Source organism: Chiroxiphia lanceolata, chromosome 3, assembly GCF_009829145.1.
Source record: "Chiroxiphia lanceolata isolate bChiLan1 chromosome 3, bChiLan1.pri, whole genome shotgun sequence".
Lineage (NCBI taxonomy): Eukaryota > Metazoa > Chordata > Aves > Passeriformes > Pipridae > Chiroxiphia > Chiroxiphia lanceolata.
Window position 1 is genome coordinate 114,026,456 of NC_045639.1, and position 52,269 is coordinate 114,078,724.

At 46.7% G+C, this 52,269-nt stretch overlaps 1 protein-coding gene across 1 annotated transcript; it reads right to left on the reverse strand.

The window, feature by feature from the left end:
* Nucleotides 1-2,574: 2,574 nt before the first annotated feature.
* Nucleotides 2,575-30,659, reverse strand: BLK (BLK proto-oncogene, Src family tyrosine kinase). Its single transcript, XM_032682641.1, is given in 19 exon segments — nucleotides 2,575-3,133; nucleotides 3,136-3,162; nucleotides 4,004-4,105; nucleotides 4,108-4,134; nucleotides 5,950-6,100; nucleotides 9,787-9,863; nucleotides 10,391-10,432; nucleotides 10,435-10,545; nucleotides 10,548-10,568; nucleotides 11,446-11,598; nucleotides 12,242-12,292; nucleotides 12,295-12,392; nucleotides 15,983-15,989; nucleotides 18,638-18,741; nucleotides 19,897-19,995; nucleotides 20,946-20,975; nucleotides 20,977-21,037; nucleotides 28,105-28,153; nucleotides 30,558-30,659. Coding segments are annotated over 19 exon segments (1,491 nt in total). The 3' UTR covers nucleotides 2,575-2,954.
* Between the last annotated feature and the right edge of the window lie 21,610 nt (nucleotides 30,660-52,269).

Consider the following 52,269-nt stretch of genomic DNA (forward strand, 5'->3'; position numbering starts at 1 on the left):
GAAACCCATTTCCCAGTGGTTTTGGTGGATATTGTGTAAAACCATGGCTGCTTATGGATCTCACCTCTCCCTCCATTCCTTGGAGAGGCTCATCTTGGTGGCACAGCCCCAGCCCACTCCTCTAAGAAGAGGAAGAGTTTCCAGTGGCTTCTTCCAGGGCTTCATAGAGGAGACTGTGGAGCCGGGTGAGCGTCTGCCCCAGGGAACAAATTGAACACATGTTTGTGCAGCATGAACAAAAAAGGCTGGGGTGTCTGGTGTAGAGGAAGCAGAGCTTACAGTCTTTGTTATGTTCACCCTGGCTTGCTCACGTGCTGCCACTGGCCATAAAATATCCATTTCCTTTCTAATTGAGCTACAATACTTGACACTTTGGCCTTGGGTGATAATGCAATGTACAAGTGCTCAGCAGACACCCTGCAACTCTTCTTCCTGGTTTGTTCCAGCACAAATAGTCCACAGTTTTCACTTCCATAAAATATTAACAGCCAAGGAGTCAAATAACTTTCATCTGTATTTATTTTCTGCCTATCACCTCATTAACAGAAATCTGCTACTCCTGTACAGAGTTCCTGGTAGCTGGGAAAGACCAAGCTGGAGTTCAAGACTGTTCCTTCAGGTCCAGTGAAATTATTGAATAAATGGCTTTATTTTTGTGGTTTTAAATGGGTTTTGTATAATTATAGCACATGTAACTTGTCTCTTGGGCACTATGAAGGAACTGGACCAAGCCTGATTCATCTTGAATTAGTTCTAGGACTCACTAGCACTGTGTTCATGGGGTGCAGGTTGTGAAGATGGAGATCTTTTCCACAGCCCAGTGTTTCCCATCCAGCTCCAGTTCAGTCCTAGTGGGGTGCAGGTCTCCCATAGACCCCTAGGCACCAGTCCTATGGAAAAATCCTGGACACCTTAGGGTTTCTCCACTAGATCTAGGATTTCTGAGGCTGGATTACCTCACTCAGTTCCCTTTTTCTGAGTCTAGGGTCTTCTTTCTGTGGGTCTGCAAAGGGGGGAAATAAATAGCATTTAAAGCCAGGCAAAATGCTGTTCATGCCAACACAAGCACCTTATCCCATGGGAATACACTTGGGAAGTGATGTTGACATCAGGGAGAGGAATTTTGTCTCATTACAGGTGACAGATGAGGACATTCTGGTGCTGAAGATCAAGGCCTTGGACTGATATTTGCTGCCCAGTTCTCCTTACAATTTGTGGAGAATTTTCCTACTCCTTTTCTTCCCAGGTTCTTTTGGAGCAGTGGCATGAACAAGTGATTCTGTGTCCTGTGTTGGGGATGGTCTGGTATTTTGCTGGCAGATGGGTCATGGAATCATGGAATGGTTTGGTTTGGAGGGGACCTTAAAGATCATCCAGTTCCAACCCCCTGCCATGGGCAGGGACACCTTCCACTATCCCAGGTTGCTCCAAGCCCCGTCCAACCTGGCCTTGAACACCTTCAGGGATGGGGCAGCCCCAGCTTCTCTGGGCAACCTGTGCCAGTGTTTTACCAGACTCATTGTAAAAAATTTCATCCCTTTAACTGTCCTAAATCCACCCTCTTTTAGTTTAAACTATCCCACCTTGTCCTATTCCACAGGTCCTGCCAAAAAGTCCTGTCCCCATCTTTCTTATAAGTACCTTTTGATGTTTATAAGGTCTCCCTGGAGATTTCTCATTTCATCTCTGCTGTTTCTTTTTTGTTGCATCCCTGTTACACTGTGAAATGCATCCTCTGCAGCTGGACTCAAAATCTACTTGGTGGGGTAGAAAACAGCAGATGAAACAATCTGGGGAGATATTTCTCAACATTGTAACCTGAAGGAGAGTCCACCTGTGTCCCAACTTGGTGCTCACTCCTGTGGTCCTCACACCCCTTCCATGTGCTATCTGTGCCTTATTTCTTCGTTCTCCACTCTCTAGCCCGGTAAAACTCCTGATTGGAGACCACTCTGCAGCCTATTGTGGGAATTCCCCCTGGAGCTGCGGGTCTGAGATGCACCAGAAAGTAAGGAAGTGGCATTTGAACCCTCCTGGTGCTGGGTACAGAGAGGGACGGGGGGCTGACGTGATGCTGCACCAGGAGCTTGTGCAGTGAAGGCTCAGACAAGAAGGAGGGGGTTTATTTCTGAGGTTTTTTTTTATTATATATATTTTTGATTCCCAGGAGCTGCTCGGATTTGCTGGGAAGGAGGGACATCTCGTGGCCACACTACGAACGTCTCTCCTGCCTCCGGTGGGCTGCACCTCGGGAATCCCTCCCTTCCCACCCCGGCTACCAACCCAGCAACCACCCCGTGCTTCCCGGGAAGCCCCGCAGCCTCTCCCTTCTCCATGGGATGGAGGCGGGCACGGGAAGCACAGGTGCTCACTCTCACCTCGATGCCCGCATGAAGAAATGTGAAATGGTGGTATCCACGTTTTTATTAATGACTTGGGAAAGAGTGGGGGGCATCACCTGGAGAGATTTCTCCAGAGCTCGGAAGCCTGGTGTGTTCCAAGAAGGTGCAGACAGGACACGCTCCCACCCCTGCCCGTGGCACGGAGGGGGTTGTAGTATTGCCAGCAGTGGCATCAGAAATGGGGGGGAGATTCTGCATCCCCCACCACCACCCCCCACCCCGGCCATGGTCCCTTCTTCCCAGGGCTGCAGCTGCAGGGCTGAGGGGCTTTTCTGTATCCAAGTGGGCCACGAAGAAATTAGCTGTCCCTTCCTGGCAGAGGAGATGTCTGCAAGTGGGTACGGACCTCCAGGGGCGGATGAGGAAGGAGTTGTGACATCTCTCAGCCTCCTCTTTAGTCTCTGTGACAACCACAGAGCCCGGCAGCATTGTGTCCCTCCTCATTCCCTGTCTCCCAGCGCATCGTGGGCGGCACACGGGAGAAAAAGGAAAGTACCACAGGGTGGTGTCTTCCCCTCCAGCCCTGTGCCAGGTGCTGGTGGGGCGGTGGCTTCACTGCTGAGGCTCTGGCTCGTACTGCTTCTCCGTGGCCGTGTAGAAGTCCTCGAGCACCGACTGCAGGTACTCGAAGGTCGGGCGCTCCTCGGGTTTGCTGCGCCAGCACTTCAGGATGACGCTGTAGAGCTCCGCGGGGCACAGCTCCGGGCAGGGCATGCGGTAGCCACGCTCCAGTTGCGGATCACCTCGGGGTTGGTCATCCCTGGAGGGAAACACAGCCAGCAGGAGTTATTCAGAGTCCCTGGGGGTGAAGGTCGGTGCTCCCAGCAGCTCCCAGCCAGGCAGAGCTGGAGGGGCACAAGAGGCTGTAGAGCAATCCCTTCTTCAGGGCTGTGATCCTTCCTCCATCCCTCTGTCCCCTCCCTGACTCCCCTCTGTAAGTTTAGCTTAGCACAGGTATAACCGAGGCTTGTGGGGACCCTCAGAAAAGGAAAACTCAGCGTGAAGAGCTCCTCATCATAAAGGAAGACATTGAGGGGCTGGGAGCATGTCCAGAGAAGGGCAATATTGCTGGAGAAGGGGCTGGGAGCACCAGAAGTAACTGTGGAGCTGGGGGGGGTTCAGCTTGGAGAAAGGAGGCCTCAAGGGGGACCTTCTTGCTCTCTGCAACTCCCTGACAGGAAGGTGGAAGCAAGTGGAGTTTCGGTCTTTTCTCTCGTGTAATAAGCAACAGGACAAGATGAAAGAGCCTCAAGTTGCACTACCTGAGGTTTAAATTGGATATTAGGAAGAATTTCTTCCCTGAAAGGGTTGTCCAGCCCTGGTACAGGCTGCCCAGGGAGTGACTGAATCACCATCCCTGGAGGGATTTAAAAGATTGCGAGGATGTGGCATTTGGGGACATGGGTTAGTGCTGGGCTGGGTAGTGCTGGGTTAATGGTTGGGCTCAGTTTAGAGTTCTTTTCCAATTTAAATGATCCTATGATTCTAAGAGACACTTATGTGTGTCTGGGCACATTTCAATAAGCGCCTCCAAGCCTAAAGAAAGCATCACCAGATGCTTGGAAGTCCATGGACAATCCTGTATTCCCAGTGCACTGTACCTGGATAAGGGATCCTGCCATAGGTTATGATCTCTGTCAGGAGGATCCCAAAGGACCCACCGTCAGATTTGATGGTGAAAACTCCGTAGTTAATGGCCTCTGTGCCGTCCATTTGATCGGGAATTTCGCACCTGTCCGGAGGAAACAAAGGGAAATAGCCACCTGGAGTTTGAGCATCTCCCTCATGTGCCACAGGCACAGCAATCAGCTCCCCAAAACTGATCCCTGGTTTCTGTTGGTTATGATTCTGTGATTCTTCACAGGAGAGGGGCTTCCAGCCCTTGGATCATCAGCATGGCCTCCTCTGGACCTGCTCCAACACTCTATGTTCATCTAATGTTGGAGGTCCCACAGCTGGAGGGGTTACTCACAAACAATGTCTCTGTCCAGCTTTAGTAGAGGACAACTGTAGGATTTTATTCTGTACAGATTTTCTTTGGCTTACCAAGAAAGTTGGATCAGATGATCCGTGAGGTTCCTTTCCAACCTGGTATCCTACGATTTTATGGATCACTCGCTGCAAGGGAGCTGTTTTTATCAAAGTGCATAAATGACACAGTAATATAAAACTCTCCAGTTCTTAAAGCAGCATAGCCCACTGTGGACAGCAATGACCATAAGATTGCTGTTCCAGTTTAACTAAGACCAAAAAACCAAAAAAAACCCAGCTCAAACTGGCCTTGGTAAGTGGGAACTGATGTTGTTAGGCTGAAGAGGAAACCACATTTTATTTATATACATCCTTTCAGGACTGAAAATCCAACTGCAGGGTGTGAAAGAAGCGCCTTGGTTGTTGCACATCCACACTCTGACTGATTGAGGTTCAGAAATGCAATCTATGAAGTGAAAATTGCTCAAAAGCAGACAGAGGGGCAGCTGTTATTTCAGAGTAAAATTAGCTGGGAAAATGCTAGTAGAAGCTGTTTTCCACTGGAAAGTAGACTTCCTTTGGTTATTAACACAATTATACTGATTTCATCAAAGCTTCTCTAAAGGATAAAAACTGCCTTAAAAATTGCAGCAAAGTCACAGTTCCCTTTCATGATGTTTTGCAAATTATATTTGGGAGCTTTTACTACTTTGAAATAGTTTTTGCATGTTGAAATGGGCAAAATTGTTATCATTAAGTGTTTGGGACAGGAAATTGAAAGAAAAGTTTCCCATCTCACAAAAAAAAAAAAAAATCTATTCAATTTTCTTTCCCCAGAATACTTTTATGGGGAATTTTTACTTTATCCCAACTCTAGAGGAGGAATCTTCCAGCAAGTCCCACTTATGCCATACTTAATTGCTTTATTCAATCCCTTCTGCTTGTTTCCCTGATCTCTTTGCAATATGAATAATTTAATCTCATATCTGACCTCAGAGCTCATTGATCTTAGAGATCTTTTCCAACCTAACGATTCCATAATTCTGTCTTTCTAAGCTGTCCCTCTGTTATAGAAGGGATCTGATCTGGTCTGGGCTTGCTTTGCCTGGGACACCTGGAAACTGCTGCTGGTCAGTTCATGGCTCCAGCTCCCCTCTGCAGGGACAATGACAAAGTTCTCCTCCTATTTCCTTCCCTTTAGACTTGACTCCACCTGAGCATGTGGACACAGCTGATTTCATCAGCAGAGCTCAACGTTTCTCCAGCAAGCCAACCTGAGATTTCTGCAGGATTCCTTCCAAACGGTGCCAAAAGATTTCTTCTCCATTTCCCTCTGCAAGCCTCATTTGTTCTTTATTCTCCCCAAGTGCCACTGCCTTGCTGAGGAGCCAATTTTTGACTCTTTCTTTCTCTGTGCCCCGCCTGGGTGCTGACAGCAGCAGCAACGTGGGCTCAGGTCTCACACCATCAGTGCCCAGCGCCTGATCCCAGCCCAGGATCTTGGAATGTCTGCATGGCAAGGGGATGGGAGATAAGGGCAATGTGCTGGTGGGGCAATTCTGGGAACAACACCCACCTTCCTGTGCCAGGTATTCGTTCTCAATGATCCTGGCCAGCCCGAAATCAGCGATTTTGCAGCAGAGGGTCTCCGAGACGAGGATGTTGGCGGCTCTCAGGTCGCGGTGGATGAAGTTCATGCGCTCGATGTAGGCCATCCCCTCTGCCACCTGGAGAGGAGGAAGAGTCCATCTTCATCATCACCTCCCCATGAAAATCTTGGCTGCCTTTTACCCACCTTTACAAAGCACAGGGTTGCTCACGTGCTTCCACGTGCATGGATATGAATGAGTGCACCATGGATGGATGGACGGGCAGGTGGATCAACAGAAAGACAGATACATTAATAAATAGATATTTCCCATGTACGTGTGCTTTGTACATTCCAGCTGTACATTCCCACGTACATTCATCTTTGCCAGCACAGACAGGGCCTGAAAGCTTTGAGCAGACAAGTCAGCAGAAAAAAGCACTACTCTCTGTTTTGCTCCGAGTTACAGCCGTGAGCTGTGTCTTGTCTGCAACAAGAGGCAGAAAGCTGAAGTGAAGCTGAAACCACATCACTGGATTCCCAGTTTCTGCCACAAGTCTCTCCTCTCTGGTGGGGATTTTAGTCATAAACACTCCAGAATAAATATGTGAATTAAGAAAAGAAAAAGCTTAGTGATAGAATCAGAGATCAGTTTGGCTTGGAAGACTTTTAAAGATCATCTACTTACAAACCCCCACCATGGACAGGAATGCCTTCCACTATCCCACATTGCTCCAAGTGCCATTCAACCTGGCCTTGAACACTTCCAGGATGGGGCAGCCAGAACTTCTCTGGGCAACCTGTGCCAGGCCTCACCACCCTCACAGCCAACAATTCCTTCCCAATATCCCATCTAACCCTGCCCTCTGGCAGTGGGAAGCCTTTCCCCCTTGTCCTGTCTCTCCAGCCCCTTGTCCAAAGTCCCTCTCCAGCTCTCCTGGAGCCCCTTTAGGCACTGGAAGGGGCTCCAAGGTCTCCTTGGAGCCTTCTGCAGGTGAACGTCCCCAGCTCCCTACAGCACAGTTTTCCTCTCTGATACCAACAGGATGTGTAAGATCAGAAGACACAGATATCCATAGAAATAAGACCTAAATAGAGAGTGTATGTCCAGAAAAATCCTTTGCCCTGGGCATGTGCTACCCTCTTCAACCATCTCCAAATTATACTTTGGGAGGTTCTTGCTCCCAACCATCTTGCAATATTTATCCCCTTGTCGCAGGGAGGTCATCAAGGAATCATAGAATCACAAGGTGGTTTGGATTGGAAGGGACCTTAAAAGTCACCTAGTTCCAACCTCTCTGACACAGGCAGAGGGACACCTTCCACTATCCCAGGTTGCTCCAAGCCCTGTCCAACCTGGCCTTGGACACTTCCAGGGATGGGGCAGCCACAGCTTCTCTGTGCCAGGCCTCACCACCCTCACAGGGAAGAATTTCTTCCTAATATCCAATCAAGGTGCCTGATGTGTGATGAGCCTCTATAAATGACAGCAGCAATCTTTGATTGATGATGCTGTGAGCTTGAAAAGAGAGATTGATAAAAAAAGATTGCAAGTTTGAGTCTAAGTTTTGGGTTGGGCATTTATTGGGGAGTTGGATTCATGCAGTCCCTGCTAGCAATGGTTAGCATATATTAGAGCTTTGATGTGCCTGTGGGTGAGGGCAGAGCAATTTTCCACTCCATTCAGATTCACATCATCATCTCAGCTTACATGTGGTTTCAAACAGGATACTCACATGTACTTTCCAATGCTGCATTTCTAACCTGTGTCAACACCCTTCGAGTGTGAGTGCTGCTTGCTGCAGTGGAAAATGGAAGAATTGATGTAATTTCCTGTCCTGATGTTAATGAGATAGTACCTGGTGATGGACCTGCTCCAGCCCAGAGTGTTTTCAAGCTTTTAACCTCAAGACTGACCACAGGATCAAGAGCCTCAGCCCAAAGATTTCTAATTTTAGCTCTGACGGATGTCACTGGGTCAAATAGTGCGCCTGAGAGGGTTTGGTGCCTGTTGGGCTGTGATGCCAGTCCAGCACCACAGATAAACACATTGCACAATAGCTCAGAACACTGCCTTTTCCTCCTCCTCCTCCTGCAGATACCCTTGAATGTTTGAATCCATGCCCTGGGGAGTGGTGCTGGGTGGGAGGGGAAGGAGAAAGCTTGTCCTTCCAGTTGATGCCTTCCCTCGGAATGGGCAAAATCCTTTCTACCCCCATGCTGGGGTGACTTCTGTGGGTTATTACATCGTTGGGGTGGGGGGGTTTGATCTGTGTTCAATTCTCCTGGTCCTGGTGTGTGGTGCAGTTTGCCCAGAGAGACAGTGGATGTTCCATCCCTGGAAGTGTCCAAGAACAGGTTGGATGGGGCTTGGAGTAACCTGGGATAGTGGGAGGTCCCTGTCCATGGCAGGGGATTGGAATGAGATGAGCTTTCAACTCCCTTCCAACCCAAACCATTCTGTGATTCTACAACACTGCTCTGAGTTACTCCCGTGCAGACTGTTCTGGCCACTGCACTTTCTTCTGGCATAGAAAGCATCAAAACAATTTCTAGGGAATACTCCCCAATCCCAAGGGCTCTGTAATATGAATTTGGGTCATTTTCCTTATAATCAGGAACTTAAAACACACCTCAGGGTGCAACTTTCAGAGAGAGAGTAAAAGAATGAAAAAGGGAGGGAGGGAAGTAAGGAGGTAAAGAGAGAAGGAGGGCGGAATTTAAGAAATTAATTTCTTAATTAATTTAAGGGAGGGTGTAGCTGGCCCATAACCTCCCCCAATCAACAATGATAAAGCTGCAGATATGGAAGATTTATCAGTAGTGAAGAAGGAAGGAACAGAAACGTGTTCCTCTCCACCACTTTGAATGGTGCAAAGCAAAAATGATAGAAAGTGGCATTGCTTAATAGTATTTAAATTTTTGCTGTCATAAAACATTTGCTCAAATATTAAGATCCTCCAGTTTTTAATTAATTAAAAAAGTAACGGTATAATGGTTGGAACCAGCCAACCAGCCTTTACATATTGTTTCCTCAGGCTCACTCTAACCCACAGAGTTTCATGCTTTTATGGGTAAGTCCCTGTCCTTTATTCAGTTGTACTCACCCTGATGCTTCATGGTTTTTTTCCCTGATACTGCCTAATTAGCCTAACTTTGCTCTGGGTGAGCCAAACTCTGTCAGCTTCTGGCTAGGATCAAAGTGGAGTGATTTTACCATTCTCATTCTTCGTAGGGTTTCCCTAACTTTGACCTATTTGTGTTTAGAGTCACTTCTGGTATAAAATGTTACTGTGCAGCTGCAACTATTAAGATTTACAACCTGGGGATGCTTTACCCTACAAAGATAAAGGTTTGTTCTCATAAGGAACAATATTCCCAGATTTGAGGGTCAGAACATCCTTTATGATTCATCATCAGAAGGGAAAAATTGCTGAAAGCCAGTGTGTGTCTACATCAAAAATCTGTTCATTGTGCTTTTCCTCCTTTTTGTTAAAAGAAAAACAAACTTGTTCCCCGCTCAGCAAGCCAGGAAAGCAAAACAAATAAAAACGGACCAAAACAAACCCGATTCCCCTAAAATCCCCCAAACTCTAGATCTCTAGCACTGCACAAAGCCACCTGGGGCTGCCCTGAGGACAGTTGAGCTTTGCTGAGCTCACATGCACATCGATGCGAGAGGGCTGGAGAGAAATCCTAAGAGGACACACCAGGAGGAGCTGTTTTCCTCCATGAAATCCACACTCTGACAGACTTCAGACTTGGAAGAATTTCACTGAGGCCATAACAAACCTTGAGCCCGTTTCCCAGTGGCCACTCACTAACCTGAGCAGCTATGTCAATGAGCTTGGGGAGACTCAGCTGGCTTCCTTCTTCTGTTTTCAAGTAATCCAGCAAACACCCTGCAAAAGAGGAGACGCTGCTGAAACTCTTCTATAAATCTAATGAATCATGAATAATAAATCTAATTAATAAATCTATACATTTGTTTTCCCTGGTGCTTCTCAGAATATAGGCAACACATCTGCCTGCATCCTAGAGAAAGTCTGAGGAACCAGAATGGGTGCCTGCTGGAGCATCTGCCCATTAGAAAAGTCCCCAAACTCAGCTCCATTTCTCCTCTATTTTGCACAGACCTGTTGCAAACTGCTGGGCATTCATCACTCAAATCCTTATAGACAAGGGGGAAAAAGAAAAGACAATTTCACCATGAGGGGAGTAAAAATCTGACAAAAACTTGCAGTAGGAACAGTGGAGATGAGAACTTCAAATGCTTTTCAAATAGAGCATCACCATCACGTGAAGCAGCTTTTTTCATCACCCAAAAAGTCCTTTGTGTAGTAGAAAAACAAACTTTTGGGTTTCTTAGTCCTTCTGCTTACAGGTTTGGTACAAAACCCTACCTCCACAGACCTCATGAGGGTTTTACCATTGGCCATGTACTCTGTCACGATGTAGATGGGCTGCTTGTGACCACTGCATATAACCGGACCAGCTTGTTGTGCTGGAGCTTCTTCATCAAGTTTGCCTCTGCCAAGAAAGCATCAGGATCCATGCTGCCCTCCTTCATGGTCTTCACAGCCCCTTGATGTTGCTCTTGTAATAGCCTGCAGAAAGAGAATGATGCTTTGAGGAATTTTGGGTTCTCTGTGGGCTCTGTCAGGCTGGGCAATAAGGAGAAAAAGCTCATGGATGAAGGAGCAGAAAACCACAGCAACAGCTTGGATCTCTTATAAAGAAACACATGGTAAATCCCAGTGTCAGCAGCTGTGAGAGGAGAAGGGAGACACAACTCCCTTCAATCTATGCAGCTGCATCAGGGGTCGTCCCTGCCTATGGAATGAGCCCATCCTCCACACAGTCCTTCAGTCCTGCAAGACTCGTTCTGGGTGAAAACCCCTGGGGCCGTCCCACCAGCTGGGTTCTCAGATGATCCAAATGCCATGAAAAAAGCCAGGACTCTGCAGTCAGGACGTGAACTCAGCCTGGTCCTGTCCACAATCTCAATTGCCAAGGCACCCAGTAACCACAGAGAGGACAGCAAAGGAAGCTGAGCTCACTCCACTTCCTCTCCCGCTGATTAGCGGTGGGCAGGAAGGCAGCAGGGATTCAGATCTGTGTTAAAAAGTGGAACAGGGAAGCAGAAAAAGCGGGAAAATATCACCCAGCTACCCTGCGGTGTGTAACCTACAGCCATGCCAGGGTTCATAGGAAGAATAAGAGCATTTCTCAGGAGATGAGTATGTAGTTACTTCCACACCCATCACATGTCTCCAGCTTGTGAAATCCTTCCTTCAGCCACCGATCTGTGCAAACACAAGCTGTCCAGTCCTTCCCAGGAATATGGCATCTCCTACTGTGTGTCCTCATAAATAAGTGTCCATACTTAAGAATTCCCACTCCCAGAATAGCCTTAGGGAAAGAGGGCTTTCCATCTCCTCTCTTCATATATTTCTTCCCTGAAATCTGAGGAATTATACTCACCCATCCACACTTCCCCAAACTGCCCACTGCCGAGCTTCTTCACAAGCTTCAGAGACTCCCGTGGGATCTCCCACTCGTCCTGTACCCAGGGTCTCTGGGGAACCAGGGATATGCAGGGAGCTGTGAGGCGCTGGCACAGGCCATCCCCTCTCTCTGTGTGAGGATGAAGCACAGGACAGTTCAATGGGATGGCAGAGCTAAACTACTCCTCCTCCTCCTCTTCCATTTACACATGCCAGGAATAATCAGTCCACAGGAAAACCTCCACAGCCACACAGGGCAGTGCTGGAATCACTATTCTTGAGAGATTTAAAAGCTGTGTAGTTGTGGCACTTGGGGACATGGGTTAGACTAATGGTTGGACTTGATCTTAGAAGGTTTTTCCAACCTTAATAATTCGATGATTCCATGAAATGTTTCAGCCACAGGGATCAAGGCACCCAAAACGGATTCAATGAAAGGAAAAAGCTCAAAGGGAGACACAGAGGAGTAAATTATTCTGCCCAGTTAGGCCAAACCCTGCTTCCCAAGCATCTCTCCTGCATGTCTCACCAGCATTCATGTCTTTCCTTTCCTTATGGGAGACACTCCCTGATTTTAGGGCTGTGGGCAGAGCTCACCCTTGCAGTTTCTCAGAATGAAAACCAGGACATGGGTGTCCAAGCTCTGCTTGTAGGAGTGCACCTGGCCCATGACAGTGGGTGGAGCAGAAGTGATGTCTCACAAGCCTCTCCTCCTCCCTCTGTCCCCAGTTTCTTCTGGGACACAAATCCATCAGGGAAGGCAGACAACTTACGGCAGTAATGCTGGATGAGCTCTGGCAGGCTGGAGAACGTCATCCTGGGGAGATGTAATATCCCCCCCATCATCCAGAGGAGCGGATCCGGTAGTGTTTGATGATGTCCCCCTGGGCAGAGTTGCTGTCTCTCACAGACAGGGAATAGCACCTGGAGAATGAGCAGAAGGAATTGTGAGGACATCAGCACCTTTGTCAGGCACCAGCTCCCTCCTCTTTCCTCAGCTTCAGACACCTCTCCCAGCCCTTGCTGATGCCTTGTCAGGGCTGCAAAGACTTCCCTCTCTCCAAGGTAAGTGGAGAGGATAAAGGTTCATCAGAGCTTGTCTGGTTCTGTCAAGGCTTTGTTTAGTAAGACCTGCCTATGCCATGGCCAGCAATCCCACTGAAGCACTGTTGGAATCAATAACACATCTCCAGACAGGGCAATCAGATGCTCCCTAGCTCACGATGGTCTTTCCACAGTTCTGTATCTCCCATCTGAGCTCTGTCAACCCCAGCACCTCACAGAATCATGAAATCACACAATGGATTGGGTTGGAAGGGACCTTAAAGACCATCTCATTCCAACCCCCTGCCATGAGCAGGGACACCTTCCACTATCCCAGGTTGATCCAAGCCCCATCCAACCTGGCCTTGGACACTTCCAGGGATGGGGCAGCCACAGCTTCCTCTGGGCAACCTGTGGCCAGGGCCTCACCACCCTCACAGCCAAAAATTCTTTCCCAATATCCCATTTCACCTGTCCTCTGTCAGTTAAAAGCCATATAAAGCCATTTTCATTTGGATGAAACAGGTAACTGCAGTCTCACCGTCTGTAAAACACAGGACTGACAAGGGCTGAACCACCCCACCAGCACAACCAGAATTTTGGTGGGAGAAATAAGGCCAAGAAATATGTGTCCCTTCTCAGCCTTATCCAAGGTCCCTGTGTCCCTGTTATCCCTTATAAACTGTGTGCCAAGGTCAGCTGGGAGGTACAGAAAGGGGTTCAGGAGAATTTCTTGTTCAGCGAAGAACTTGTGACTGCAGTTAAACCACATCCAGAGACTCCATCTGGAATCATGTGCTTTTAAACCTCAAGGGAGCTGCTCAACAGTCCATTCCTCCAGCCCACTGTTCTCTAGCATGAGAATCTAAGCCATGTGGTTGGTTTTAGTGCACAAAAGCGTCACTAGATGTTGCTACTGAGCAGCACTTCCAGCCCGTGCCAGTGTGATTCGATGCAGCCTGAGCAGTGGGTTTTTCTCTTTGTCTGGATCAGATTTCCGGAATAAGTTGCTGCAAGTTGTGTACAAGTCTAATACGTCACCCTGGGTTGACAGACTGCCTTGTTACTGTCTGCAAAGGCAGGCTATATATATTTAAAAGTAAGGATCTGTCATGCAGGATCCTAAGCAGAAGCAGAGCTGTCCACAGTGACTCTGAACCCTAATCCTGCATGGGAGGGGAAAGTTTACTAACATAAAACCCTCACTGGCGCTGTTTCCCCCATCCCAGCACCAGCAGTTCCCTGCACTGCGCCTGGAAACCGTCTGCATTTATAAAAAGCAGCAAAAGAAAACCTCCTCTGTGGACATTTGCTCATGTTGCAGTGATTATAAAGGTTTACGAGCAGAGTTTGGGAGAGCCTAAAATTTTTGCAATTGGCCAGGAATCTTTTGAGGGGACTCCCTTCCTGCAGAGACCTGTCTAAAAGATCTGGTGACATAAAGCTCCAGGAAAAGCCTGCTGGTTTAAATGCAGAGCAAGAGAACACAAATTGGAAGGTAATTCTGAATATTATCTTCATCATGTGGAAAGATTCAGAAGAGCAGAAGATTCTTCTTCATCAGGCAGAAGACAGACTGAGAAGCCCTTTAGGTTCTATCAGTCCTGCAGCTGAACAACTGAGAAACAGCCCTGAAATGTCTTCAGTGGAGCAATAAAACCTCCAGGGAAGGGCAAAGGAATGGCTCATTTTTGCAGGACATGTCTTAGTCACCAAACTTCACTGCACAGCTGAGGATATTTTCCCAAGGAGTGATTTTTGGTCCCTGTGGGTGCAGGAGGTGTTGCTGGGAATTGTGTCTGCAGTGCAGAGCAGCACAAGTCCTGCTGGACTTTGAGAGCCCACATTCACATTCCTTAGTACTTGGGCCCAGATATCCTTTGACTTCTCTGTGGTATCCATGTGACCCTAAGTTTCAAAGTAATAAATAATAAACATAATAGACATAAACATTAAGGAACAAAGGTTGGAGTGTATAATTTTTGAGGTCCTTCCCACCTAAATGATTCTGTGATTCTATGAAGATACAACAATGACAACACCTATATATCATTACTACTACTACTACTACCACTATTATGATTATTATAATTATTGTTATTATTATTTCTACAACTATTATTACATTATTAAACTTTTATTTCTGCTGTTGAGGATGGTGATGTTGTTTAATTTCAAGACTTGGAGTACTGTGCAGGCCAGGCTGCAGCCCTTCAGAGCTGGGCTCATATGGCACAAGTCCAAGAAGGTGCTTTGCATGCCTGGGACATGCTTAGGGTTTATGTGGGATTTTTACAGCACAAGGACTGCTCAGGGAAGGAGCCAAACGTGGTGTGAGTGCAGCTGCACGTGAGGACAGACAATCCTGCAGAAGGAAGTCCAGGAATTAATGACTAACATATCTGCCAGTGGGTTGCCTGGGGGCCAGGAGTCAGCAGAGAAGAAAGAGACCTGAGCTTTTACTACTGTGCTTGCACCCAAAATACTTTCTGTTCTGCAGGACCTCCTTTCCAGACCTCAATCGACCCTTAAACTCTCCTGCATCTTTCAAACACTGACAGGGTCGATCTCTCAGCTTCCTGTTACCAGTGTTAAATCCTTACCCTGTCATTAGAGTCAATGCTGTATTTCACCCCAAGTCACAATTCAGTTTGCTGGAGCGAGTGTGGCAGAGCTTCCCTGTCACTCTCCATGACTGGTTACTGTTCCCTTGGGAGCTGCTGAGCAAAGAGAAGCACTAAGGCTGGAAGGATTTAATTTGCTCTTCCCAGAATCACGGAATGATTTGGGTTGGAAGGGACCTTAAAGCTCATCTCGTTCAAACCCCTACCATGGGCAGGGGCACCTTCCTCTAGACCAGGTTGCTCAGAGCCCCATGAGCACAACTGTACCTTGCCCTGGGAAGCTCTGGGTGCCAGACCCTCCTGTTCCAAGTCTGGGATCCCCAAACCATCCTGCAAGGGTGCTCAGGTCCTTTCTGTTCACAGCTTTGTATGGAAAGGAGCAGCAAAAAATGTAAAGGGTGAGTTTCAACTTCACATCACATGGGGCTGATTCAGTCACCCAAATATGGGTGTTTGGTACCACTTCAGATGCTCTGGTACACTGAGGTGGTGAGACCCTGGCACAACTTGCCCAGAGAAGCTGGCTGCCCCATCCCTGGAAGTGTTCCAGGCCACATTGGACAGGGCTTGGAGCAACCTGGAATAGTGGAAGATGACCCTCCTTGCTGCAGGAGGTTTGGACAAGATGACCTTTAAAGATCTCTTCCAACCCAACCCATTCCATGATTCTGTGATTCTGTGATCTGCACAGGTTTGGCAGACAAGGTACAAACCCCCACCTCCTTCTGGAGCACCTGGAGATGGCTCTAAGATGCTCAGGATTTGACAACCAAATCAAGGCTACAGTGGGAGCTCAGGCTGTTATATCTGCATTTTGATGCTACCTCAGACTGAGTCCCACAACACGTGGCATCTCCTCCTCCTATGGCTCTCATCAGCCTCTTAACTCCTTCGCCATGGGAATCCAGGAGCTCAGCTGGATGCAGTGGCTGAGCTCAGCGAGGTCCCTCCTGCCGGGAGCACAGACCCAACATTCCTGCTGGGAGCCAGGAGCTCGTGACTCATCACAGCTGTGGGAATGTGCTCCTGCAGGCTTTGGAATGGTTATCACTTCAGGGGGACATTGGTTTATTTGCAGCAGCTTCAGCAAGGCTGGTGCCCCACCAATGATTTCACAATTCCCACATTCTGGAAGTCACTTGGTCTGTTCAGCTGGAGGAGACTGAGGGGAGACCTCAATGCAGTTACAACTTCCTCAGGAGGGGAAGAGGAGAGGCAGACACTGATCTCTGGTCTGTGGGGACCGGCAACAGGACTCAGGGAATGGACTGGAGTTGGGTCAGGGCAGGTTTAGGTTGGATATGAGGAAAAGATTCTTCCCCCAGAGGGCAGTTGGGCACTGAACAGGCTCCCCAGGGCAGTGGTCACAGCACCAAGGCTGCCAGAGTCAAAGAAGTGTTTGGATGATACTCTCAGGCACAGGGTGTGACTCTTGGGGATGGTCCTGTGCAGGGCTAAAAGTTGGACTTGATTATCCTGGTGGATCCTTCCAACTCAGCATATTCTGTGATTCTGTGATGGGTGGTGTGCTTCCCACACTGTCTCTGTCTTCCTAGGATGCTGAATGTGCTTTTCAGGGACTCTGCAAAATGTTGACTGAAAGTGAAGCCCCCGGGTTTGCAGAGTTTCTGTGTCTGAAGCCATGAGCAAAATGAAACTCTGCTTAGGATGGGCTGGGAATAGGTTCTGATCCTAGGCAGGGTGCAAAATCCATCCCAGTGTGGCTGAGACAGCCCAGTATGAGACAATCACCTTCCAGTTTGAGCAGCTCAACCCAGTGCTTGGCGCTGAAGGTCAGATTTTGCTGGTGGTGTGAAAAATGGATGAAAATACAAGTCATGGGGAAGGAAAACAGAAGGAACCTGTGAGGCTCAAAGGGCAGAATTAATTCCATGGCATTGCTCTGGACATCTCTTGGTGGGTCACAAGATATTTTACATCAGGGAACTTGGCTTCATGGCACATTTGGAGATGCAGGGCTTTCTTTTTTCATTTCTCTTTAGAGAGGAGGAAGTTGTGGTTAAGAAGGATCAAGTGGTGTCATCGTGGCCATTCAGGCAGCCTAAAGCTCAGGGTGCTCAGATAGAAGCTGAGAGCACAGATATTCAGAGGATGAGGTGTTTGAAGGACTAACAGCATATTTAACTAAATGTCATAAAGGGCACAAGTGAGAGTCACATTTCAGGGCAGAAGCTGATCTCTGAGCATTTGGGACTAATATGGGGCTTCCATGGAGTGGAACCCACCACAGCTGCTAATGCAGAATATCACACATCTTCTAGACAGTAGAGACAGGGCTTTAAGGTTCTAGTTATTTCTCCTTGAATCTCAGGACTGCACCCCCTCTGTCTGAGCCCTGTGAACAGGGAAAAACAGAGACAAAAGGAGGAAGGAGAAGGTACAGTAGGCAAGAACCAGTTGTAAGATGGATGATTGTTCCCACTCTTACTGTTTGGTCTTGTAGAAGTGTTTGGGAAGCGAATCAAAGAAAAGAAGGACACATATTACTTTGGGTAGGTGCTCCAACTCTACTGATTGAGTCATGGTTGGACTCGATGATCTTAGAGGTTTTTCTAACCTAAACAATTTTATTATTCTAAATAATAAGGGAAAACAAAACCCGACTTTTTTCCACATGTCAAGGAAAGACTCCTGTATCCATTTTACAGCAAAGAAACCAAATCACATCTAGACCGAAATACTTTCCTGAACTACTAGATCTGGTTCAGAGCAGAACCATGAGATCACCATGAGCATTGTTTCCTCCAGGCTGTAAACACATTGGCTGGCACACAGGAAGCAAGGAGAAAAAAAGTAGGAAAGAAATAACATGAAATTCCCATGGGACAACCCAAACCAATTCCCAGGCTCTACAAATTAACAGCACAGAATGTGGAAATTGCAATTACATGATTAAGTACTATGGTTAGTAACTGTATCCACTGCCCAAGTGAGGCGACCACAATGCTCTGCCCTTTCCATCCTCATTGGATCATGTCTTCAAAAGTCAGACGTTCATATGGAAGGAAAGTGGATGAATCCACCTTCCCTGCTCCAGTCAATCTCCTTCCAAAAGTTCTGGTTTGTATGTATTCCCCCTGTTATACATTATCAGGAAAAACATGTTTTCCCTGGGAAAATGTTCCACCAAAAGACTTCTTCCAAAATTCTGCGAGTTGCTGTTGCAAACAGGAGAAACACTTCTTCAAGAGTGCACAGAAGTACCTCCTTTTGCCAAAAAAACGTGACATTTCCCTGGGAAGAGAAGGAAAAGAAAACCCCTACACACTGTTTTGGAAAATCAGTGTTCCTGTGTCTCTGCCATGAACTGTGGTGGCAAAAGCCACTCTTCCCACAGCCAAAACTACACATAAATAACATCCTGAGCAAATCCTTGCCAGATCCAAGAAACTCTGGCACAGCTGGACTTTGCAGCTCAGGTGTGGAAGGTTTTCCAAACCCTGGCAATAACAGGAGTTACCTTTGCTCTGTGGGTCTCACCTTGGCTGGTTTCGCTCTCTCGGACAAGGAAAGAGCCAACTTTGTTACCAGAGGACAAGAGCAGCCTTTCAGCATCTTTTCTGCTCAGAGTTCTAAAATACCACCTGGGAGATAAAAGGTAAAAACATAATTGAAAAGGAAAGCTCTAGGGGAAAAAAAAAAAAAAAAAGAAAGATAAAAAAAGGAATTATTTCCAGTTAGTTCTTATTTGGTTTTGGTTTTGGTGGGTTTTTGTTTGTACATTTGGTTGGGTTTGGGTGGAGTTTGTTTGTTCGGGTTTGTTTGATTTGGTTTTTTTTGCCATTACATTGTGAAACGGAGGGTTATTTTTATAAGCAAATAGTCTGTTATCTGCTGTAAAGTGGCAGCAATGGACTGGTTTTGGTAAATTAACACAGATTTTGGTCACCCTGGGCTTATTTCACAGCCTGGCAATTCAGACAGAGCAGGAAGTAGATGGGATGTGCAGGATCCCCTATACAGGAGAAGTGCAAGTTTAGATACAAAGAACTTTTGTGTCTCAACCACATTTATATGTGTTGCTAAATATTTGCTGAATTCAATGATTGTTGGATCCCTCCAAGAGGAGATTGCAGGCAGGACTGATCACTTATAGCTGAATGCCAATAAAAGAGGATAAGTCATGGAAAAAATTCTTCTGCTGCATATATTAGAGACACTATAAACTTTTTTGACTCAAGTCTTCCTTTCCATCTTCCTTGCAGGGAGGCTGCATCTGAGCTAATTGAAACCAACAGCACCAGGCTGTGGGTCTGGGCACTGGCACTCAGTTGTTAGTGTTGTCCCTGACACATCCAAGACCTGGATCAATGTACCCTATCCAAGAGATTCCCAGTTTACATACGGATACCCTCTTGAAGGCTGAGGAGGTTAACACTGTGTGTGGGTGGATTGGCCCAGTGGGACCAGAACATGATCCCTGGCACTGCTGATTTACCAGTGCAAATATGTCCTTTATGTTCTCTCCCCCAGATCCTTGTTTTCCACCATGGGTGTAATTAATGGGACAGGAGTCTTTGCCCACTTTCCCTATAACAACATCACCCCTTCTCCTCATCCTTTCTTCACACCCATACAGTGCTTAAAACTTCTCCTGGACTTTTGGGCAGCGTTGTTTGGGATGCTGAAAGACCTCTTGCCACCCAGCCATGACATCTTCCTGCCAGCAAGTGAAGCCCTTTCCACAGCTTGTTGAGAGACAGGGCACTGCATCAGGGTTCATAAGCTTTCACACTTACTTTTCCTCTTCCAAACTGTCCACTTGTGCAACGAAGTTGCTGGGGATGTAGCCTTTCCTGCCACTGCTGAGGGACTTTGCCAGCCACCAGTCCCCATCACTGCAAAGTGAGCAGAGGAAAGAGTGTGAGTGCCTGGAGGAAGTTTAAGGACAAGGCTTGAGGCTGTGAGGACATGGATTGTAGGTTTTAGAGCACTGCAAATAGACCAGGGCTCCTTAATCCACTCTACAGTTCCCTCTAGATTCCCTAGGATCACCACAAGGCTGAAAGCTGTTGGTCTCTCAGGGACTTCTAGAGGTGACAGACTCTTCCTAACAGAAGACCACAGGCCCAAACCTTTGCTATGTACCTCAAGTGAGAGGAGGGAATCTGGGTTACTGGGGTTTATTTTTCGTCCTGCATAGAGGTACTGGGGGCCCTTTTGCTCCTCCTTTACCTACCAGACACTTCATTGTTCTCGGCCACTGCTGGCTCAGCCCAGCTGTGACCAAAGCTGTCCCACATCATGGGCTCTCCATCTCTCTGCCTTGGATGCCAGCCCACGGTGTCTGGGTGAGAAATGTCACCTCTGGAGGCCACCAGGATGGAGCAGCCCTACAAGGTCTGGGGGACCCAAGCCCACCTCTGCCCTGTTATGGGGTGGGCCCCTTCTGTTTGAGTTTGAGAAGAAAATTGAAATGAAACCACACATCTGTCTGCTCGATTCTGTCCTTTCCTCTGACTACACCCAACCCACATCCTTTGCAAAAAGCACCATCAGCACAAAATACGAAACAGGACAGGATCTATTTCTTTTGTTGTTATTTATGCTGCTTCTGCACACCCCAGCATGGAAGGTCCCAGTACGATCCAGACAGGGACATTATGCAACGCAGAGTGTCTGTGACCCATGGAAGTGTCAACTTGCAGAGAGACACCACCTTGAACGTTCACACTCTGGAGCAAAGCTCAGCTCTGATGACTGCAAATTGGTGTCTGACCCCAAAGTTCCCCCTCTCCTGGTCTCACCATGCTCATCTTGAGCTTCCTTCTGGCAGAAGGTCACTTACTTGGAGAGGACTTGCAGTTTCTCCCCCTTGCCACTCCAGGTCACGGTCACTCGAGGCAGGAAAATCGTACAGTGCAACCACAACCAAGTTATCTGAAAGAAGGATTACACCATTGGATCCAGTCTGTTCCCTGCTGGGGGGTGATATCTTGCTGGGTATATGGTGGGGCATTTCGTGCCCCCGAAATATGAGGGTCTGTCACCCCCACTGTCCCCCCAATCCAACCTCTGCACCAACCCAGCTTTCCTGCTCACCGGCAGCCTCTGCTCAGGCATTAACACCGATCCACCAAAGATTTCCCTGTGGATGTGTTTTAAAGCACTCCAGACTCCCCCATTCACAAAACACAGTGTGTCAACAAGAAAAAAGGTTTGTGTGGAATAAAGAAGGGTCATAAATACCTGTCAGTGTTTGGCCTGAGTTTCACACACAGTAAATGAAAACTGCTGGAGCAACATTTCCCAGCATGACTCTGGAATTTGACTCAAAACAAGGAGTCTTCTTGATTGAAAAAGGTATAAAGGCGTTTCTGTTTCTGTCATTTGAGCCCATTTCTAGGATTTAATTCTCCCTCCAGATGCTCTGGGCTCTACCACTGTCTTACCATCCCTCCTGCACATTATTCCTTGCAGATCACAGAATGAATTAGAGAATCACAGACTGGTTTGGGTTGAAGGGACTTTAAAGATCATCTCATTTCAATCCCCCTGCCATGGCAGGGACACCTTCCACTAGCCCAGGTTGTTCCAAGCCCTGTCCAACCTGGCCTTGGACACTTCCAGGGATGGGGTAACCACAGCTTCTCTGGGCAACCTGTGCCAGAGCCTCACCACCCTCACAGGGAAGAATTTCTCCATAATATCTAGTATCTAACCCAAACATGCCTTCTTTCAGTTTAAAACTGTTGTTCCTTCTCCTGTTACATCTGCCTCTATAAAAAGTCTCTCTCCCTCTTTTTATAAGGCCCCCTTTTGGCACTGGAAGGTGCTCTAAGGTCTCCCTGGAGCTTCTCTTCTCCAGGATGAGCCACTCACCTCTCTCACCCATCTCCAGAGCAGAGGTGCTCCAGATGTGCCACCACAATCACGTCACTCTGGTGCTTCAGCCCGCACCCTCTGTAGCACCTGCCTGCTTCACCCGGCTGCAATTCCACGAGGGGTGTGGATGCTCCAGGACCCCTTCCCTCTGCCTGGTCCCGATGCACTTGAGGTGCTCCAGAGCACAAAACCCATGCTCTGCGTCCATCATTTTGCTTAAAACCCATCTGGACTGAGGCCCTAAATTTTGGCACCCTGTGCATGTGCCAGGAGTTCTGAGCCACCCCGGGCAGAGCTCTGTGGGGCGGGGCTGAGGGGCTCGGTTTGCATGCCCAGGTTGTGCAAGCTGTTCACGTTGCTTGCACTCGCAGCTACTGAAGCAGAAATGAGAAGCTATTTTGGGGGAAGAGCAAAGTTTATAAAGACGAGCAGCACGCACAGAGGAACAAAAATGTCAAACCTAAACACCTTGGTGAGAAAGGAAGGGGAAGAAAGAAAAGAAAGAGAAGAGAAGGGAAGGAAGAAGGAGAAGGAGAAGTAGAGGAAGGAGAAGGAGAAGGAGAAGGAAAGGAAGGAGAAGGAGAAGGAGAAGGAGAAGGAGAAGGAAAGGAGAAAGGAAAGGAAGGAGAAGGAGAGAAAACCAGAAGAAAAGAAGAAAAGAAGAGAAAAAGAAGAAAAAGAAGAAAAAAGAAAAAAGAAGAAAAAAAGAAAAAAGAAAGAGAAGAGAAAGAAAACAAGATGGAGAAGAAGGAGAAAGGAAAAATAGAACAAAATGCAAGGAAAAGAAAAGATAAAAGAAAATACAGAAAAATGATAAAAAAAAAAAAATAAAGGAAAGAGAGAGAAAAGAAGATAAGAGAAGAGAAGAAGAAAGAAAAGAGAGAGAAGAGAAGAAGAGAAGATAAGAGAAGAGAAAGAGAGGAAAAAGAAGAGGAAGAGAGAGAAGATAGAGAAAAAGAGAAAGAAGAGAAGAGAAGAGAAATAGGAGAAGTAGAAGATAATAAAGAGAGAAGATAAGAAAGAGAAGAGAAAAAAAAGAACAAAGAAAAAGAAAATAAACAAGGGAAAAAGAAAAGAAAAAGAAAAAGAAAAAGAAAAAGAAAAAGAAAGATAAAAAGAAAAGAAAAAGAAAAAAGAAAAAGAAAAAGAAAGAAAGTAAAAAGGAAAAAGAAAAGAAAAGAAAAAGAAAGACAGGAAACAAAAGAAGAAAAAAAGAAGAAGAAAGAAGAAAAAGAAAAAGAAAAAGAAAAAGAAAGAAAGAAAAAAGAAAAAGAAAAAGAAAGAAAAAGAAAAAGAAAAGAAAAAAAAAGAAAAAAGAAAAGACGAGATTGTTTGCTGCATGAAGGCTTTAGCTTGTACTCAGCCTAATTAGCACCCAGAGCCAGGCCAGCCTATTATTAGCATTTTCAAACAGCCTGTCAAGCCACAGTCTCTGTGTGACCTTTCAATAATGCACCAGCAAGAGAGCCAGACTGGCCCTTTGTATCACAAGATAACGTGTCTCTGGGGCAACTTGGGGTTGTGGCCTGTGCAAGTTGCTGCTGCTCTGCGGGAGATTTGTAGGGAGGAGAGAGGGTCGTGTGGGGGGAAATGCAGCTTTGTAAACCAAGCCCTGGACTCTTCCCTTCAGGCTTTCCAGAAGGAACTTGGATATCCATGAGGGTTTTCAGCAGAGCCTCACTCACTCCTAGTACGGGAAAAGGATGATCAGTCATGAGGGAGAATGCTTTGAAGTCTTAAAATAACTCACACAGTTGGGGGCTTCCCTTGAGGGATCTTGAATTAGCAATGCACCCAAACTCCTGTTGCCTCCTTGAGAAAGTTGTTATCACACAGCTTTGACATGAAAGTTTTTTGGGGCATGTGCCTACTGTGAGGTATCCACAGCAGGCCTGGTGATACACACACACCATCCTGATCCCTTGAAAGGAAAACAACGCAGTGGGTCACACGTGTGCTTTGAAAAATAGAAGCAAATATGTAATATCTTCAAGTACAGAGTGGCTGGTGTTCCAGAAGGTGAAAAACGTGGCTGTGAAGCAACTGACACAAGTGCAAATAAGTGAAATTTAAAAAATTTAAAAAAAAATTAGAAAAAAAGAAAGAGAAGAAAGAAAAAAGCAAATACAGCAAGGACAAAAAGGTTTAATATGCTGAAAAAATACTGTAATCACCTCTTATCTCCTTCTCAAAATAGGATTTGAGAAACACTGACAGTGAGCCAGAAGAAAAGGTCTCTCTGCCTGAGCCGGTGAGACTTGACATCTCACGATGAAAGCGACCCTTCCTGTCTCTGAGTCGTCACCCCACTGAAAAATAGGGTTGATAGCACTTTCTTGGCTTATTTGATCAAGTCAGGTCCTGAGTGACTCCATGGCAGAGAAGCCGTCGGGGCTGCGAGGAGCGACTGCTTTGCAGATAGTGCTGTCAGCCCCAGACTTTGATTGGGAGCCAAATCCATCCTGGCTCAGGAGCTGCTGCCAGGAGAGTTTGATACCAGCTCAGTTTGCACAGGCTCTGAGGGCCTGTTTGGTGGCTTAATAGGAGTAATTCAACCAGTCTTCCTACTGCTGCCCTGTCACAAATGGAAGGTCTTTGCAACCGTATCACGGCCACGGAGCCAGGCTGAGATCCAGGGTCTCCCAGAGGATCATCCATTGGTTTAGAGCCATTCTAGGATGGTCATGGCATAAGTGACAACTCACAACACACGTGTTAGCCAGCGGGATGCACTGAGTTGTGAGTTACTGCAGCTAAAAATGGGTCCAGCTTTCTGCTTCAGCACAACATGGGCTGCTTGGAATTGTGGTATCATTAAAGTTGGAAAAGACCTCTAAGATCATCAAGTCCAACTATTCCTCCAGCACTGCCAAACCCATCACTAAATCATGCCTCCAAGTGCCACATCTACCTGGCTTTTAAATCCCCCCCCCGGGATGGGGACTCCAGTGATTAATGATTCATTTTTGTGAAGAAATTTTTCCTGATATGCAATTTAAACCTCCCCTGGTGCAAATTGAGGTCATTTCCTCTTGTCCTGTCCCTTGTTCCCTGGGAGCAGAGCCTGACCTCCACCTGGCTCCCCCGTCCTGTCAGGGAGTTGAAGAGAGTGAGAAGGTCCCTCCTGAGCCTCCTTTTCTCCAGGCTGAGCCTCCCCAGCTCCCTCAGCTGCTCCTTGTCAGACTTGTGCTCCAGACCATGGTAAAGCTGTGCTAGAAAAGGATGCCTTCAAGATACACACCTGCTGCTGTCACTGAGAGAAACACCATCAGATCCCATCGGAGGAGATGCAGAAAACTATGGACTGGGACTGTTGCATCTCCCAAATGGTCAGCAAGCCCAGATGTGACAGCATGGGAGGTGTTTCCTGGGATATCCAGGCCTGCACTGCCAGAGTGCTCTCTGTCAAATGCCTTCCTGCCTTGTGTTTTGTCACAGTGAATGTTTCTGCAGATAATTCCTGCTTTCGTCATAAAAATCATATCAGACCTAAACGCGTGAGTTTTTTTAATCAGGAAATCTGAACATTTGGGGCATTCCCTCTCATGTTCGTTTCTCCTCTTGCTTATGATTGGCAATGCCCATTTTTGATGAGAAGTTTTTAACTTCTCATTGAAAAATCAGCCTTTCCCAATTACACTCAAACCTGCAGTTCTGACAACATTCCTTTCAAACTCAGAACCATATTCAAGGAACAACAGTAGAAAACAACTAAAGTTTCTCTGTTAATCTTGAGATGCTCAAAGGACCTCAAGTTCCAGAGCATGCCAAGCTCCCACCCCCTGCAAATCAGTCCTGTTAGATTATGGTTTTGCAAAAAGCAAGTGAAGAGGTGGAAGAAGTTGCAGTTCCTCATCAGAAGAACGACCTCGCAGAGACCAGTCCTAGTGCAGTCACAGGTATTGTAATGCCTGAGGACAAGCACCCCAAAATGACCATCTCTCTCCATCAGTAGGCTTAACTCCAAGCTGTGAGCAGGTGGAAGGGCAAGGGCAGGGTTATTCTACCTATTTTTTATGCCTTATCAAAGCAGCAGCTGTAGCCATGGGGCTGTGGTGTTGAGGTCCACCATCATAGGCCAGGACTTTGCTGGGACTGGGGGCTTTAGAGGTGCAGAATTGCAGTTTGACTCCATGGGGACCTAGAACCAACCTTAAAAGCATTGAGATTGCTTAGGGAACCATCTTAAAATGAATGAGAGACTCACATGATGGAAGAACCCTCCCCAGGTGAAAAGTGGATTGGTGATGCCACACCCCTCCCCATTGAATCCAGAGTTATGCACCCCTTGCCTGCCTTTGTGTTGCTTCCATTAGGATAATAAAGTCAGGAAGAATTAGGCTTTTGTGAAGAATAAATAAATAAATAATCTCCGAGATAGTGGTGTGAAAGCTGGAAAGTGTGAAACAAATTCAACATCAAGATCAGAAAAAAAAAAAAAACCAAAACATAAAAAACCCCCCCCAAACCACCCCCCCCCCAAGCAATCAAAATGCAAGGAAAGTAAAAAAAAAAAAAAAAAAGAAAAAGAAATTAAAAACCAAGGAAAAAAGTGGGTTTGATTTTACATTTCATGCCATGCTTCCATAGTCAATAATTTTGCCACAGGATATAATTCAGCTCTTTGATTTTTTTTTTAAATATATATATAGTTATATGGTGTGATTGCCTGCATTTGTGCTTTCTCTATCGATTCACTTGAATTGCTTTCTTCGGAGGCTATCTCTGACATCTCAAATATCTGGCATGGTTCCTATCAGCCCATTTTGCCCCACAGGAGAGAGTCAGATGTAGCATCATTCGGGAAACCAGACACCAGTAGAGAAAAATAGGAAGTTTCCCAGACTATCCGTGTGAATATTCCTCCAGAACTGGAACTGAATCTAATGAACCAAAATATTTTGAGAGCTGAAAATGGCTAACATGGTGCTTAATCCATTTTTTAGCATCTTTCCACTCCTGCCTTCTGGCGTGAAGCAGAAGTAAAAGCTGCCTCCCTGAAAATAACTTGTGTTGTGCTTCTGACCAGCTTGAGGAGCTTGATAAAAACTGTGAAAGACTGTCAAAGTCTGCTCAGTTGGGAGGAGGGAGACCGTGGACACTTGGAAATGTGATACAAAAAATGATTTGCAAAAGAAAGTGTGTTTATTCACATGGTGTAGGAGCTTCACCGTCCCACAACTTTATTTCCATAACAAATGCAAATTTGAAGATTTTGATGTTACAGGAGTCCCCATGTTTGGCCAATGGCAGAGACTCTTCCATCATCATCCACAAGACCTAAGACCTACCTCTGTCATTTCACCCATCCCATTTATTCATTTATTCCCTTTTTCCTATCCTCATACCTATGTCCCCTAATCCTACACTTCCATCCACGTGAAGAACTTTAGGGTGTTGCTAACAGCTTTCTCCAAGCTTCCTCTTTTTTTATTTTTTATCTCTTCTGATTATCTCTCTCTCTCTGTCCTTAATCTGCAAAACTTCTTTGACAGAAATACACACAAGCTGCTTTGGGGGGGCTGGGCAGAGGTAGTAAAGGGCTCCCTGCTGAAAGACAATAATCTCCAAACACCATCTGTGACCTGCAGGTGGATGAAGCCAACAGACAGTCCCCAAGCAGGGGTCTCTGTGTATCCTTATTTTAAACTCTTTCCTTTCTTCTCCTTCTCTTTGTAGTCTCCCTGGGCTCTCTGATGCCTGCTATTTCCTCTGGAATTTTCAGCTGGCTGGATACAGCATCCATGAGTTGTCATGCTGCAGACAGGGCAGCAGACAGGGAAATCTCACACAGCTGAAGTCTCAGATCTCCCTTTTCCCCACCAATCACGGAATCACAGAATGGTTTGGGTTGGAAGGGGCCTCAGGGATCATCTCGCTCCAACGAAGAATTGGTGCTTTGCCCTCTTAATTTCTTTGATGAGCAGGAAAAAACTGGCAGCTACAGACACTCAGTGATGTAAAGTGAATTTTCAGAAACACACTGATAAACTCCCTGCTTGGCAGTGCTGAAGATACAGAAACCACGTGCCTGTGATGTGACGGCTTGTTCTCAAGACCTGGCATTTGGGGACCACCACCTTGCGAAACCCCACGGGAAGGCAGCGAAAACAGAACCTTACCTTGTGCAGAGGCTTGGTTTAGATGAGAGGTTTTGATAAACTGTCTGCCCTTGGGTAGAAATAGGAAAAAAAAGAAAAAAAAAGATATTTATTATTTTGCTGTGCATTCAGGAAGACCTACTCTCAGCTTCACAGACAAGTGGGAGTCAGTCAACAGCCCCTGTGTCTGGCTCTGGACGTGTCCTGATGGCTTTAGCACATTTTGCCACGATGTGTTCATGGCTGTCTTAACAGTCAGCTTGAATAACCCTTGGCTTCCCTCTGAATTTAAGCACAAATCTGCCACCCACTCATTTGGCCGCTGTCTATCTAACCCCTGTTCACTGGTGCCAGATTTCGGATCCGTGGGGGTTGAGACGTGAATGGCCCCATTGAGAAATGGCAATTGCAACATTATTTGAAGCAGAAAACTGGAGATACTCTTTGCCAAAATTGTCCCAAGGCTCATGGGATATGCTGTGTTCAGGGATATGTTCAAAAAGCAAAAGCAGTGACTGTATTAGCAAATTAATTGTAGAATCATAGAAATCATAGAAATCACAGAATATTTGATGATCCTTGTGAGTCCCTTCCAACTCAGGATATTCTATCGTTCTATGATTCTACGACTCCTGAGTTGGAAAGGACTCACAAGGATCACAGAGTCCAACTCCTGGTGCTGCACAGGACACCCCAATAATCCCACTCTGTCCCTGAGAGCGTTGTCCAAATACTTCTTGAGCTCTGGTAGCCTTGGTGCTGTGACTGTTTTCCTGGGGAGCCTGTTCAGTGACTGATAACCGTCCCTCAAGAAACCTTTTCCCAATATCCAACCTAAATCTACCCTGACACAGCTTCATGCCATTCCTTTGAGTCTATCACTGGTCACCAGAGAGAGAAGAGATCAGTGCCTGCCCCTCCACTTTCCCTCGTGGGGAAGTTGCAGGCTGTGCCATTAAAGAGCAACAAGGTCCTGCAAGTCCTCTGGACACACTTTTAAAATGTTGACGTGGTCCCTGGTTTGGCCCAGCTGCTGAAAGTGGCAAACTGGCCATAGATAATTCCAGATCAGCTGGGATGGAACCACCTTGTTTTCAGGGCTAAGAGTTTGAAATTGGCCACCACCCAACTTCAAACACCAGTCCTGTGATCAGCCCAAGGTACTGGACCCAGTGACTGTAGTGGGTGTTCCACCATCACCTGGTATTTTTATACCTGTGCAAAAGGAGTGAAATGCAGACACCGAATTAAAAACATCCAGTGTTTTCTGTCCATGCCACCCTTTGACCCATACTTAGGAGCAGTGAGGGGTGGGAGAGCTGCTCATCCACTGCCATTTCCAATTTAACTGAAAGAAAGATGGACTTCCCCTGACATGTGAGAGCTGAGTGCCTGTGGCAAAAAATAATGAGTGACAGAAGGTGATCGATGATTCTATATTTATACTGATAGTAGCTCCTCTCCAGTGAGCTGGAGAGAAGGAAATTTAGGAAAATAGCACCTTCTCGGTCAATCTGACATCTGCTGTCATGAAAACTGGGCTGTATAACCATGGGAGAACTCAGAAATGAAGCTAAAGGAGTGAAAAACCTCTCCACCTGTCATAAAAAGCAATGACAGGCAATTCCTCCCCTCTCACAGGGCCCAAGACCTGAGGTGGTTTTCACAGGACAGCTGCACCAGAGTTTCTCCTGTGCTGGCTGCTGGATGCAGAGCTGACAGGGGCAAGGAAGGAGAAAACAAGCTCACGCCCTCTGTGCAGCACCAGACAGACAAAGCGATTGGCAAAGTTCAAACAAGGATTTTGCCGTTTGAGATCTCCTAAATCCTGACCCAGCGCCTCGTGTCCATGCAAGCAGAGTCTGTGTGAATTCAAAGGGAGCAGAAGCTGCCCAGCATTTCTGATTCTCTGCTCACCCCAACCCACATCGGCTGTGGACCCTCCCTGGTGAACGTGCTACCCTCAGGATGGTGAAGTTTCCATTGCGGTTTTGCAGCTCTGAATCTTCAGCCTGAATCTGACCCATCTCTGTGCATTTTGCAAGTCAGCAACATCAGCTTGGGTTGCAAAGTACTGATCAGGAGATATTTCAAAGTCCCCATACACTGGATTTTAATTTATTTTCTTTTTTAATATACAGAGGCTCCTCAGAACCCTTCCCATTCCTGTCTAAAAGGTACAGGGATCATCTGGGAGGACCAGCTCGGAGGACTTGTGTCCAGGCAGTACCGGGAACAGGTTGCTCTGAGAAGCTGTGGCCGCTCCATCCCTGGAATTGTTCAAGGCCAGGTTGGATGGGGCTTGTAGAAACATGATCTGGAGGAAGATTTCCCTGCCCATGGCAGGGAGTTGGACTAAACGCCCTTCAACCCAAACCCTTCTATGATTTTATGATTCCAAATATTGCCTGCATCACTTCAAACACTAACTGAGTCGTGGAGGATCCCAAAAGGACACAAAACTGTAGGTTTACCTTGGGGGGAGCAGGAGGAGGTTTACTCCTGGTTTTTGGGTTGCCTCCAGAAGTGTGTTTCTCGTTGGGCATCAGCTGATTTTTGCTCCCGAGCAACCCCATCCTGGAAGGAAGAACAGAAATTCCTTTTTAATGAGATTGCTCCTGGGGAAAGGTGAAGGCACTGAGGGACAAAACAATCTTGAATAACAAGTTGGAGAAGATGAGAATGCAGGATGATGAGACAGTGGAGAGAGGAGTCTAAAACCATTCTGTCTACAGCCTCCTGCTACCTCGGACCTTGTGAACCCATGGTTTCTCTTCCCACGTGACTCTGGTGTTTCACACTTTGCAAATGAGGCTCAGACAGACACTATAAGTCATCAGAAAACAAACAAACAAACAAACAAAAAACCCAGACTTTGGATGCATCCCCTCTCCAATGCAGAGATCCCAGCTGACAAGGTACCAGTCCTCACAAGGTGTGGGTCTCCCATAAATCATGGGTTATGTTTGCCAAGACCACATGCATACCTCAGACCTCCTGGACACCTCAAGGATCACTAGACACAAATGAATCAAACCCTTTCAATGGATCATCCGCTGGTCCACATTAGGGTTCCAAACTTGGGCTTGAGGGCTGTTTAACTGTGATCCTATAAATGTAATTTCAGCTCTGGTCAATAACTCAAGGATAATAGTGGGTCTGGGTAGCCAAGATGGCCAAACTATGGCAAACTCAGCCTGCTCAGAGCCCTCAAAAATTAAGGGACAGATGAAGTGCTGTTGCCACAAATACACAAGGTATCTACAACATCCAGTGCCAAAATCTGCCCCAGCCCCTGCTTTGAGCCAAAGGCATAGTAAGGTGTGGACTAAATGCTCAAAAAAAACCCCAAACCCAATATGTCTTAGCTGAGCAAAGATATTGACTCCTCTTCTTGACAAATTACCTCAGAGTCTGCCATGAGAGGATCAGGGACTGCAGGTCCAGAGACCTCTCCAAATGTCAGCCTGATACTGTGTCATGACAGTCAGACTCCAATAGAGATGTCCAAAAAACTCCCAGCAAACCAGACTTGCAGAAAAAAATATTCCAGCAAAAGAATTTTTTTTTTGTTTTTCTGTTTCTATTATTTAAAAAACTGGGGCTCTGAAATGAGGCTTCTAACAGAGACATCCCAACATTTTAAGATGTCATTTTTTAAAATGTCTTCTCCCTTCTACCTCATTGTTATTATCACTGATAAAGTGAGTAAAATGGAAGGAATTGGTGGAATATTTCAGGATTGTCTAACACACATTTTTCACCCCCCCCCATCAAAACTTTTTCAGCATCTCAACTTCTCTGAGCTTTTCTCTGACCTGAGTTTACAGATGGCCCATCCATCTGTCCCCAGGTCTCAGCACTGCTCCAGGCACTGCCAACACAGTCAGAGGGGAAGTTTCACCTACTAAATCAACCACAGCATTTCCTGCAGCAATTTCATTTTAATTTGGCAGCCTCCCTTCCAGGTTGCAACCAGGGTTTGCTTTGCTTAGAAGATCTGGTTGTCATGCGATGGCACATGATTTATTAGGTGAACTTTTCTCGCTCTTCCACTTGTGGAAGGATTTGTGACAGGATTTCTGATTCAGAATGGTGTTATTTACCATGAGAGTAGCTGGAATTCCCTTTTTTTTAGAGAGGGAACAGCAAGGTATCATTTTAAGTCAAGGCTGGATGACAGATAAGTTTTAGATATCAGTTGTTAGCAACCATGAAAGACAGAAAAATCCACCTACATGTGGAACATAGATCTACAGTCCTTGTTACTGGCTCACTGGAGCATCTCGGGGTCTTTGATATCTGCTCCAAAATGGGAGATACAGATGTGGCAGTTGCCATTTTTTTCAGCAGATTTAGGGGACGTGAGATAGAGCAAAAGTCAGCAATATGCTTTGACTGCCAGTCATGTCACCAAGATGATCTTATGAGAGGATTGAGGGACCGTATGAAGGATTATGGAGGCATCTTTTGTGGGTTTTGAGTTGCTCTCAGTGCATGATGGCAATAAAAGATCTTCAAGTGTGTCCTCCTCCCACACACATCCTCCCTCTCCCTTTCCGCTGTCTCGGGTGGGAAATAAAGTTTGTCCTCACATGAGGACTGCAGGTGCTCACATAATTAACGGAATACATAATTAATAAAAATAATGAGATGTTTGCAATTGATTTTGGTGCCTGCAAAAGGAAATAAAATGCTGTTGGATACTGGGCCAACTGGACCAACTGGTCTCCCAAGGTGGGAGGCAGCTTCTGGATAGATCTTCACCCTGGTGGGGAAGCCTGCAGGGTACATCCAACCCAAAAATGGGGAACACTAGCTTTTGGATGGGTGAGTAAAAGCACTAAGATCCCATCAAATACAGAGCTAAAATCCTAAAGTAGTTCCATAGGTGCTCTGTAACTGTGAACTCTGCAAGGCCAAAGGCTGTAAACCTGTACATTTCTAGCTGATTGTGCATACATCATAATCCTTTAGTCACAAACTGTTGGCCAAATTTAAGACTAAGTGGACTAAGCCACATCTGGACTTCTGTGAGCAGTTTAGAAAGCCAGAGGGTCTCACTGAAGCTTGTGGTTCAACAGGAGGGACCATGATCTGATGGGTGTTCTTTGGATACTGAATTGTCGATATTTAGACACTGTATTAGCCATAAATCTAGTCATAATCACCCACATCATCTCTGTCTCCTACTTCTTCACTCCAGGCCAAGAATCTTCTTTCATCTGCTTTACTACACAGTGATGGCCCTGGTGGAGTAGACTGGGAACATCAACCTCAGCAAGTCCCATCACAGCCTTGGGGCCATCCCAACTCCTCTGACAGGGTCTGAGAGGAGTGGGGAGCATGACCTGACCTGTGCAACTCTCCACAGTGCTCCTGTGTCTGGGGGGACACTGCAACCCTTCCTGCACCCTGCAGAGCCTGGAAACACCTCTCTGCACTCTGGCACAAACTCAGCTTTCTCCCCAGGCACACGTGTCAAGGACGCACCGAGAGGGGAACAGCACAACCCACCTCGGGTGGGAAATGGAACCAGAAAGGCCTCCCACAAAGGTCACTCAGTCCCACCCACACAGAGAAGGCATTAACACAGCTCTGGGTGCTCACAGTCCCCCCAAAATCCACCAGTCACACTCTTCAAGTCGCCTCCTCAACCTTCGGCAGCTAAAGCGACCCATCCTTCAAAGTCCCAAAGCAGGACTGCAGACAAATGTTGTTGTCGGACACAAAAAGCTGCTGGTGAGCTCCCAGTCCACTGCAGCTGGGGGACTCTTCATTTTTTTAAACACTCATTTTTTTTCAAAAAAAGAGCAGCTGAGTTGAATGTACGTTGTTCTGCGGTGTTTTCGGCTTCTAATGTTTTTTAAAATTTGCTTCACAAGAAAAAATTATGAGAAAAGTAACTGATAGTAGTTCTCCCAGACTTTTTTTTATTCTTTTTTCCAGTGGCAAAGAGAGCTGGGGAGGAATCAGTGACACAGAAAAGCGTGAAAATTTCCTTTTGTGAATTTATAGTTTTTCACATCTAAAAATATTGGTTTATATTTAATACAGAGAGTGGGGAAATTTGTTTCCTCAACTTAGCTCAAGTTCAAAAAACTCAATATTTATAAAATTGGTTCTTTGTAAAGCAACCAGAAAAAGAGAGCAGAACAAAAAATTTGAAGGCAACAAAATTTTTTCATATTTCTCTTCATCAGGAACTGTAGTGATAGGACAAGGAATAATGGGTTTGAATTGAAAGCAGGGAAATTTAGGTTAGATATTATGGAGAAATTCTTCTCTGTGAGGATGGTGAGGTCCTGGCACAGGTTACCCAGAGAAGCTGTGGCTGCCCCATCCCTGGAAGTGTCCAAGGTCAGGTTAGACAGGGCTTGGAGCAACCTGGTCTAGTGGAAAGTGTCCCTGCCTATGGCAGGGTGCTGGAACAAGATGATCTCTAAGATCATTTCCAACCCAAACCATTCTGTGATTCCATGATTCCATATGCATGAAAAAATTAAACCAAAAAGAGTTTTAGAAGAAAAAGTGTAGGATTCTTAGGGTTGTCCTGTGCAGGGTCAGGAGTTGGATGCGATGATCCTTATGGGTCCCTTCCAACTCAGAACATTCTATGATTGTATGAGTCCAGCTTAGCTGCTGACAAATTTTGAGTAAAAATACTTGATGCAGACCTGTTGCTTGAAGAGTCAAGCTGAGGAAATCAATGGACACGAGGCCAATGAGCTCTGTGGAGCACCCAGCTCTGAATGCCTGTGGGACAGACATGCAGGTCACAGGAACACTGGATGCTCGGGTAGGACCTCTAAAATCTCCTGTGTGCCCATGTTGTGGGATTAAAGAAGGTGATTTCAGTAACCTTCAAAAGGGCAGTTGAGCTGACATTTTTGCTACAAGGAGATGGATGCAGGGCCAAGAGGGGACTTCTGAAGATAGAACCACAGAATCATAGAATATCCTGAGTTGGAGAAGACCCACAAGGATCATGAGGTCATGTCCTGGCCCTGCACAGGACAGCTCCAACAATCCCACCATGTCCCTGAGAGGATTGTCCAAACACTCCTTGAGCTCTGGCAGCCTTGAGGCCATGACCACTGCCCTGGGGAGCCTGTTCAGTGTTTTGGGTGCCCAGGGTGGGCTAAAACAAACAGGACAATGTTGAGTTGGATCTGCTGGGTGCACAGAGGGTAAGATGGGGGCATCTGGGCTAAGCCAAGCCCTGGAAACATCTACCCACCTCATCTTTACGGGGAGCAGCCCTGCACCATCTCTGCGGTCGGATGGTTTCCGCTACCAGAGCAAGAGAGCTCAAAAGTTTCTGCTGTGAATGCAGCATTTTCTGCCCCAGGGATGTGGACGACACCAAAAACCAGTCTTGGGATTGCATGGGCGGGTGTGGGGAAAAAACAAGACTGAATTTGGCAGAAAAGCAGAAGTCTTGGCTCCCCATTTGCCTCAACCCCATGAAACTGCCCTGGAAAAATAAGTTAAGACCCAAGCAAGGCAATAGAGTTTCATTGTGAAGGCAACTCCAAAAAAATCCCCAGGCCCACTGAAATCACAAAATGAGCCCCCTTTCCATCCAGATTCTAGGGTGGGTGCAGCAAAGTGTTTTCATATTTCACCCAGATTACATATTTTACTTAATTTTAAAACGTAAGAATTTTTTTTTAAGTACATTTTAAAAGAGTACGGCATTAAAAATCCTAAAAAATTTACTTTGAACATACAGATCTAGACAATTATGAAAGGCTTAAAATGCTGAATTTCTCTTTGCAAGTCCTCCCCCGTCCAGAAAGAATTGCTGAAATCAACTCACTTTGGATGCAACAATTTAAGTGTTCCAGATTTGCATTTTTGCATCAGTAAGGAGTGAAAGAGTTCAGTTAAAAAAAAAGGGTTTCCTCCAGTTCTTGGCACATCACAGATGTATAAAATTCTTTAACAATTTTCCTTAATAAAATAGCTCTTCAATACATTTCTTGACCTGGCACCCTTGGATTGCTTTGCAAGACACAAAAATGGAGAATTACTGAAGATCTTGGTGGATCAGCTGCTTAAATAAGAATGAAGATTTGCTACTGAAGTTGGTTTTTTCTGTGACTGTTTTCTACTTTTGCTGGGTTTCAGTCAAGCTCTTTTTAGCTTGTATTTTAAAAAGATTTGCAGCTTTGTTACTTGGAAGGGGTTTGAAGACAACAGCAAACCAAAGCATTGGGCGATAAACAGCACCAACCATGCACAAGGTCTTGTACAGAGGCAGAAGGTGGAGGCTCTGGCCACCATCCTCTGTGGCACAGTGGCCAAAGTCTTGCTGAAGTCCTGTCCCCACAGGGGGGGAGGGTGGCAAGAGCTCCTGTGATGATACAGTTCTGGGTCTCCAGCTAAAATCAGCAGGAATTTCCTATCCAAAGGCCTCTGACCAGTAGGACCCAGCTGTAAGGAATAGATTAATTATTAGAAAAAATTCTCCCCTGTGGGGGTGGGGAGGCCCTGGCACAGGTTGCCCAGAGAAGCTGTGGCTACCCCATCCCTGGAAGTGTCCAAGGCCAGGTTGGACAGGGCTTGGAGCAACCTGGGATAGTGGAAGGTGTCCCTGCCAATGGCAGGAATGAGGTGATCTTTAAGGTCCCTTCCAACCCAAACATTCTGTGGTTCTGTGATTACAGCAATGCAGAAAGTCCCCATGAAGAGCTGCAGAGCCCAGACCAAGAAGCATCGTGGTTCTTTCTGAGAAGTGAAACAGATGTCAAGTTTCCCTGTTGCATCCTTTCTGGGAAACTGGGAACATCCTACTGGCAATGTTCAGATCCCTTCCAGTCCTGGTCTTTGACGGATAAACATACCAAGTTTTATTTGTGCACTGAGGACTCTCTCAAACACTCTGGTCCATGTAAAAGAAGGTCCTTGAGGGAACATAAAGGACAACCCCCAGGCTCTCCACCTAACACTGGTGAGGTGCTGATGTTGGTGCTGTTTTGTCATAAAACCCCTCGCACCTGAAGAACCCCAGTGTAGCAGCAGGTGCCTCCTTCTCCTGGTCACATCCTCCTCCTTCCCCACTCCAGTGTGTCCCACCTCCTTGTCTTGGACCCTGTCCCAGTCCCAGTCTAGAGCAGTGTGGCCAAACTGGTGTTGGAAATACCTGTTCCCTGCCATCCCAGGGCAGAGGGATGACAAATCCAGGAGCTTTGTGGTCCTGTGATCCACCCCTCAGTGAGGGGGACACATTTCAGGAATAAGATTGAAGCCTGTTTGCTTATTTTAGGATCTTTTCCTGCAATCCAAGCCAGCTCTCCATTTCAATTAAATCTTACATCTACCCTAAATCTAGCATTTTTCCTAGGCCATTTTCTTTGGGCAGGTGAGCCTGGTCCAAGCAAATGAACCAAGCAGGAAATCCATCTGCTTCAGGCCTTCCTGAAAAGCTGGGACTCTCCATGGGAGCAGGCTGTGTGTGGGGGTGGGAGCACACAGGCTTCCAGGCCCTTGAGTTTGAGCAGATGCAAAAAGTTTCTTTGACAGGGCAGAAAAAAAAAACACAAACGAGAAGAAGAAGATAATAAAAGCTTCTTTCTCACTCCAGAAGTAGAAAATAGCTGCCTGCTGCCAGAGTGGTCATTTGCTAATCAAAACATCTGTCTGGAGGAGAAATGGCTGCTTACATTGAGCACTGCACCCCACTGGAATCTGGCAGATGCTCAGCTGAGCTGCAAGAGGCTGAGGGCCAGGAAGCAGAGCCGGGGATCAGGGTCTTGGAGCAGGGAAAACCAGGAGGGCAGACTGTTAATCCCACCTCCCTTAAACGTGCTTCCCTCATGAGCTCACCCCTGGCATTGCATCAGCCAGGTGGGATTTCTGCTGGGAATCCTGTCTTTGCAGGATTTGAGGGTGGTGGGACGCACTGGAGCAAGCAAGGAGGAGGAGACAAGGTACATCTTTTGGGTACTTGCAGTTACTCTGGGGTTCTTCAGGTGTGACGGGTTTTATGACGAAACCGCACTGCTCGACAGCAATTTCTGCTGTGGCCAGAATTGCCACCCAAATTTCAACTCAAATTTGTCTTCTCCCCAACACAGGTGTGGGCCAGAATTGTGAGTGGGCTGTGGAGGAGCTGGACACACTGTGGAGAAATTCTCTCTGTAGGCCACACCTATCTGACATCCAAATCCTATGGAAGTAGGCACAGGCTATGCTCCCTTGCCCAGAATCCCTGATGCTCTGTTTCCCAGCACTTGGAGGGCACATCCTGGTGATCTGTAGGCATGTGGGGAGGTCCTGGCCCTCCCAGCCTTGGGAGCATGAGGAGATGGATGGAGTGTTCCTCCACACCTCTACATGCGACCACCCAAATTTCTGCCCTGGGAAGGGCCCTTCCTGAAGGTCCTGCATCCCAGAAATTTCCTAGCAAGAGGACAGCATTTTGTAGGACCTGTTAGCCATGTCCTACAAGGAGCAATGAAGCTGGTGCTCAGGAGTTCAATTCCTTGGATCATATCTCAGAGGGAACGTTGCTCCCTCCCACCACACTCAGATGAGGTGAAGGGCTGTAGAGAAATATGTACGTCTCCAATTCCCCACTTGAACACCTCCTACTGCATTTCAGGAATAGCTATGGAATGGCAGAGCACTTCCCTACTCATCACAGCTGCATCCAGCTCCGACCAGCCTTCCCCACATACATCCTCTCTTCCCCTCCAGGTCCCGAGGGCAGGGGAGGATGGCAGTACCAGGGTGTGCACACTTGGTACTTATTTGTCCTCCTCTCCTTTTGCAGTAATCCAAGGGAACAGAACCCCCGAAGACCACCGCTAATGCTGGATCTGGGTAGTGCCCCCATCATCGCTTTAACCCACAGATCTTGTGGAAGGGAAACAGGGCAGGGGTGGAATCACATGAAGGAGGGATGGGAGAGAGGATGAGGATAGAGAAAAATCTGCTAGGCTTCTTCCCACCCTCAGGGAAATGCGGATGGGGGTGGAATGTTCCCTACTTGCCTGCTTCCCACGCTGCTGCTCCTGGGGACACGATCCGAGGACGTACGAGCCACGGGTCGGACCCATGTCAGATGCTCCATGGGGCTGAGGGCCCCGGCCAAGTTTCTCTGTTAGAGGCCTCAGGCTCCCACCACGTCCACACCATCCATGGGACCAACCCCTTGGAATGTTACACCCCCTGGATTGCAGGAGCAGCCTGATTTTGGAAATGCTTTTAATGGGCTTTCTTTTTTTAATCAGGTCTTTGTGTCAGAACTGACTCTTTTCTCCCCCCCTAAGGATTCCTTGCTCTATTTTGAATATAAAAATGATCATCTGGGAGGGGGGTGGGAGTAGCACTTCTCAGACAACCTGGCCAATGAAAATAGCAATGAGGAAGGCGAGAAACCCAAAGAGAATCCAGACACAAAACCCAGACAAAACCCACAGGCCATTAACAGCTGTCATTAAAAACAGTGACAATGACTGTGAATGGATTGTGCCTCCACTATGCAAACCACCAAATTTTAGGCAACAACCCAAAAACCCCGGCTTTGCAATGATCTTTCCTTTCTGTGATTAAAAAAAGACCTTTTTTCTGATAAAACGTATCTTGTTCCAGTGAACCCCGACCCTCTATGAATCTAATCAACCATAGCAGCATGGTCTAACGAATGGAGACCTGGCCAGGGACTTGTGGGTGACTCTGAGGAAGTGACTTTCTCATTCTGCCTCAGCATGTTCAAGAAGGAGACTGAAACCCCTCTATCTTGGGAGATAAATGTTATATAAGAAGCAGGATTTGTTTCTACGGACTCACGAGGCTTCCCATGTGGGGTTGTACAACGAACTGGCTTCTCTGGGGTGTTTTCAGTGTATTTTCTTAAGCTGTTGCAGAGATGAGACCCCCAAAAACCACTGTGTGAACCTCTGTGGGTAATTTCATGACATCATTTTTGTGTTCTGTGTGGCAGCAGGAGGGAAGGGACACTTGGTCTCGTCCAGCTCAGGGCTGGAGTGACCTCACATAGTTTACACTTCAGCTGCCCCCACTGAGCAGGACAAACACGAGCTGACATCTGCCCAGTGTGATGCACAACCTAAAGGTCACCCACACGCTGGTGATGTTGTTTACAGGAGGAAAAGCTTCATGGAGCAGATCTAAGCTGAGGTCATGGCAGAGGATCTTTACCAGCCATGAGACACAAGGACAAGGCAAGGCTGGCTGAGGACACGATGCTGAGAGAGATGGGAGCAGCTGCTCTAGGATGCACATGCCTGATGCTCACACAGAACGGGAATCAGCCTTGGTTCTGGAACTCTGCTCCTGAAAAGGGAAGACAGCCCCATGGAAAACTGCAAGGCTGTCTGAGACATACAGAGAAGTCTCCAAGTCCTCAGGGGTCACACTGAGCCCCTTACCCAAAAGGCTCAGCACAGAATCACAGAATCAGAGAATCACAGAATCACAGAATGGTTAGATTTGTAAGGGACATCTGGATATCATCTAGTCCAGCCTCCCTGCCAAGGCAGGGTCACCCGGGAGCAGGTGGCACAGGAACATATCCAGGTGGGTTTGGAATGTCTCCAGAGAGGAAGGCTCTGCAATTTCCCTGTGCAACCTGTTCCAGTGCTCTGCAACCTCAACATAAACAAGTTCTTCCTCATATTGAGGTGGAATTTCTTGTGTTTTAGTTTATGGCTGTTGCTCCTTGTCCTGTCCCTGGGCACCACTGACAACATTCTGGCACCATCCTCTTGGCACCTGCCAAGTCAGAGTGACTCCGAAGGTAACCAGGACAGACACCCAGCCCATCACCCGTCAGCCAGGTGTGCCTGCTGTTTGCATATCAAGGAGAGGCAGAAATGAGGAAGCCCTTGCAGCTCTGGCAAATTTCTCCCTTGCCAGCTTGCATTTTCCCTCCCCAATTCTCCTCCAGCTAAGGGCGGAGGAGGGAGATGGAGGTGGTCAAAAAGAGAGGACAGTTTCAGGCTAGATGGAGTGCTTTGAGCTTTAGGGCAGGGGCTCATCATTTGGTGGAGAGTGCTCTGAGGCACCTGACCTCTCTTTGCTACACAAACTTCACTTCCTATCCCTATGAAAAGGGAAGTTGCTCTTTTAGAAAGCTGCTCTCATCCACCCCTGAGGTGGGAAGGAGGAGCTACCACGAGGTGCAGCAAAGGCTTAGCAGTGAGCTGGTGGCTGCCAAGTCATCTTGGGAGACAGAGCCATAGCGTGGCAGCTCCAGACAGAAACCTGCTTCTGATTTGAGGCACTTTCCCGATGCTGACAGAGGGGAAACCCAGCAGCTGCAGCTGCTGCAAAGACTCTTCCAGTGATGGCGGTGGTTCAAGCAGCTCAAAAGCAATTAATAAAAAATATAAAGGATTACATATGGTGTGTTCTGCCTATTGCATCCCATATTATAACTAAGATATCCTGCAAGTCACCTGGAGCACATCCCTTTGTCTTTGAGCCTCCTCTGTTTCATCCAGGCTGGGCATCTCATGGCCACGAGATGAGACACGGAATCAAGAAGCCCAGGCAATTTGCTTACTCAGCCCAGGGATGTCTTTGAAAGCAGCTGGAGGGAGAACACTGAGAAAGCACATGAAAAAGGGCAATAAAAAGGGAGAAAGTCTCTCATATGCAGCTCTCAGTCACTGCAGATGGGCTCCATCTGCCCCAGCTTGCCCTGAAAGCACAGGCTGTGATCTCACCCAGCCAAGTAGGGTCTGTCTGGAGGTGGTTTCCACCCTGTTTTCACATGTCAGTCCCCAGATGTTCTCCAGTAACTTTGCAGGCCTCTACATGAGTGTGCAATCATGGAATCAATGGTTTGGGTTGGAAGGGACATTAAAGATCATCTCATTCCAACTCGTTGCGTGGGCAGGGACACCTTCCACTATCCCAGGTTGCTCTAAGCCCTGTCCAACTTGGCCTTGAACACTTCTAGGGATGGGGCAGCCACAGCTTCTCTGGGCAACCTGTGCCAGGGCCTCACTACCCTCACAGCCAACAATTCCTTTCTAATATCTAATCTAAACCTATCCTCTTTCATTTTGATACCATTCCCCCTTGTCCTGTCCCTCCAGGCCCTTGTCCAAAGTCCCTCTCCATCTTTCTTGTGTGTTCCTTTCAGGTACTGGAAGGCTGCAATTAGGTCACCCCAAAGCCTTCTCTTTTCCAGGCTGAAGAGATTCTCCCAGCCTGTCTCCAGAGCAGAGGGGCTCCAGCCCTCAGAGCATCTCTGGGGCCTCTGGACTCGCTCCAGCAGCTCCATGTCCTTGTGCTGTTGTTCCCCAGGGCTGGAGGTGGGGTCTCACCTGAGGGGTCAGAGGGGTAGAATCCCCTCCTCCCCTGCTGCCCATGCTGTGGGATGAGCCCAGGACATCTGGGGGGGGTGGTATCTGGGCCGGGAGTGCCCATGGATAGGGTATGTCCAGCCTCTCACCCACCAGAACCCAAAGTCTTTCTCCCCAGGGCTGCTCCATCTGTTCATCCCCAGCCTGGATTGATCCCAGGGGATGCCCCATCCCATGTGCAGCACCAGTTCTTGTTCTTGTTAAACCTCATGACGTTCCCACGGGCTCAAACTTGTCCATGTCAATCCCAAGGCTGGTTTGTCTCCACTACCTCTTACAGCTCCCTATAGGACACTCATGGAGACCAGAGTTCCAGCCGATGTGGTAAATGCCTATGGGCTCTTAGGCTTGCCTGGAAGATCTCTAGGATCCACTGCTCCACAGGGGACCAGGAAATGTGGCAGATGACCTGCCTGTCATCTGTGGGTCATCCCTCCAGATGACCCACAGCCCACTGGGATAAATCCATAGCCACTCTACACCCGTGGTCCACTTGATTTGAAACACCAGCAGGAATGAAGGCACCTCTCCTCTTTCAACTGGTCCCTGGAGCTGCTTCCCTGTCCTGCTGCTGTGAAAGCTGGGCAGCTCATTTCCTCCAGATATTGTTTTCATGGTCTGGCCATGCTTTTCTCTTCCTCTTTAGGAATGAAGAGTTTCATTTACCATCACAACCTCCCTGTTCCCATTCCTTTAGCCAATTAAAAGCTTATTTAATGCAATGTCCTGTTGCTCCTGGAAGATGCTGATGTGCTACAACCAACCCAGAGCCTCCATTTTGAGACTCTCCGAGGAGCTTCTGAACTCTGAGGAAGCATCTCAACTACTAAAATAGGCAACATTGGGGCTTGCTCTCCCACCCTTAAAAATTTGGTTGCTCCAAACCCCTTGTAGGCCCCATCCTACAGGAGTTGTGCCAGCTCCCGCATTATATTTAGGAAAGTGTAGCCTGATTTCACTGCCTGCCTGTTGGGTCTCCGCCTTCCAAGAGACAGGCTGTCCCTTTCCCCCTGATATGGGGGAAATCAGGGGATTTCCCCTGATCTCATCCCCGTGTTTAAGATGACACTCAGACACAGGCACCATGTGTAGCCCCAAGCACTACACCATCCCAAGTGCAGGGTGGTGGTGAGCTCCCTGTTGTTTCATAATTGTTATTTATTGTTAAATCCTGTGGGTATTGCACGGATATCTCAAGGGACTGGGATGAAAATGCAGCAGAGGTTTTGGTTGACGGCAACTGGGAGATATTCTGCTAGTAGGGACCACAAAGAGGTTTTGTGTGGACCCAGTTAGGAAAAGCCTTTTGGAAGGAGAAAGCAATTGTATTTTTCTTCTGTCTGAATAGGAGAACTAATGAGGAGAAATGCTAACATTTTAAAGCAGAGTCCTTCCTGGTGACCTCATGGAAGGGTGAATTTCCACTGCTCAGTATCAGTGCAACCACTTGCAGAAAATAATCCGTGGAAAAGCTCCTCACACATCCCTCTGCCCCAAGGCGTGATCAGCCCTCACAAAACCCTGTTGGAGGAGCACGTGGTCCTTCTCCCAGAACTCTACCCATGCTGGACATGATGGTGCTGATTCTTGTCTCCTACCCACACCAGTCCTCCCTGCCAGGTTTCTTCTGCAGCGCTCACAACATGCCTATTCTTGGCTGCTTGCGGCAGTCAAGACCTTATCTCAATATTATTTCCTTTTTGATGTTAGTAAAGAAGGGAAATACCCATTATTTTTTAACCTCTTACCCAAAATTGGAAGATTAACTCAGTTTTCAGAATTAAAATAATATTCAAACATCCCTATGGTGCTCAAAGGAGACAGAAACGTGGCGGAACAAGGTCAAACTCTGCAGCCAGGTCTGTTGCAGAAGTTGTTATAATGGGGCTGACCCACTCTTAGGTTACCTCACATTTGATCTGGTCTAAATTTATTACAGCAGAGCCAGAAGAAATCTTATTTTCTGAAGTTTCTCCCTTTTCCAGTGTCCCCTGCACTTAAAGAACCAGGATTTCTTCCCACCTGGCTGAGACCTCTCCTGTACAGAGTCTCACATTCACAATTCCCTTCCATGCACAGCTATTATTCCTTGGCAGCCCAGCCGGTGACTTTTACGTAGAGCGTTTTTTCCCCACTTTTCCACCAAAATTTCCAGGTGAAAAAAGCATTCCATGGGAAATCATCACCTTTGAAAAGTTTCTGTCACAAAAACACCCCGAATATTGGCATCTTTCACTGGAAAAATAGAATAATAATCGTGCAAGTTTGCTGCATTAATGTCTCAAGCAGCTGTGGTCTTCTCCCTCTGCTTCTAAAATGGTCAAGGCCAAATATGTGAGAGGCAGCCAGGAAAAAATCTTGAGATAAAAGTCAATTTAAAGCTTTTATATGCATGTCTCTACATGCTTAGTACGACCTTAGTTCCCTCTCTTTCCATCACGTATTGCGGGCAACGTCTTGATTTTTCCATGGGTCAAATTAAACCTCTACTCAAAGCCCACTTCTCAAGCATCATCCTCCCACAGGCACATTTTGAGATGTTCTGCCTCAAATTTCATGGTTCCAAGTCATTCAGATGCCTCTGGATGCCATCATGGCTCACGTGTTGGTCAAACAACTCTCTGGGCTGAAAGAAGTCCTGCAGCTCCTCTGCCCACAATATTTTGTCGAAGTTTTTCTTTCCCACCAGAGGTTTCACAATAAAGAGAGACCTTTTATGTACAAGGAAACACCATCATGTAGTAAATTTGGACTCTGGAGACCTGGTCATGGGGGCCAATCATCTCTTTTGCCTCTTGGCCGTAAAGTCCCTTTATCAAGGGACAAAGAGTTTTTCAACCAACCTTCATCGACCAAACTCATTGCCTATTCCATCATCACTAAGACAGACTAGCCGTCCGGGACACCTGAGCAATTCTTCACTTTTCTCCCCTCATTAGGTAGCAAAAGATTCATTTGCAAACCATGTGTTTATTATTTCTGCTCTGTTTCCTGACACCGCGGGGGGCCTGCTCGCTGCTTTTTGATCAGTAATACGTATCACGGTTTCCAGAGGAGTAGAAATGATCAGGGAGATTTGGTTAAATCTGGAAAATGATTCCATAAATATGTCAACAAATAAATAAATAAAGAGGGGAAAAATGCAGGAGAATCATTTTGAAAAGAACATTTCACCTCAGAAGCCACGTGTATTTCAGAGGGCGGCAGAAATGTCGGACTGGCCCCAAGACAGTCACTAACCTGGTGGCTCTACATTGCTTCTGAGACATCTCCTAACTTGTACATCAAGGCTTTCAGTGATAGAAATTTCCACTGCTCCCCACCAGTCTATCTCAGCCCTACAATTCCCATAGCCTTAAAATGACTTCCTAGTGATCAGCACTAATTTCCTTCCCTGAAAGACCTATGACTGTTGCCCATGTGGCTGCCCCATCCCTGGAAGTGTCCAAGGCCAGGAAGGACATGGCTTGGAACAACCTGATCTAGTGGAAGGTGTCCCTGCCCATGGCAGGGGGGTTGGAATGAGATGATCTTTCAGGTCCCTTCCAAGCCAAACCATTCCATGATTCCATGGTGGACAACAAGCTCATTCCCTCCCTCTTTGCTGTAGCTCCAACAAATAAAAAAACATTACTTCTTGCAATATTCCTCATAGTTCACAATTTCCACACCTTTACTTAACCTTGTTCCTCTCCTTCAGGCACTTACAGTTGGGTTTGGAAGTTTGAATAGGCAAGCCCACAATGTTTTTTGGATTAAAACTGACCAACATTAACAAAGACAAAATTGCTCCATAAAACCACAGAAACATTCTTCTCCCACTCAGCTTCAATTCTTTCTTGGAAAAAAAATCCTAATTGAAAACCTGGGGTTTTTTTCAACACAAGGAGCTGCTGCGGTTTGAGTTTGGTTTTTGGGGGCGGGAGAGGATTTTTGGTTGCCCAGTGAGATGGATTTAGCCCTGATCTGGAAAACAGGCTGACCTGTGAGAAGCAAATGGCTTGTCCAGCATGAAATCCTGGAGTCCTGGTTTACATTCCTATTGTGTACGTTGGTCCTTGGCATTTCTTTTTAAGCAATAACCATGACCCTGTGTAGCCTGTTTCATACAGTGATGTCCTTTCTTTAGAGCTCCACAGTGATGTCCAGTGGTGCAACAACTTCCATAGGGAGCCTCAGGGCCTCGAGGCTGTAATTCTTTGCCAAGACCTCTGCCAAGGGGGAATTGCATCCTTTTTTTTACATCCCCCCAGCTACTTCGAATCTTGCAATGTGGTGTCGACCTAACGAGAAATCTGACTTGCACCACATGAAATGAGGATGTGGATGGAAACTTCAGGGCTGCAAAAGGTTCCAGCAGGATTTAGCCCCAGGGGTCTTGCAAGATTCTTGCCTGTGATGGAACCCCTACAGTCAATGAGTGACTACAAGGGAGCTCACCCACATGGAGTCAACGCTTGGTTGCCTCAGGAGCCTCATCAACCGTGGAAGGGCAGTGAGGAAACTCCCTTTTTAAGATAGAGAGAATGGAAAGAATGAGCAGAGGGAAGGAAGGAAGCCAAATAATGATGAAGTAACAGTGTACCCAAGAGCCCCTACTCAGCTCAACACAGCTCTGTGACCACCCTGAAATCCATGGTGGCTGTTTCCACACCCGTCCAAGATGACAAAAAACCTTGGCTGCCCCTGAAAATGGCCTCAAGAATTTTTTTGCTTCTGATGTGCCCATAAAGGTGCCACGGAGAACTAAAGGTTGAAAGATCTGTCAGGAAGAAAGTCCTAAAGCAGAACTGAAGGAGTTGATAGCCTCATTTATAAATGGACCCATGGCCATTTATAAGCATGTCCAAATTATGTGGACAAGGGATGCTTATGCTGGGATACTGTGGGCTTATTTAAGAGGGGATGGGGAGCACACCATCTCAGGGTATAATAGCATCACAGGACACCCCGCACTGATTAAGTTACACATGGAAGGGCATTAGAAATAAAGATGAATAAAAATCAGCAGCACTTTTTGAAAATTTTCACTTACATATGCCTTGGGTCTTTCACCCTTCATCAGAAAATTCAGCCTTTGACTTTGCAACCCTCTAGCTGCAACAATAGCCCTGTTTTGGCAGAAAAAAAGCAAGGAAGGGCTAGAAGGGGTTTTTTCACTGATTTTTGGGTATCATTATAATGACAATGCTGCAGGAGGGCTGGGAGAAAAAACAAAATGTGGACAAGAAATCACAAGCTCTGCAGCCCTCAAATCTTCTGCTAAAAATGACTTAAACCTTGACAGAATGACTGACTGAGCATATTAATGAGGGTGCCTTGGCTGCCCTGCAGCTGTCCTTTTTTTATTCCTCATTTCCATCTGGCCTCTCTGTCTCCAGCACGTACCAGAGCAGGGACCATGTGTGTGTGTGCTCTGCATGCAGGAACCCTCACTGCTAACAGTGCACACACCATGGCCTGATTTTTCACTGTTTAAAAATCCATAATCAATTAAACATTAGAGCAGCCCTGCAAGAAAGGCAAGAAAAGCCCTCAAATCATGAGTGCAGCTTGAAGAGCGTTGCCTTGCCAGGCATCAGTGGCCACAAACCCCTGAGTAAACACCTGAGGAGGTCTGAGATGCAAATATCCCACAACACTCTTCCCTGCAGGGAAGAGCAACTGTTCTTCCCTCCCACAGCAAGCAAGGAAATTTCTGAGATATCCAGGCTACGACATAGAGCTCTGTGGAGTTTTGAGTCTGGCCTAAATTTTTATAAGTAACCGAAGTTATGGACTTAGTGTAGATCGTGCATGTGTGGGGATGGGAAGTGACCAGAGGGAGAAGCAGTAATTCCACCCTTCCTATAACTCCATTGGAGATCTCCAGCTTGCCAGAAGCTTTCTTTACAACCAGCGTTAACTTTGCGCTAGTTTTATCAGCTCCAGTAGCTGATAGAGGAGCTGGGAAAAACAAAATATTACTTCCAATGAGACCATTCAAAGCACCTCTGAGGCAAAAGAAAGCAAAGATTCCTCGAAGATCCCAAATGTGCCAGGAATTAAAACCTCAACCCTTCTCTGTACCATCTGCAGCACCTACGGCTTCAATTCGAAAAAGGTTGGTGAGTTGGAACCTGAGCACCCAAACTCTACTTCCCCTAAATTCAGAATTTGGACCCTGATTTCACTTCCTCTCCTCTCACTCCAAGGAATTTAGCTGGAAGAATCTTACTATTCAAAGGGCTTTCATCTACTCCTGTGGTTTTTATAAGAGAAGGAGCTTGATCTACACCCAAGAGAGAACCTGCTGGGGCAGTGTCTGACTTGGAGCATCCGTCCCACCTCAGATGGGGGGATTTCAACACTGCCAGAAGGAAAGACAAACACCCTACCCCAGTTTGCAGCAGCAGTTTGGCCCATTGGACATCCCACCCCAGTCCTTAAAGCCTTAATAAGCACCAGTCCATAGATGGACCAAATCACTAAATGTTCCAACGGGATGCACCCCATGGAGTTGCCGGGTAATAAACAGGCAGCAGGAAGGAAGCAAAACTGCTGGAAAATCATTTGCACTTACCTGGCAAGTCCTACGTTGGGATTAAATCATATCCTGCTCAATCTTAACTGTCCATCAGAGTTAAAAAATCCCTTCCAGAGCGTGTGCTTAAGAACATCAGCTCTTCTTGGCGAGTTTTAATCCTCAGAGCACGTAGAAAGAGAAACCCTAATTCTTCTTGGCGTCATCTGTTGACTGCTGTTGGTGGTTTCCTGTCAACAGCAGCTGAATGACAAATTGAACTGGTTTGTTACACTTATAGCAATGAAGGGTTGATGGTACAACCCCACTGCTCACACAGTGCTAATGTTAGAACGGTGTCTACCTTAGACGAGCTGTTACCCACAAAGGCTCCTCAGGCTATAAAAAATACCATCCTGTTACAAATGATGCCCCGAATCGCCCTCATTCAGGGCTGCCCTGAGCTGAAAGTCATCCCCTGGAGCCACAGGGTGCAAAGCTGGTCTAAAAATGGGAGGAGAAATGTGGGTCTAGAGTTGTCTAAACTGTCCCATTCACAGGGCAGAGCAGCCTGGGCCAATAGAAGGGGTGGGGATATTTATTGCGTGCACGTAACCTTTCAGAAAGCTTATCTCCAGTCAGGTTCTAGTCTGACGAGCTTCCCCTTTTGTAATCATCAGGGTTATGGTGCTGTAACCTCACTCACTTTCCATTTGAGGTTCCATTTCTGCATAAAACCTCACCTAAAGAGATTGGTCATGTTCTTCCTCCTTTCTGCAACAAGTACAAGACAGCTGATGCCATTTAGGGCATGGAGGGAAGAGAGCACAGGAGACAGCTGCCAGCACATCGTGAGAGCTCTTTATCACTTGTGTATAAGATTTTGTGAGATCTGCCTTCCCTCTGTTTTGTTCAATTAACCACTTGCTGCACTGCACAAAGTTTGCCGGTGCTGAGCATCAGGTGCCCACCTGGAGCTGTTGTGGGCAGGGACCAGCCCAGATCTCACTGCACAGGAGTGTTTCAGTGTCTTCTATCCCCAAGGGCCTTTGGTCACCATACAATGGCTTGGCTTGAAAGGGAAAGTAAAGCTTATCTTGTTCCAACTCCCTGTCATAGGCAGGGACACCTTCCGCTATCCCAGGTTGCTCCAAGCCCCATCCAACCTGGCCTTGGACACTTCCAGGGATGGGACAGCCACAGTTTCTCTGGGCAACCTGGGCCAGGGTCTCATCACCCTCACAGCCAACAATTCCTTCCCAATATCCCATCTAACCCTGCCCTCTGGCAATTTCAAGCCATTCCTCCTTGTCCTGTCCCTCCAGAACCTGGTCTGAAGTCCCTCTCCAAGCTCTCTTGGAGCCCCTTTAGGCACTGGAGGTGGCTCTGAGGTCTCCCTGGAGCCTTCTCTTCTCCAGGTGAATGCTCCCAGCTCTCCCAGCCTGTCTCCAGAGCCGAGGGGCTCCAGCCCTTGAAGCATCCCCATAACCTCCTCTGGAATTGCTCCAGCAGCTCCACAGCCTTCTTATTTTTACCATGCAATACTGTGAAGCTCCCCTGTTCTTATTTCCACCCTCATCAGCAGGGTTTCAGACCCACCAGCTCATCTGAAGGCCAGGAAGCTGACGTGTGTCACCTGCTGATCCTGCTGGATTCTGGATAGAGCCTCTACCACGCTGAGACAAGGAGAAAGACCAACCAAAGCTCCACCAAGCAGGACAACAGAGATCCTACCTGGGACTGGCTGAGCAGTGGGCTGTTTATCAAGTCTTTTTTGAGCTGAGGGATGAAAACCTTGTGTAAGGGAAGGTTGACTCTTCAGTCTTGGTCCTGCAGTTTCAAGTGGCATCATTGGCTGACATAACAACCTCCTGCTGACAGATCTCTGCAAGGAGGGGAGTTGTCTGGAGACAATTTCCAAAGTATGGATCTCTCTGGAATAGTGGACATCAGGAGCGTTGCAGACATTTCATGGCTCATTCACAAGGCTGAACAAACAGCAAAGCAGAGGAACCTAACAAGCAACATTTCAATTGTTATGCTCATTTTAATGCCCCAAAAGGGTCAGTTTGATTCAGAAACATAAAAAAATCTAATAGCTGGGACGAAAACAAAAGTAAAAAACAAAAGTAAAATACAATTATTCATCCCTTTTTTTGTCCTGGGTTGAGGTTTTTTGCCATATTCAGTTTGTCAAGTCACCAATTGTTGAAGTGAAACTGTTTTTTCTGACAGTCAGTTACAAATCCAGAAATTTTTACCCAGATCTTGTCATGGGAGTGAGCAGAAAGTGACCCTGGCACTGATCAGGGTGACAAGGAGAGAGAAGCTGCGGTTGACTCTTCATCATTTATTCACCCCAACTTAAAACAGGTGTCTGGGATGAGATTTCCTTACTTTTCCCTTCCTCATGAAGCCAAGGAAGTAAGTTGACAATGATCACAGAATTTTCAAACTGACTTTAAGGAGATGGTGCTCACCCAAGTACATTCCAATCTTGTAGTTTTTGGTGTGAAGCCTTACTGGGTATCCAGTAAGACTGGATGGGGAATTTTTGGTTCCCTAGAATTTCTGGAAAATAATTTACAACAAATATTTTGGGTGAAAGGGGAACTGAAGTCCTTTTTACTTTTTTTCCCAGCAAAGTAGAGAGGTGGAAAAAACCATATATTGGTCCTGAGATTTTAAATGCTTTTTACTCCAGTGGGTTGCTGGAAAGAATTGGATTAGCAGGTTTATCAAAGGAAAGTCATCACAAATAAACTACTAAAAACCTTTGGAAAAGGTCTTGATTTTTTTTTTAAATGATTTATAGTTCTTCAGGGCCTGGGGATTTTTTTTTTGTTGAGGGAGGAATAACTCACTAACTCAATATACACATTAAGTTAGGTCTGGAGTCACCAAATTGATTTATTTTACCTATTAAAAAAAAAACAACAAATGGGCTGAAAATTCCCACCGTGACTTCAGTAGGATTTCAGGCTCAGTTGTCCTTTGCTTTTGTCTTTGATGTTGACTCACCTGGGAGAAACAGATACAGAAAATATCACAGACACCCCCAGGCAGCACACAATGCAACAAACATCATGATGTTCCATGATGGTGAAACTTATGAAATCTGATTTCCTGTTGATGTTTTGATACTTAAGAGGCTTTTCCTGTAGTGGACTCAGCCACGTTGCTGCTCAGCCACCTCTTTGCATCTTTGAGACATCTCCTCTGTTACCAAACTCAGCTAAAATTCCAGACAGTTCACGAGTTACTCGGTGGGAGGGGCTGATGGACAAACCAACAACACAATTGGTTTGGAAATTCACAGGAAAAAAAAATGGCAGCCTC